Source organism: Lactuca virosa, chromosome 5 (assembly GCF_052849685.1).
Source record: "Lactuca virosa cultivar CGN04683 chromosome 5, Lactuca_virosa_CGN04683_v6, whole genome shotgun sequence".
NCBI lineage: Eukaryota > Viridiplantae > Streptophyta > Magnoliopsida > Asterales > Asteraceae > Lactuca > Lactuca virosa.
This window is the reverse complement of record NC_136430.1, coordinates 222,511,328-222,579,372: the sequence shown is the minus strand read 5'-3', so window position 1 is coordinate 222,579,372 and position 68,045 is coordinate 222,511,328. Positions and strand designations below refer to the sequence as shown.

The following is a 68,045-nucleotide window of genomic DNA, read 5'->3' as shown; positions in this document are numbered from 1 at the left end:
CACCTACCTTCAAATATTTTATAGCTTGGATTACGGCATCCCTCTTCCAAGTTATAAAATAAGCCTTAATATATCATATTGGGTGTTATATTAAGGACTTAAATCAACTTTACGTGAATTTCTCTCATTGTTGATGTCTGGTTTAGACAACAATGATCTTCCCAAACCAAGCTTTCCTAATGAATATGACTTCCCGAGTTTGGCTCATGGAAGTCATACTTCTCTTCCTCCACCTCCTCCAATTATTCTCCCTAACCCACAAGTTCAAGGTCACTCAAGCCCTAATGGCAAGCAAGGTCTATGTGTGATCACATCTTAGAGATGAAGTCACATATTGACAAGCTGGGAGAGTTGGGTGTCAAAGTCTTGAGAAAGTTGGATGTTCAATCACTTTCTAAGTCACATAGTGAGTTCCTTTGGGACTACTATGATACAGACTATGACATGAACCTTAATGATCATATCTATTTGCTTGGTGCTGCTGAATCAGTAATGATTTGGAACGATAGTGAAGCAAATTTGATTAGAAGATCAACTTCCCAAAAACTTTATGGACAGTGACAATGGTGACACTGGAAATCCAGAAAAAGCATTCTCTTCCCAATGGAAAGGGATTGGCCATAGTAAACCCGGTTGACCAAATGGTAAAGAGAAAGGCTAAGTCTGAGATAGTCTCATTACCAAAGGGTCCATATGTTTATTTTGCCAAAGGAAGGGGCGTTGATTGCAAAGCTGCCAAATTTACCTAAGGATGTTAAAGTCAATAAGTTTGACTCTACATCAGGTATAGCCCATTATCTAACTCTATTAAGTTCTATTCTGATATCCTCATTACATGATGTGACTGGGTCACATGTTGATGTTTTAAGAATCAAAGAATAGAGAGAAATCTTAAAGGAAGTATATGCTGATTCTGATCACGAAGGTGGATTTCGATCGCATCAGAATTTTGAGCAGTTGCTTAAGAAGTTATGATATATTGCTAAGGAATAGATAACAACAATTTTCCATGTGGATTGTAAGGATAAGTTTTTCCGCAAAGTTTTAAAATAAAAGAAAATTGTTTAATTTTGTTTATTTGAAGTATCCTTACAATGACATTTGTGGAAAATTGTTGCTTATATGATTCCACTGACAGCAATATTGGAAAATGGATTTGATTCTTTCATTTGTGGTAGTGTCTAAATTTACCAAATCAGGAAAGTTCCTCATCACCCAAGTTTCAATTGGACCGAAACTTGGAATCATGCAAGTTGAATAGTATGATGAATGAGAACTTTCAAGCATTGGAAAATCAAGACTAATTACTTGTTCACATGGATGTGTGAGTCAAGTGAAGGACTAAAGGGATCGAGTACACATTCTTGTGCACTGGTCATGTCCACCACAAAGCTCGTTAAGACTATTTGATTTACTAAAGTTTAGTAAATATGGTTATACTTACAAGTTTAAGTATAATTCTGAAACATTGGAAAAGTCTCAATGTAAGGCAGAACGAATGGGAAGAATCAAATTAGGCAGAAAGATAAAAGTTTCTCAAATCTGAAAAGATGGGAGAGTACTTTAGTATCATGTTTGTGATCATCTTAATGATTTAGAAATCATATCACAATTAGTCCTCTAAAGGTCATCTTAGTGCATTCTTATGACTAAGAAGAGGAGTCATGAATTGTTGAAATGGTTAGATCAGGAAGATGAGTCATACTTCGTTCCAAAACAATTCTTAGAGTCATACTCCAAGATTGTAACTTGAGTGACATATCTTAAAGAAAGGTTTAAAACACTTGTCAAATGTAAGAGTAAAAGTGTCCTACTCTTGTACATTTGAAATTGGTAAGTTGTGATGTTTTGGATAAAACAAAGACCAGCTAAGGCCAATTGTGTGAAGTGTTTGTCTTGATAAAGAATCCGCACTATCTCTTGAATATTTGGCAAGATAGTCTTATATGTCAAGAGGATAGTGGGAGTCTTAAAGATCCTAAAAAGAATTTCAAGAACTAATCAAGAATAAAACCTGAGGTTCTTCACTAGCACACGACTTGAGGTTTATAACCTATCGTGTTGACATATTCTGTGCCCATTCCAGTTAAAGTTGGCTTTGCATAGGAGTTCTGAAAGTTCTCAATTGGTTGCATAACAACTTGGAAGCAATGGCAGGCCCTGTACTGCCAGGTGGCAAGAAGTTAAGATTGCATAAGTTCAGTCCATATGAGTTTGGATTTGTCATTATCCTTGTCTTGTGACTATGGTTTTGACGATTCACATGGATAAGAACACATACACAATAAAATCTAAGGGTCATAAGGTTTCTCTCCGATTCATGAAAATGATGGTGAGGAAACACTTCCACCAAGTAGATTTGAAGCAGATGGCAAAAGGTCTAAACAATTGGACTATGATTACGGCATCCCTTTTCATAGTTCTGAAATTGTTTAGACACACATGCATGCTACCTAAGGAAAGGTGTATGATTTTGATAAAGTTTTGTCAAAACATCTCGTATCAGAATGTAAGAAAGTCAATAAAGTATTGATTTCTAGAAGTCCAGCTGATTTCTGAGTACATGTCAAAGCTAGTGGGAGCATAAGTGTTATGCTAATAATCATCATGTTAGTGGGAGCATGATAATTATTGTTAGTGTTGCAAGTTAGCAATGTTAATTATAGAAAACAAAAGTTTCAATTTGTGAGGCTGCAGGGATTGAAAAAGTTGTTTTGCTATAATTAAGGGAGAGGATATACTTCATTTCAGTTCTAAAGGCTTAGATTGAGACCTTAATCATCTTTAGTCAAGAATATATATATGAATTTCATGTTGGATTGGTTCAACTTAAGGAAATTCTATATATTGCGTTCTCAAAATTCGATTATGATTACGACATCCCTCTTCATAGTCAAATTTTGAAAACATGGCAAATAAAAATATTGTAGCAAAAGACTGGTCTAGAATCATGTATTTATGTGAGACATCATGAATCGTGTACCATTTGCTTTGGGTACAGGATCGATTGCATGTGCTATAATATTTGTCATTTCTAAATTTTTCCAAATGCCCAGAGGCATTAAGAAGGGAAAAGGTCTAGAATTGGATATGACTAAAATGATTAAGCAATTGTCGAGGACAATCTGAGGTTTACCAAAGATTGGTTGCTTAGGGACAGTTGGAAGTATAGTGCTAATTTTGGAAGGACCATATTGACATATTCTGAAAAGAGGAATCTCTTATTTAGAAGTGATAGTCAAAATGAGAATATGGAGTTGTCTCCATAGGTGGAAGTTATCTGTGTAAGATTAGAAAACTTAATGCAAGAAGCATGTCCAAAGCAATGTACTTTGAATATGAGACTTAGTTTCCATGGAGTTGATCTCCATTGGAATACCTTATAATGACTGTTGACAAGTCTTTGTGACTTTGTACATATTCATTATAGGAGGGTCAGTGCATATAAGTTTAAAATCTAAACAGATTTCGATAAATGATAGGAATTTGAAATTCTCACATTTTTCGATAAGGATTTGGGAGTGTGAAATTAGAATCATTGAAATTATGTTCAATTGGTTTATTTCACAAAGTAAGGATCATAGACAAACATAGAGTGCATACTTGGTGTATGGCAAAGCTATTGTTTAAGAAAAACATAGTGTACATGCTTGGAGCATGGGACAACTAGTGTTTTTAATTCAAGTATAAAGTTGATAAAACCGAAACAATGAATAATGAGTAATCAGTATGGTGATAAATAAAAGTGTTTATTTATATTCATAGGGTTTGATACCATATTTGATTCATTTATTCTTGTGTTTCACTTTGCATGTTTTGACTTCCAAAATAACTAAGTCGCTCTTCCTGAATGATTAAGTTATTCAAACCATCCACAGCCGGTCATATGTTGGAAGTACATATGAATCAAGACTGTCATGGGTTGGTTTGTAGAGGTCGAAGTTGGTGGACAAAGTGGTGCTACAACACTCATGAGTGCTCATAAGTTCTGAGTATTGGATTCAACCCGCGCTCATTTGAATCACTTCATGGATTTTATCACGAGTGATCATGAGACGATAATATCTTATATTCTTCAAACCTAGAGATATGAGTTGTTACTATGAGTTGGTTATACATTGATTGCACGAAAACGCATTTGGTAACTCGATGTTATAAAACGTGCCTTTGTGTATGATTCAACAAGTAGTAGAACAAGCCATATGAGTCGAAGTTTATCCATTCCTTTTACCTTCGGGATAAAAGCGGTATCTGTGGGCCCCTCGATGATTTAGCGATGACACATGTGAGTGCTTGGCCAAGCCAGGACTGATTTGATTTGTTCAATCAGTCGGTCATCATAAATCGAAAATCGGGAAACAACAAATGGACAGAGAGAATGATTATAATCCATGTCTCAGTCCATATGATATCTAGAATGGAGGAATATATGATCCCTTATCTAATGGACAAGTCATTGACAAGGTCAAAGTTCGACAGCGACTTTAAGAGCTACGATTGCCAGTTAGGTTTTGAAGTCATACTCAATAATAGTTTTAGACTTATCCAAGTGGGAGACTGTTGGATTAATGTCTAAGTACATAACTATATTTGGTATGTACTTGACCCGACCCGACATGGTCCATTTGGGTTGCACTTCACCGGAACAATTTATATGGATAGTCTTTTGAGAATAGTATATTTATGATTTATATTAATATATTATAAGTTCTAATATATTAATATGGAATCATATTATTTAATTAGTATTGATCAAGAATTAATTTAGAATTAATTAAGTGATCAAAAAGAACTAATTAAATATGGACTCTTATATATATGGAATGGGCCAAGTTCATTTAGGTTGGGCTAAGCTTTCATGGATGGTCCATGGAGCTTTTAACCCATGGATCCTATGTAAATGAAAGGTCATGGGTATTAGGGTTTACATGGATGTAACCCTAATCCTCCATAATATATAAAGGGGTCCTTGGCTCACAAAATTAGCACAAGTGTGTGAAAATAAGAGTGGGCCGATTTTAGTGTGCATACATATTCTCTCAAGTTCTTCCAAGGTGTTTTGGTGATTTGTGATTCCATTTGAGGCTTCCACACTATTAGGGCTAAGCTCTTAAAGCTTGAAGACATCAAGCTACATCAAAAGGTATGTCATCTAACTAGAACTTTGTAGTATAGGTGCTTCATAATATGCTAGTTAGGATGAAACCTTGGAATAGTTAATATTTGCATGTATAATAGAGAAAACATAGATCCAAGGTTTATAGGGTTGCATGTACACCATAGGAGTGTTAGAATACTCAAAACCCAACAGTTTTACCCTAACATTTTTGTAGATATAAAATACATATACAGTTTAAATCATTTAAAACATGTATAAAAATCTTTCATCAGCATAGACAACAAGTATTCAGACAATATGCACACATAGCACGTAATTTATATTAAATACTTCATATCTATGTGTAAAATGAAAGCGACTATGCACTCACCTGAAAGGTGGTGACTCTGCACTCGAACAACGCTTCGTTATCTCAAAATAAGTTTCCCTCGACAAAACCTAGTATCAATACCACTAGGGTTTAGTCTAACGTTAACCGCGACTAATTAATAGTCTAGCTATTATTATTATTATATAAGCGTTAAACAACACTCTATATAACTCATAATAATAGCCCAAATAATTATTTTAAGGTCCTAATAATGTTACTATAATTAATTAGAAGCTATATTAAAAATTGCGTAGGCGTAGCTTACTTACAACGGGTTTTCTTAAAAACTGGGCTTCGCTTGGAGCAGCGTTTCCGAACCGAAAGACCCTTTTTCTCGGGACTCCGGGAGCCTCGGGGCTTCCTTCGGGTGCTAGGGGGTTGGAATGGGTTAGAGAGAGAAAGAAGTTAGAGAGAGAAGTGAGGAAGGTGCAAGAAATGAGGCTGCCTCGGCCTCCTTTTATAGCTGCGAGAGGCCTCGCTACGCGGGGCGTAGAACCGAAGTACGCAGCGCGTACATCCGAAGTCGTACCTACGTGTCGATAATCTGCTGGGACGACGTGGGCGAAGCTGGACCGAGGAGGGGTTCGCGTACGCGGCGCGTTCCGAGCTCGGACGCTGGGCGTATGCGAGGGCTACGTGTCGCGATCCGAAGCGAGTTCTTTAATCAACATCGGACGGCTGGGACTCGGCCACGTCATCATCATTGCATCAGGCTTCGCAAATTGCACACTCGACTTTAAAAATTCGTAACTTTCACATACGAGCTCTGTTTTCGACGTTCTTTATATCCACGCGTAGGCGAGAACGTACTATACAACTTTCGTTTAGACTCCGTCGGCTAATTTTGAATTTATTTTAAAAGTTATATTATTAACAGGCCGGGACATGATTGGTCCGTTAAAATCTCATAACTTCTTCATCCGACGTCCGTTTTCGTCTGTCTTTTTATCGTTACGCTACTATTAATGAGATCTTCGATTCTCGTTTAGGTTGTGTCGGCTAAAAACCGCTCGATCTAATATTCGAACTTCGGGTTGTACACTGCTAAGCCGAAACTTCGAAAAATCATAACTTCTTCATACGAAGTCAGATTTGGGCGTTCTTTTTATGGACGCACTCGGTTTAATGTATTCTACGGCTTTTGTTTAGATCGCTAAGGCTAAAAGTCGCTCTATCGTAAATTCACTATTTACGCTTCCCGGTGTCGCGCCGGTTCCGTCGTGAAACTTCGACGGGTCATAACTTCTTCGTTATAACTCGGATTTCGGCGTTCTTTATATCCCTAGAATCCCTGTTTCGACCACTACCACTTTATGTAGAGATATTGGGTTTATCTCACACTTTAATTTTGACGCTTATTTTTATTCCTTATTTATTTCACATTTATAAATGAATAATAAGCATATAAATTCACATAATTCTCATAATACTCAAATATTTCATCTTTATTACTTCAAAAAGAATTACAATAGTTGACCTAGACTATTACATCGTCTAAAAATGCTTAGCCCCGAAACGCGGGAGTTACAAGGTTCCCGAGGCACTTGGGTGTAATACCTTGGAGTGTTTCCATGGCATCCTTGGGCTAAGACCTTGGGGGGTTCCCGAGGCACGCGGAGTAAGACCCTGGAGGGTTTCCAGGGCATCCCTATATGTTATATGCACGGCTTATGTGGTTTATGAAGCTTATATAGCTAATATGGATTATGTGATTATGTGGATTGTATGGGGTATGCTCTGGGGAACTCACTAAGCATTAGCTTACAGTTTGTTGATTGTTTCAGGTACCTCTGAGCCTAAGGGCAAGGGCAAGGCTTGATGGTGCGGCGTGGCGTGCACTCTTCGACATTTTATTTGGGGACACTATGATATTTTGAATAAAATGTTTGCTGTTATGGATTTTGAAAACAATTGTCGTTAAGACTTCATATTTTATGGGAATGTTTTGGTAAATTAAAAATGAAAAATTTATTTGAAAATTTGGGCTGTTACAAGTTGGTATCAGAGCCTTGGTTTGAGGGATTCAGACACACTCTCTGGTGTGTCAGGACTCAAACTAAGGAAATGGTAAAATTGTTTTCAAAAAAAAAAATCAAAAGTTAAAAACTTCTTAAAATGGAAAAAAGGGAGAGTGCAATGCGTGTAATCGGCCGAGCTCAAGTAAGTGATTCCCCAATATGTTAGCCATGTTATACTGATATTGGATTATGATAGTCGGATGGATTTTGCTATGTGTATGCTTTAAAAATTGTATACGGTTAGGATCTTATAGCCTTAGAATGATTGATTTGGCCTTTTTTCCTGTTACTTGTATGGTTTTGGTCCTAGGGTAGAGTTTGTTATTCGAAAGTCTATTTGATCCTGTTCTGTGTATAATTTGCACACATAAGGCAACCTGTTATGATTGATTTGAGTTATGGTTTGATGGGATTGAGCAAATCTTAGGATAGCCTTGGATTTGAGTTATATTGTAGCCTGTGAGATATGTTTTGTTCTGGGACGAATTTGAGTTATCAGGTAGAGCTTTGGGGAAGGTACAGGTAGGTGTGGAAGGTAGTATTGGGCCCGTACTACTGGAAGCACATGACTTGTACCCGAACCAATGTTAAATCTGGAAGCTCTGAGGAGAACCGGTGTGGGAGGATCCCCTGTTTTATTATCTTGATCATTCTGTCTTATCAGGATGGTGGTGACACGACTTGGAGCAGGGGGGTCAGGATCAGGATCAGGATCAGGATCAGGATCTGGGTCGGGCAATGGTACAACGTCCGTTGATGAGAGGCTGCATGAGATTATTGCAGCTGAGGTTACGAGGGGGATCCTTGATGCTACCCTAGTGATTTTCGGGACAGTCAAGGAAGGGATGATGAAGATCATGGAGGAGCGGCTCAGGTCTTTCCGAGCCGAGATTGTTGCGGGCTAGGTTGGTTCCCGAACTCCCTCGTTCTGGGAGTTCAAGGCGTGTGGAGCGCCTAAGTTCTTTAGGGTCAGCGACCCCATAGTTAGCCGACGTTGGGTGGCAGACATGGAGAACGCCCAGCGCACGAGTTCTTTCCCTGATGCGGCAAAGGTGGGGTTTGCTTCGTGCATGTTGAGGGACCGAGCCATGGACTGGTGGGAGGAGGTGACTAGCCAAGTGGGAGTAGCCGGTGTGGCTGAGATGACATGGGCGGAGTTTTTCAGATGCTTTGATCTGGAGTTTGCACTGTCTATTGAGGTGTAACGGTTAGTGAGGGAGTTTCAGGAGCTCCAGCAAACAACCGAGACTGTGGCGGAGATCACCGCCAAGTTTCGGGAACGAGCACTGTTGATCCTACAGTATGCTGCAGATGATGAGATGAGGAGGACGAGATATCATTCCATGCTGAGGGATAATATCTGTGAGTTCGTGAGCTTTACAGTGTGCAAAACCCTGAATGAGATGGTGGAGAAGGCTCGTGAGCGGGAAATGGAGTTAGAGTTCCGCACCAAGCGGAAACCAGAGCAGGCTTAGACAACTGTAGGTCAGGCTAAAAAGCCTAAGACCTCGGATTCTTCTGGTAGGGGACAGCAGGGTCGTGGCCGGTGTGCAAATGTAGGAGATCGCACGGTGGAGTTACCGAGTGACGGGCTCTGTATGTTATACCTGTGGTCAGTCAGGCCACGTGAGCAGGGACTGCCCCAAGAAGGGCTTGATTTGTTTCCACTACAACCAGACTGTCCATAAAAGGGGCCGATTGTCCGAGGTTCCAGGGCGAAGGAGGAGCAGTGGCGGCGCCTGCGCCCGCCACGATGAGGATCACTGATGGCCGCCCTATCAAGGCGGATGCTCCTGCGCATGCGGTGAAGAGCCGCACATTTCAGTTGACTACCGAGGAGGCTCGGGCAGCGCCAGGCGTCGTGGCCAGTACGTATTTTATTCTCCTGCTTGATATTGATTTGTATTGCTTATGTGTATATATGTGCTCATGTATAGGGACCTTTTTGGTCAATGGTATGTCACATTCTTTTCGATTCGGGTGCTACTCGATCGTTCGCATTTCTTGCGCTTAGCAAGAAGTTCGGGGACGCTCCGGGGATTTTGGATTCCCCGTTTGAGGTTAAGATTGCGGATGACCGCACTGTGAGTGCTGCGAGGGTGTATCGGGACTGTGTCTTGAATGTGCTTGGGGAGAGGTTTCATGTTGATCTAGTTCTGATACCATTGCGAGGGCTGAAGGTGATCGTCGGGATGGACTGGTTGGGGGCCAATGGGGCCATGATAGATTGCGAGCGCCAGTTGGTGCGGGTTCGAACCCCAAGTGGGGGAGAACTGGCTATTAATGGGGAGAGGGCCTCGCATGGGCCAACCCTTTGTTCAGCTGCGAAGGCTAGGAGACTTTTCCATCAGGGTTGTTCAGGATTTTTGGCATATATCTCGGATACGAGTGTTGAGTCCCCGACGGATTTGGGCTGTGTACCGGTTGTATAGGAGTTCCGAGATGTCTTTCTCGAGGAGTTACATGCGGTGCCTCCGGAGAGAAAAATGGAGTTTCGCATTGATTTGGTGTCGGGTGTCGCTCCGATAGCCAAGGCACCGTACCGACTAGCTCCGCCCGAGATGCAAGAACTGTCTACGCAGCTTCAGGAGCTGCTAGACCAAGGGTTTATTCGTCCGAACAGTTCCCCATGGGGAGAGCCGATCCTGTTTGTGAAGAAGAAGGACGGATCACACAGGATGTGCATTGATTATCGGGAGCTGAACAAGCTAACGATGAAGAACCGTTATCTGCTTCCGAGGATCGATGATTTGTTCGACCAGCTGCAGGGTGCATCTTGGTTTTCCAAGATTGACCTTCGGTCGGGGTACCATCAGATGAGGATTAGGGATGAGGATGTACCGAAGACGGCTTTCAGGTATCGGTATGGGCACTACGAGTTTGTGGTGATGCCTTTCGGGCTCACCAAGCCCCAACAACATTCATGGATCTTATGAACAGGGTGTGTAGGTTGATGTTGGATCGGTCAGTGATCGTGTTTATCGATGATATCTTGGTCTATTCTAAGACCAAGGAGCGGCATGATCAACATCCGAGGGATGTATTAGGGACACTGAGGACGGAAGGGCTTTATGCTAAGTTCTCAAAGTGTGATTTCTGGTTGAGAGAGGTGCAGTTTTTGGGGCACATCATCAACCAAGAGGGTATTTTGGTTGATCCAGCCAAGATTGAGGCACTGATGCAGTGGGAAGTACCGAATAATGCATCTGAGATTCATACCTTCTTGGGTCTAGCGGGGTACTATCGGAGATTCATCTAGGATTTCTCCAATATCGTCGTACCTTTGACTCGATTGACCAAGAAGAATGTGACTTTTCGGTGGGCCCGAATCAACAGTTGGATTTTGAGACCTTGAGACAAAGGTTATGTGAGGCCCCGATTTTAGCGCTACCCGATGGGTTGGAGGATTTGGTGGTGTTTTGTGATGCGTCTATCATTGGGTTAGGCGTTGTACTGATGCAGAGGGGGCATGTGATTGCGTACGCCTCGAGGCATCTGAAGCCTCACGAGGCGAACTACCCCACTCACAACCTGGAATTGGGGGCAGTGGTGTTTTCCATAAAAATCTGGAGGCATTACTTGTATGGAGTTCAGTGCACCATCTTTACTGACCACAAAAGTTTGAAGTATTTTATGGATCAACAAAACCTGAACATGCGGCAGAGGAGATGGTTGGATGTACTGAAAGATTACAATTGCGAGATCTTGTACCATCTAGGGAAGGCCAACGTGGTGGCCGATGCTTTAAGCCACAAGGCGGCAGGTGCTCCGATTCGGGATGTTTGTTTGAGGATGACAATGATCTCTCCATTGTTGGATATGATCAAGGAGGCTCAGGTGGAGGGTTTGAGGAAGGAGAACTGGAAGATAGAGTGAATTTGGGGTCAATTTCCCTTGTTTGTTCGGGATAGTTGAGGTCTTCTGACACAGTGTGGCCAGGTGTGGGTACCGGTAACTGGGGGTGTGAGGCAGAAGATCCTGGAGGAGGCACACAAAGCCAAGTTCTTTATTCACCCGGGGGCCACAAATATGTATAGGGATCTGAGGTTGAGTTACTGGTGGCCCTGCATGAAGCAGGAGATTGCATGGTTCGTGGAGCGGTGCTTCTGTAGGAAGGTCAAGGCCGAACATTAGAGGCCCCACGACAAGGTTCAGCCATTACCCATTCCTATGTGGAAATGGGAAGAGATCACCATGGACTTCATCACGAAGTTACCGAGGACGACAAGGGGCGTGGACTCCATTTGGGTAATCGTGGATAGGTTGATGAAGAGTGCCCATTTTATTCCGATCCTCGAAAGTATTTCTGCTGAGAAATTGACAGATATCTATGTGCGGGAGGTGGTGGTCAGGCACGGAGTGCTAGTATCGGTGGTCTCGGACCGCGATGTTTAATTCACCTCCAGATTCTGGAGGAAGTTCCATGAGGAACTCGGCACACAGTTACACTTCAGCACTGCATACCACCCCCAGACAGACGGCCAGAGCGAGCGGACAATTCAGACGCTCGAGGATATGCTACGGGCATGCATATTGGACTTCGGAGGGAGTTAGGATACATACCTCCCACTAGCAGAGTTTTCATATAACAACAATTATCATGCTGGTATCGACCGGCCACCGTTTGAGATGTTGTATGGTCGGAGGTGTAGGACTCCTGTTTGTTGGGGTGAGGTAGGGCATCGAGTCATGGGAAGCACTGAGGTGGTGCTCAAGACTACCGAATTGATTCAGCAGGTGCGCGACAGGCTGCGGGTCGCGCAGAGCCGTCAGAAAAACTATGCTGACCGGCACCGATCGGATCTCGAGTTTCAGGTGGGGGACTTTGTTTTGATGAAAGTGTCGCCCTGGAAGGGAGTCATCAGGTTTCGAAAGAGGGGCAAGTTAGGGCCCCGGTATATTGGCCCGTTCAGGATCTCTGCCTGGGTGGGCAAGGTGGCTTACCGTTTGGATCTGCCGTACGGGCTTAGCCAGATACACAACACCTTCCATGTGTCTCAGCTTTGGAAGTGTGTCACAGACGAGGTCGCGGTTATTTCTATGGACGACATTCAAGTGGATGAGATCCTAAACTACATTGAGAGGCCCGTTGCGATACTGGATAGGAAGACTAAGGTCCTTCGTAACAAGGAAGTGAAGCTAGTGAAAGTGCAATGGCAGCACCGAAGAGGCTCTGAATGGACATGGGAGCCGAAAGATGATATGCGAGACCACAACCCGGATTTATTTGCATCAGCAGACTTCAAGGCGAAGTCTAGTTTAAGTGGGGGAGATTTGTAACGCTCGATTAAGGTATCATTTATTTCTCAAAATTTTAGGGTTTTAGACTGGAACTCGACGAGTTGGGGAGCTCCAACTTGTCGATTAGGAATCATTTTGGACGCGAGATTAAAGGTCTACTCGACGAGTTGGAAGGCCCCAACTCGACGAGTAGACACTGGAAAGGAAAACCCTAATTTTCAGGGTTTGTACCCTATATAAAGAACTTATGGCTCATTTGTGGCCTCCCTCATCGTCCTTACAGCCCAGAGAAACCCTAGTTCAAGCCTTATACCTTCTTGAGTGTGTGTGAGAGCTTTGGAGAGTGATTTTGGTGTGGTTGTGAAGGAACTTGGAGCTTGAAGAGGTTCGATTAAAGGGAGAAGCAGTAGATCCGACATCTACTCTGTTTTGGCAACCATCTTGAGGTATAAAGTTGCTACATTAACCTTTATTTGCTTAGATCTGTTCCTATGAAAGTATTTGGCCACTTTTGGTGCATAATGGTGTCATTCTCGGATTTGAACTTGTCATGAGGATATGGTTTCAGATATGGACACCTCTAGGCTTCCATGGACATAAATTTGTCCACTTTATCTAGTCTTGGCGCTCATCCATGCCCTAAACCTTTTATTAAACTTAGTTTAGTGTTTTAGTCTATTGAGGCCTTGCATGCACGTAAAGTTAGCAACTTTACGTGATATTTCAGTCCTAAGGGACTGGATCTGTAGTTTGGGGCTTTAGACTCGATTGGAAGGGCTGAATATGTTAAGATAGGGGAAAACCCGACGAGTTGCCCTGGCAACTCAACGAGTTGGATCGGGTCTTCCCGTTTTCTGTTTACAGAGTGAACTCGGCGAGTTGATAAGATAACTCGGCGAGTTGGTTAGGGTTTTTCCCTGTTTTTTTGAACACTGAAGGAACTCGATGAGTTGCTAGATGCACTCGACGAGTTGGGTCAACATGACTATTGACCTTGACTGTTGACTTTGACTTGGATCATGGTTGACCAAGTTTGACTTTGAGGGTATTTTTGGTATTTCAGGATTTTGACAAAGTCAGTCACATGATGGTTGTAGGCAGTTGAGTTGGAGGTGTGCGTTGGGACTTATCTTATCAGTTCAACATTTCTTGAGAGGTGAGTCTCCTCACCATACCTATGGGTCGAAGGCACCAAGGCCTATCCATTATTTGTTACATGATATGCTAGTTGGTTATGTGATTTGTGGTATGCTAGTTAGTTGTGATACTTGCATGAAAGACCTCGGGGGGTTCTCGAGGCACTTGTTGGATTAAGTGTCTAAGTTCATAAGTATTCCTGGAATGTACTTGACCCGGTTGGCATGGTACATTTGGGTTGCATGGCATTGCAACACTTGGATAGACTAAATGAGAGAAAGGACACTTAAGGATTATTAATATATTATAAGTTCTAATATATTAATAATATTATTTAATTAGTATTGATCAAAGAATTAATTTGGAATTAATTAAGTGATCAAAAGGAGACTAATTAAATATATGGGGTTGATTGTGTAAATCATCTATTCTTGTATAGTGGGCTAATGATCCATGGTTTGTATGGATTGGGTTAAAACCCATAAGGTGCTCCATGGATAATCCATGGAGGTTACAAACCCATGGATCATGGAATATGGAAAGCCATGACAATTAGGGTTTACATGGTGTAACCCTACTTGTGCCACAACTATATAAAGAACCCTATGCAAGCAAAATCGGCACTATGACTACTACTTGTACAAGAAAGAGGGCAAGCCGATTTTGAGGTGTAAGTGAACTTCTCTCAACGTTATTCCAAGTGTTGTGGTGTTGTGTGAGACATTTGAGGCATCACACTTGAGGTGCTAGGCTCACAAGGTTCTCAAGGAATCCAAACCACAAAAGGTATGTTCTTCTTCTAGCAATTGTGTTTAAAAGTTCCCCATGCTATGCTAGATAGTTGAAGAAACTTGGAAATCAATTTTGCATGTATCTTACTAAAACATAGATCCAAGGTTTCTAGGGTTGCATGTACACCATAGGAGTGTTAGAATGCTCAAAATCCAACACTGGTATCAGAGCCTAGGCTTGTTTATTTGATACTTGATGCGAACTTGTTGAAAAAACTCATTTTTATGCATTCTGCAGCATGAACTCGACGAGTCCATGGGGGACTCGACGAGTCCATGAGTAAATTCATCCTACTCGTCGAGTAGGTTCTTGCACTCGACGAGTAGGATCCCCTGAATGCAGATTTTCGAGTTTTACTGCTGGAAATGGACTAGAAACATTACCCTAAACTGTTTTGATGTTATAAAACTTGTTTTAGATGGTGTAATTGTTATGCTAATCCATTTTCAATAGCTATTATCAAAAATTTCAAGTTTTATATGGTTTATTTATGATTCTTGAAATTGTTGATATGACCATTCATGAACTTATGAGTTTAGAAGATCATAGGAATTATTTGTAACTTGCTTGTTAGTTTAATTCTTGATCTTGATGTGTTTTAATGGAATCCATAATTTGTCCTCAAGTTATGGATTACCAAAAGTCACTATTTTAAAGTCCATTATTAAACACATAGGTTACATAAAATGAAAAGTCTCTCATTTTATTAATCCATTAACTCATAAGTTATGAAAGATGAAAAGTTTTGAAAGTTACAAAACTTGCCCTCAAGTTTTGGAACATGTAACGTCACTTTAAAAACTTTAGTTCCAACCCCTAGAAATTTAAAAGTTAAAATTCAACCCTTATACTTTATATTATTATAAGTTAATAATATATATATATATATATATATATATATATATATATATATATATATATAAGAGTAAGTCAGTCTTACCGTTAGTAGGCCTCATTCACGAAGCCGGTCTATAAGGGGGGGTATAAGGTTGTTGCCTATAAAATGGCAGCTTAATGGGTGTCCACTCTCACCCACCGCTTCCTTGTCTGGTGGAGGGTCGTTAGCCGAACGGGTAGGACAAAGACTATAATTCTCATTAAAAGTATGATGAAAAATAAAGTAACTAAATGTTTTATAAATTCCCAATCTTAGTTACTTTAGGAAAATGTGAATAAGGTGCTAACCCATGAAATTACACTTTGCACTTTGATTAAGTCGTTAGTGGAGCGTGCGTGGTTAACCGACATACTAACCTGGACTTAACAAGGTAGGCAAAGGGTAACTTAATGTTTATCATAGTATCGATGGAGCGCGTGTGGTTAACCAACACATCAATTGAGGGGTAAATATTAAGGGTACCAAGTATATTTGCATGGTTATTCACACCTTGTTTTGTGATCCTCGGCATCCCAGTCACAAAACCTGAAGGGCACACTCGAGATTGAAACATGCCATTGAAAAGTTCAATGAATCTCAAAGGATCTAGGAGTTTCAAAACCAATTAAAACCTAGTAATTTATTTCGTTTTTCATGGTGGAAATTGGTGAATCATCATTCGCCTACCTTCAAATATTTTATAGCTTGGATTACGACATCCCTCTTCTAAGTTACAAAATATTGTGTTGAGTCCTAGCCTTAATATTTCATATTGGGTGTTATATTAAGTACTTTAAATCAATTATCTTGAATATCTCCCAAAAGATGTATGAGTCAGACAATTATGATCTTCCCAAAAACTCTTGAAGATGATGTCCCGAAAATCATTCTTCCCTCCCTCCACCTCCTCCAATTATTTTCCCTAACCCACAAGTTCTTGAATAGTTCAAAGTCACTCAAGCCCTATTGGCAAGAAAAGTCTATATATGCTCACATCTTGGAGATAAAGTCACATATTGACAAGCCGGGAGAGTTAGGTGTCAAAGTCTTGAGAAAGTTGGTTGTTCAATCACTTTCTAAGTCACACAGTGAGTTCCTTTGGGACTACTATGTAACAGACTATGACATGACCCTAATGATCTTATCTATTTGCTTGGTGCTGCTGAATCAATAATGATTTGGAGCTCTGGTAAAGCAAATTTGATTAGTATATCAACTTCCCAAACTACCATGGACGTTGAAAATTGGTAACATTGGATATCTAGAAAAGCCTTTTCTTCCCAATGGAAAGGGATCGTCCATAGTCAACTCGGTTGACCAAATGGTAAAGAGAAAGGCTAAGTCTAAGATAGTCCTGTGTGCCATTCCCAAAGGGTCCATATGTTTATGTTGCCAAAGGAAGGGGCATTGGTTGCGAAGCTGCCTTAACTACCTGAAAGATCTGAGAGAAGGTCAAGTCAAAAGTTTGACTCTGCTTCAGGTAAGTCCACTATCTAACTCTATTAAGTTCCTATTTGGAGATTCTTATTACATGATGTGACTGAGTCACATGTTGAAGTTTTAAGAATCAAAGAAAAAAGAGGAATATTAAAGAAGAGTAAGCTGATTATGATCGCGAAGATAGATTTCGATCACATGGTTCGGTGATCAGAATTTTTGAGCTGCTGCTTAAGAGTTGTGATAGATTGATTAGGAATAGATATCAACATAGTTTTCATATGCATTTTCATTGTAAGGATAAGTTTTTCCGCAAGTTTTAAAAATAAAAGAAAATGTTTGATTTTAATTTAAGTATCCTTACAATGGCATTTGTGAAAAATTGTTGTTTATATGATTCCATTGATAGCAACATTGGAAAATGGATTTGATTCTGTCGTTTGTGGCAGTGTCATAATTTACCACATAAGGAAAGATTCTCATCGACCAAGCTTCAGTTGGAAAGAAACTTGGAATCATGCAAGTTGTATTGTATGATGAATGAGAATTTTCATCTTTGGAAAATTAAGACTAGTTCCTTGTTCACATGTATATGTAAGTCAAGTGAAGGACTAAGGGATCGAGTACACATTCTTGTGCACTGGTTAAATCCACCACAAAAATATCGATAAGACTATTCGGCATGATTTACTAAAGTTTAGTAAATATGGTTATATTTACTAGTTTAAGTATAATTCTGAAACACTGGAAAAGTTTCAATGTATGGCAGGACGAATGAGAAGAATCAAATTAGATAGAAAGATAAAAGTTTCTCAAATCTGAAAAGATGGGAGAGTACTTTAGTATCATGTTTTGAGATCATCTTAATGGTTTAGAAATCATATCACAATTAGTCCTCTAAGGACATCTTAGTGCATTTATATGGCTAAGAAGAGGAATCGTGAATTGTTGAAATGGTTAAATCAAGAAGATGAGTCATACTTCGTTCCAGAACAATTCTTAGAGTCATACTACAAGATTGTAACTTGAGTGACATAACTTAAAGAAAGGTTTATAACACTTGTCAAATGTAAGAGTAAAATGAGTCCTACTCTTGTACATTTGAAGTTGGTAAGTTGTGATGTTTTGGATAAAACAAAGACCAACTAAGGCCAATTATGTGAAGTGTTTGTCTTGATAAAGAATCTGCACTATCTCTTGAATATTTGGCAAGTGAGTGTTATATGTCAAGAGGACAGTGAGAGTCTTAAAGATCTTTGAAAAAACTTCAAAGATCTATTCAAGAATAAAAACCTGTAGTTTATCACTAGCGCACGACATGAGGTTTATAACCTATCGTGTTGACATATTCCTGGTTCTATGCCCATTCCAGTTAAAGTTGGCTTTGCATATGAGTTCTAAGAGTTCTCAATTGGTTTCATAACAACTTGGAAGCAATGGCAGGCCCTTGAGCTGCCAGGTGGCAAGAAGTTGAGACTGCACAAGTTCAATCCTTATGAGTTTGGATTTGTCACTAACCGTGTCTGGTAATTATGGTTTTTACAAATTCACATGGATAGGAACACATACACCATAAAATCTAAGTGTCATAAGGTTTCTTTCCGATTCATGGAAATGATGGTGAGGAAACACTTTCACTAAGTAGATTTTAAGTAGATAGAAATTATGATATTTGCATTCTCAAAGTCGTTAGTGGAGCGTGTGTGGTTAACCGGCACACTAACATGGACTTGTGAGAAATGGCAAAGGTCTAAACAATTGAGACTATGATTACGGCATCCCTTTTCATAGTTCTGAAATTGTTTAGACACACATGTGTGCTATCTAAGGAAAGGTGTATGATTTTGATAAAGTTTTATCAAAGCATCTCGTATCAGAAATGTGAACTTTGGTAAGAAGGTCAATAAAGTATTGATTTCTAGAAGTCTAGCTGATTTCTGAGTACATGTCAAAGCTAGTGGGAGCATAAGTGTTATGCTAATAATCATCATGCAAGTGGGAGCATGATAATTATAATAATTGTTGCAAGTTAGCAATGTTAATTATAGAAAACAAAAGGTTTTAATTGGGAAAAAGTTGTTTTGCTATAATTAAGGGAGAGGAAATTATACTTCACTTCAATTCTAAAAGCTTAGATTGAGGTTTCAATCACCTTTAGTCAATGATATATATATATATATGAATTTTATGTTGGAATGGCTCAACACAAGGAAATTCTATATATGGGTCCGTTATTTGCGTTCTAAAATTCGATTATGATTACGACATCCCTTTTCATAATCTGAATTATGAGAACTTGGCAAATAAAAATAAAAATATTATAGCAAAAGACTGGTCGAGTATCATGTCTCTATGTGAGACATCATGAATCATGTCCCATATGCTTCAGATATAGGATCGATTGCATGTGCTATAATATTCATCTTTTCTAAATTTTTCCAAATGCCCAGAGCATTAGGAGGGAAAAAGTACTAGAACTAGATATGACTAATTTGATTAAGCAATTGTCGAGGACAATCTAAGGTTTACCAAAGATTGGTTGCTCAGGGACAGTTGGAAGTATAGTGTTAATTTTGGAAGGACCATATTGACATATTCTGAAAAAGAGGCAACTCTTGGTCAGTAGTGATAGTCAAAATGGGAATATGGAAATGTTCCCGTAGGTGGAAGTTATTCATTAAATTTGTGTAAGATTAGGAAACTGGATGCATGAAGGATGTTCAAAGGAATGTGCTTTGAATTTGAGACTTCGTTTCCATGGAGTGATCTCCGTTGGAATACTCTGTAATGTCTGTTGACAAGTCTTTGTGACTAGTGTGCATAATCATTACAAGAGGATCAATGCATATAAGTTTAGAATCTAATAGATTTCAGTAAATGGTAGGAATTTGGAATTCTTACATTTACGATAAGGATTTGGGATTGTGAAATGAGAATCATTGGAATTATGTTCAATCGATCTATTTCACAAAGTAAAGATCATAGAAAAACTTAGTGTGAATACTTGGTGTATGGCATAACTAATGTTTGGAAAAACATAGTATGCATACTTGGTGTATGGCATGACTAGTGTTTAGAAAAAACCATAGTGTACATGATTGGAGCATGAGACAACTATTGTTTTAATTCAAGTATAAAGTTGATAGTTTGAAACAGTATGCAATGGATAATGTGTAATCAATATGGTGATAAATAAAAGATGTTTTATTTATATTCATAATTTCTGAGACCATATTTGATTCGATTATTCTTTTGTTTCACTTTGCATGTTTTGACTTCCAGAATAACTAGGTCATTCTTCCCGAATGACTAAGTTATTCAAACCATCCACAATCGGTCATATGTTGGAAGTAGATATGAATCAAGACTGTCATGAAGCTGGATTGTAGATGTCCAAGGTATGGGACATAGAAAGAGTTGCTGCTGTTAGGTTATGAGCATTCTAACACTCCTAAGTGTACATGCAACCCTAAATACCTTGGATCCATGTTTTCTCTATTATACATACAATTACGAACATCCAAAGTATTATCCTAATCTAGCATACAAAATAATAAATATAACAAGATAGAATACATACCTCTTTGATGTAGAATGTCTTCATGAAGCTTGAGTGCCTAGTGCCCCAAGTGTGACACCTCAAATGGTTCACACAACACCAAATACACTTGGAAAAACTTGAGAGAAACTTGAACACTCCTTGAAATCGTCTAGCCCTCACACTCACACATTAGTGCACGATTTCTTGAGCCATGGGATTCTTTTATATGGTGGTTATTAGGGTTACACCATGTAACTCATAACTTTACCCATTCCTTATGCTCCATGGATTTTAACCTCCATGGAGTATCCATGGGTCACCCCATGGACTTAGTCCAACATAAGGAATCTTGGATCACAAGCCCACATATATAAGAATGAATGATTTACACAATCAACCCATATATTTAATTAGTCTCCTTTTGATCACTTAATTAATTCCAAATTAATTCTTGATCAATACTAATTAAATAACCTTATTAATATATTAGAACTTATAATATATTAACCAACCTTAAGTGTTATTTCTCTCATTATAGTCTATCCAAATGCATGATGCCATGCAACCCAAATGGACCATGCCGGGTCGGGTCAAGTCTTACCAATTATAGTTATGGACTTAGACATTAATCCAACACCTGCAACATTCATGAGTGCTCATAAGTTCTGAGTATTGGATTCAACCCACGCTCGTTGGTATCACTTCATGAAATTTATCTCGAGTGATCGCGAGACGGTAATATCATATAAGTCTTCAAACCTGGAGATATGACTTGATGCCTATGAGTTGGTTATACATTGATTGTACGAAAACGCATTGGTAACTCAATGTTATAAAACATGCCTTTGTGTATGATTCAACAAGTAGTAGAACAAGCATATGAGTCAAAGTTTATCTGTTCCTTCTTGGATTAGAAGCGATATCTGGGCCCCTCGATGATTTTTTGTTGACCCATGTACCGGGCCCGGTCAGAACTAAGTTGATGTGTTCAAATAAGTTCTATGTCAAACAAATCGGAAATCGGGAAACAAACTGCTGGACAATAAGTAAGACATTGTTCCATGTATTTGTCCGGCTGATATCTAGAACAGAGGATTATATGATCACTTATCTTAAATGGTGTATCATCATCATCTTAGTTCCGCGAGAACTTGAAAGAGCTACGATTGCTGATCGGTTCCTGAAGTCATTCTTGCAGTTATAGTTATTAGACTTATCCAAGTGGGAGACTGTTGGATTAGGTGTCTAAGTTCATAACTGTTCCTGGAATGTACTTGACTCGGTTGGCATGGTCCATTTGGGTTGCATGACATTGCAACACTTGGATAGACTAAATGAGAGAAAGGACACTTAAGGATTATTAATATATTATAAGTTCTAATATATTAATAATATTATTTAATTAGTATTGATCAAAGAATTAATTTGGAATTAATTAAGTGATCAAAAGGAGACTAATTAAATATATGGGGTTGATTGTGTAAATCATCTATTCTTGTATAGTGGGCTAATGATCCATGGTTTGTATAGATTGGGTTAAAACCCATAAGGTGCTCCATGGATAATCCATGGAGGTTACAAACCCATGGATCATGGAATATGGAAAGCCATGAAAATTAGGGTTTACATGGTGTAACCCTACTTGTGCAACAACTATATAAAGAACCCTATGGAAGCAAAATCGGCACTATGACTACTACTTGTACAAGAAAGAGGGCAAGCCGATTTTGAGGTGTAAGTGAACTTCTCTCAAGGTCATTCCAAGTGTTGTGGTGTTGTGTGACACATTTGAGGCATCACACTTGAGGTGCTAGGCTCACAAGGTTCTCAAGGAATCCAAACCACAAAAGGTATGTTCTTCTTCTAGCATTTATGTTTAAAAGTTCCCCATGCTATGCTAGATAGTTGAAGAACCTTGGAAAATCAATTTTGCATGTATCTTAGTAAAACATAGATCCAAGGTTTCTAGGGTTGCATGTACACCGTAGGAGTGTTAGAATGCTCAAAACCCAACAACACTTAGGTGTAAGACCTTGGAGGGTTTCCCATGCATCCTTAGTAAAGACCTCGGGGGGTTCCCAAGGCACTTAGGTATAAGACCGTGGAGGGTTTCCCAGGCATCCTTAGTAAAGACCTCGGGGGGTTCCCGAGGTACTTAGGTGTAAGACATTGGAGGGTTTCCAAGGCATCCTTAGTAAAGACCTTGGGGGTTTCCGAGGCACTTGGGTGTAAGACCTTGGAGGGTTTCCAGGGAATCCTTGGGCTAAGACCTTGGGGGGTTCCCAAGGCACCCAAAGTAAGACCCTGGAGGGTTTCCAGGGCATCCCTATATGTTGTATGCATGGATTATGTGGTTTATGAAGCTTATATAGCTAATATGGATTATGTGATTATGTGGATTATGTGGGGTATGATATGGGGAACTCACTAAGCATTAGCTTACAGTTTGTTGATTGTTTCACGTACCTCTGAGCCTAAGGACAAGCGAAAGGCTTGATGACGCGGCGTGCACTCTCCGACATTTTATTTGGGGACACTCTGATATTTTGAATAAAATGTTTGTTGTTATGGATTTTGAAAACAATTGTGATTAAGACTTTATATTTTATGGGAATGTTTTGGTAAATTAAAAATGAAAAAATTATTTGAAAATTTGGGCTATTACACTAAGCCGAAAGCTCTTCTTCTCGGGTCCTTTTGGCGCTTCAGGACTCGCTACTAACACCTAGGAGGTGCTAGGGGAAGGATTAGATGGTTTGGGGTGTTTGGGAGAGAAATGGGTGAAGAGGTGTGGAGAACTGAGGGAAAAACGCCACTTATTTATGGGCTGCCAACAACCCTGTACGTGGGGATACACAAGGGTACGCTGGGCGTACTTCAAGCTACACTGGGCGTACTCATGCCACGTGTCGCCATCTCGTGCAAAGCCGTGGGAAAGAAGTAGTGGCCTAGATCTTGCCACGTGTCACTTCGAGGTTTAATCCAAAAATTAGTTATCTTTTAAAATCCGTAACTTTCGCATATGAGCGCCGTTTTAATGTTACTTATATCCACGCGTAGGTAGCGACGTGATCTACAACTTTCGTTTAGACTCCGTCGGCTAATTTTGACTTTATTTTTAAAGTTATATATTAACAGACTTAGACAGTTAAAGTCCGTTAAAAATTCATAAATTTGTCATCCGACATCCGTTTTTTACTGTCTTTATATCATTGAGCTCATATTAACGAGATCTTCAATTCTCATTTAGGTTATATCGGCTAATAATCGATTGATTTAAAATTCGGTTTCCGAGCTGTATACTACTATTTTAAATCTTAGAAAAATCATAACTTTCTCAAATGAAGTCGGATTTGGACGTTCTCTATATGCACGCTCTTGGTTTAGCATCCACTATGACTTTCATTTAGATTTCTAAGGCTAAAAAGTATTTCATCAAAAATTCACTTTTTACGTTATGCGGAGCCGTGCCGGTTTAATCGCAAAACTTCGACGGGTCATAACTTCTTCGTTATAAGCCAGATTTCAGCGTTCTTCGACAGGTCACCCTAGTAGCGTGAATCGCGAAAGTATGGTAGCTTTGGGACTCGGGAGCTTGGGTACTACTCGGGATGGGACCAATTCGATTGAAGAGATATAGATGCTTTGAGAGGGGTGCAGGAAAGGGTCTGCCGATCATTGATATTTATAGCAGGTTTTTGGACTGTGCGTTGCATGTTTTGGTGTGCACGCCGTGCAAAGTGCAATGTGGCTCCAACCGGGTGTTGCCACATGTCACTTTCTCTCACTGTGCCATGTCATTCACAATCTTCACAGATCCGACGGCAGTGTGCGCGCCACGCATGACACGGGCACAAAAATGAATTTGAAAAATTCATATCTTTTGCGTACAAGCTCCATTCTTTACCCTCTTTATACCCATGTGATGCTCTCGACTAGTACTACAACTTTCCTTTATGTTCTTTTGACAAATTTTAACTTTCATCTTTTGGCCTCACGGGGTATCACTAAATGATTTTATAAAAATCATAACTCCCCTATACTGGCTCCATTTTTGGCATTCTTTGTCTCAAAATTCTTATCATGAGGAGTACTACGACTTTCCTTTTTGTGATATTAGCCAAAACTTACCAATCTCTACGTATTCTTTTTATGTCTTAAAGTTATTTACGCGGTTGATTTTTATATTTGGTAAAAAACCATAAGTTCTCCATACGAAGTTTATATTTTTTGGAATCACGTCGCCGTTTTACTTTCCGAATATGTTAACCGTTATAGCTGACGGTACGACTTTTTGCATACTTATTTTTAACCTATTACCCAAAATAGTTGATCGTGTTCTTACAATTGTGTAAGGTTGTAACTGCATATATTTATTAAAATATTATTGTATTACACTCTTATTTTATTAAATATGTTTGTTTGTACTAATTCCTAATGGCGGTTAGTGATGCATTTTCTTCGGTTGTCACAAAAGTGTAGTTATATTTTAGGACAATTATATTATATAGTATTTGCTTTTTAAGTCGTGTCGCTTGGAAACTTGACAATAACTTTTGAAACAAAGGGGGTAATAAAAGGGTATAAATTGAAGTAATGTGAAAATGAATGTTATTCAAAATGAGGTGGAAATAAAGTTTGATACTGGTGGGCAATGTTTTAATGTGATGTATTGAAATAAAGTTTTTCTTGGGGACAATCAAAAGACAAGTGCGATATATTTTGATATTGCTATATTTATACATATATTTACGCATTATTTCAATACATTTTAGCTATAGTTTGGTTAAATACAAAGATAATTGGTACGTATAAAGTATAAATTCTATTTTTGTAGCTAAGAAGGATATTCTCAAGAAAAAGGACAAACACTGAACAAAGCTGGAAACTTGGAGGATGGAGCATGCATCAAGGAGAAGAAAAGAAGAATCGTACATAAAAGAAGATTCCACGACGTGGAGATGAAGAACCTTCTCGATGAGCCTGTGCCGAGACTTGCAAAATACGCATTATAAATGTTTTCCACGACATGACAGGCACATAGCCACGACGCGGAAGCTGATTTTTGGCAAGTATAAATACGGATAATTAGGTCAAATCCGAGATAGAGCTGCTGATTTCTTAGACCAAAAGCAACTAAAAACCTCTGAGAAAACCCTTGGAGGCATGATTTCGATTGAAGATCAAGATTTAGTGAGATTGAAATAAAGATTCATCATTAATTATTCGGTTTGTCTAGATTTTACAATGTTTAACCTAGATTACTTTTTGATTATGTGTGTTTCTGCTGTAATCATGGGCTAATAACCCCTTACTTTCGTTTAGATTAGACGAACTCTAATACTATGTGTTAATTTATATTTTTATGGATTATTGAAGTTGGTTTTAGCTTGTGTTTGATAGATCATTATCCTAGCATGTTAAAGTTTCAATCTTTATTGCCTTGCCCTTAAGTTTTGTGTAGTTAGATGACCATTTTGATTGCATGGACTTGTTTTCTAGTTGTTTATGATCATTAAATGACTAAAACTAGTGATTGAAAAAAATCCTAGTATAGGTGGTAAAGTTAGTTGCTTAACTGTGTTAGAGAACACTATTACATCATAATATGTGCTTGATTGTTTATCTTGATCATAGATAGATAAGTCTTAGATCTATTCAATCACAATCCAAATATATCTTAAAATCAATTTGGTGTTCTTAATTTGCATGATCACTGTGGTTAAAGTTCATAAATTGACATATGCTAGCTAATCAGACCAAGATAACGAGCAACCTCTAATTTGGTAACATACAAAATTAATCAGTTGTCTTGAAATTAACCATAGGAAAAAGAGGGGATTCAAAGCTAAACGGAAGTATCTTTTAATTCTTGATCAAATCTCGTTTTCTAGTTGTTTGCTTTACTTTAAAGTTTTTTAGTCGATTGCTTAAATTAAGGTCCTTTTTTTTTAAATTAAAAAATCAGATAAAAAACCCCATCAAAGTTTTTATCTTTTAGATTAGTCTTAGCATTTTTTTTAATTAGAATACCGTTCCATGTGATCGATTCCTTACTTACTCTACTTCACTACCACACGACTAGGTACATTGCGTATTGTGTTTTAGCTGAGTCAAATAATTAAGATATAAATTTAAGCTTTTTAAGTGATATATATATATATATATATATATATATATATATATATATATATATATATATATATATATATATATAACACCAAGTTGTTGACGCCGTTGCCGGGGAACGACTTATTTTAATTGAAATTTAATCGCTATTAGCTAATCGATCATTTTTGTGGGGTTAAATCCGTAAAAAGTTATTTTCCTGCTTGTTTTTTATTTTTCTGTGATTTCAGTTTATACAACATAGCTATATCATTGTCATAGCGTGGAAAGTGATGTTATCACTAAAAAATACATACATATGAATACATATAAGTTAAAGGATAATGTATTTAATTTGAAATTTTTGATTAATATTACCTTTAGAAAGGTGATACGAGTGACAATAATATCTAATATAATTAATTAACATTATTAATGAAAAAGAAAATTACCAATCTACTTTTATATAAGTTTTTGAATTGAAAAAGAAAATTACCAATCTAGTTCTATATAAGTTTTTGAATTGATCAGTTCATAATTATATATATATATATATATATATATATATATATATATATATATATATATATAGGCTTAAGTTATTTTGTTTTTACTAAGTATTGTGTGCCAGAATGTACAGATCTGGACCAACGGATGAAATTAATCAATGGACATGATTTGAGAGTGTATGATATTACAATGGGGTAACATGTACCATATATTCACACAATTTTTAACAAAAGGGTATTTTGGACAATTAACTACATTTATAAAAGGAAATTTTCAGATTTTTAGGGATGATTAATTCTCCTAATTTAAAAAAATCTGAATTTTTTAATTAATTCAATTTCAATTTTTATCGATTTTATTCTGTCAGAATATTTTTTGTTAGAATGATACTCTTTCAGAATTTTATTCTAATAGAATATTATTGAAGAAAAACAAAATTCTTGAATCAGATGTTGAAAATTAACAAACATTCTGATATATTCTTATACATCCGAACTTAAATACAAATTCATACATATTCTTACAGACTAAAAGTCTTATACATTTTAATATAGTTATAAATATTCTAAAAGAATATCAACAAAAATGAATAACATTCTTAAAAAAATAACAACATTCTGCTAGAATACTCTCGTTCTCCATGTCTTCTTCATTTTCCACATCAATGGCAGCCCCTTCAAAACCTAAATCCAAAAAAAAAACATAATCAACTTTAAAATAGTAGAACTTTCAGTATATTCTAACAGAATAAAACTATAATTCTAACAGAATGTGTTAGACATTAAAGACTTTTAATTTATTCTAACAGAATGTACTCGAGTCACTTGATCAAGTATTATCCGAGTCACCTGATCCAAATTATCGACTTAATCTAATTACAATGACTACATTGTAGCTAACACAGAGGACAATACTTTGGAAAAATGTTAGCTTATTACAAGCTAGAATGTGGTAAATATGACAGTTCAAAGATCACAAATGTTTCTGAACAAAGAGTGCTAAAAATACAGCTGTAACATCGCATGTTCGAAGGACTATAACTCAACCAATATTAATCAAATTTAAATGACTTCTGAACCTAACTTGTAGCTAACACAAAGGAGAATATGCAGAAACAAATTTCATATCATTCCAAGCTAGTATGAGAGAGATATGATAGTTCAAATATTACAAAAAAAATTGGCTGAAATATTTGATTCAAGCATTTTAACAAACATTTGGTTGGCAAAATCAGATGCACAAATCTTTATACTCCATTTGATGAAACATACAACATATGTAATTAATAAATACATGAATGTGACTAAATTTACAATAAAAGAGTGTAAACCTTCAAATACTAACAAATAATTTGTATTATCAAGAGTATGAAATTACTTCAAAGAAATCAAATTAAATTATCATGTTTATGGAATAACTAATCATAAGCAAAGTCAAAATCACTTCTTGAAAGCATATGTCAACATTGTTATCCATGGTGGGTCTGTTTCTTGGATTGTGTTTCAAAAAATGGAAATGGAAGGGGAACGAGAGATGAGATATGGCTGAGGAGACAAAACAGACAATAGAGTGCATACCTGGAAGCCGATTCCAGAATCTCTCATAGATCGAAGAACACATCCATGGCTATCGCCAAAGTCATACGTGAAGAACAGGCCGGTCGATTTCACGAATTTTGGGGATTTCGATGAAGACGATTTTAGATTCTCGTTGGATTTAAGTGAAGAAGGAGTTTCAGCAAAAGAGATCGATTCGTGAGGCTGGACTATTTTTCCTCTTTTCAATCACGATCTTCTCATCAAGGATGAAGTTAAATCAAAGGATAATGAGATTCATGCTTCTGATTCTATCACCAGTTCATTACGAAAGCTGTTCATTGATGAACCAGAAGAATCTTCTTCGTGTTCATCATCAGAAGCCGACGAATTGGAAGCTCTACCTTCTGGAACTTTCTGCGTGTGGAGGCCTAAGACGGAAAGTGGATCATCACCTGTTATGCGTGTGGAGTAGTTCTACCGGGTCTCTATTGAAGAAGAAGAGTAGTTCTATCGGGTCTCTATGTGTGTGTGGGTACTGTATGAGATGAAGAGGGAGCGTAAAACCCTAATATGGTGGGGGTGAGGTTTTAAAACTAATATCCTAATTTAAAAGGAGATATTATTTGATTTTATCAATTTACCATAATTAATTATAGTATAGATTACTATTATACCCTTATATTTATTATTAATGATTTATTTTTTTCTAAATTCCTATTGGTGCATTCATGCACACAATAGTTGCTGAAAACATTTGAATCCAGCTCTCTCTCTCTCTCTCTCTATATATATATATATATATATATATATATATATATATATATATATATATATATATATATATATATATCAACTGTATTATAACTAATTAATTTTTTAATTAGGGCTAATCGTATGAAAAACACAATTTACTTTTATCATTTTATCAAATCTATCACACATATTTTTAATCATTTCTAGTAACAATTTTTTTTACCATTATATATAAAATGAAAAAAAGATATTAGATTAATAATTAATAAGTTAAAAATATAATAAACGTATTTTACATGTTTTCCTAATCGTAATCAATTTTAAGACAAGACTCCAAACAGCCGGGTAAAACAACTCCACTGTATGTGTTCGAGACTTTGAGAGGTTCACTTTGGACTTACTACACATCTTCTACGCCTTTTTGCTGCTTTTCAAAAAGCAAACCAAATACTCTCTTTTGGATTTAGAATTTCCAAATTCCCAATCTCACTTCTTGCAACATCATCATCGAAGCATTGCCTGTCGATTTCAACAGCGAATCCACCGAATAAGTCTCTCATCGGTTGTTAATTAGTCGCTGTTTACATGCTCTGTAAGTACAATCATCTTTTTCGCTTCAAGGTGGTTCAATTTACTGATTTTCGCTTTTGAATTAGGGTTCAGTTTGGTATCACTGTTTTTGTGTTTGCTGTTGTTCATACTTAATACCGATTGAATCTGTTTTTCCTTCGTTTTGTACATTCCCGTTGTTTCATCGGTTGCTTTGCTTTGTCTGCATTATAATTTGATAAACATCCTCTTTATGTGGTTCTTCTTCTCCTTCTTCCTTTTTGCATTCTGTTGACTTTTGGTTTAATTAAATATGTCTGATGTAATCCAGGTTGACGACTTCTAACTAATGATGTAATTACAAGCCATAAAATAGTTTACTCCGCCGATTAGGCTATTATTCCGTTTCCACGACGAAATGGGGTTTCATTTTGACTTATTCATCAGGCGAAACCTTCATTGGCTTCTTTTGCATTTTGCAAACCCGAAATCGTTTGTTAATTGTTTGATCTTCCCTTTCCCTTTCCATTGACCAGTTTGACCAGATCAGCCTACGTCATACTACTTGTTTATCTGAAATTGACTTATGGCTTTAGGGTTTTTATTGTTACTAAAAGCTTGATTCTCGACAGTTGTATCTAAACCATAAGCATGACAAGAATGGGACGAGATTTCAGCTACACAACTCAAAGAGATGCAGTTTCCCCAGTGTCAGCAGATGTTCTATTTGCATCCAGCCGATTTCCAAATTACAAAAACAGAACTAATAACAACACAATGGAGGCAAAAGAAGATTCAAAGTTAGTTTCTATGAGGGAGTTAACTCGACATGAAACTGCCAAGTTGCTAGATCAACAAAACCGTTTATCTGTTCGTGATCTTGCCAGTAAATTTGAAAAGGGTTTAGCTGCTGCTGCTAAGTTATCTGATGAGGTTGGCCTCTGTAATTTCACACATATATTAAAATCATTTTGTTATACTGAATGCAATTCACATATGAGGGACAGAATAAGCTCAGAGATGTGGTTTCTCTAGAGAAACATGTGCTTTTAGAAAAGCTTAAAGATGCACTTGAATCATTGAGAGGGCGTGCTGTTGGTAAAAACAAAGATGATGTGGAGGAGGCTATTGCCATGGTAGGTTTGTTTTAGATGACATAAACACAATCCATATTTTTGCCTTTGAATTAAGTTGCTAAAAATGTTCATTTTTAATGTTTATGGTTAGGTTGAAGCTTTATCAGGTCAATTGACACAAAGGGAAGGAGAGTTGGTTCAAGAAAAGGCTGAGGTTAAGAAGCTTGCAAGTTTTCTAAAGCAGGTTAGTGTTCCATTATTTTAGTTCAACACCTTAAAGGAATTAATTTTTCTCTTATATTTCTGCTGTTTAGTTTTGGTAAAGATTTATAAATACATGTAGGCTTCAGAAGATGCAAAAAAGCTTGTTGATGAAGAGAGAGCTTTTGCAAGAACTGAAATTGAGAAAGCTAGAGCTGCAGTTCAGAGAGTGGAAGAAGCTCTTCAGGAGCAAGAAAAAATGTCCCGAGCTACAGGGACACAGGTTTGTTTGTTTAGAGTTTTATAAACAATGTTATATGTTTGTATATTTTACTTATAGTTATTCTTTAAAGCAATATTATAAAGTGCACTTCATAAAAGGAAACTTTTGAAGTTCCTGAAATGAATAAAATAAACAGAAACACAAACAAAAAGCAAAAACACTTGTTAGGTTAGTAATAGCGTGGAACACATGAAATATGAACTTCCACTTTTTACCATCTTTTCTTTTTGTTCTTTATGAGTGTCAAGATACTTATAGAGTTATAGTGCTAATTTATGATGATGAATTGCAATCCATTATACTATATATATATATATATATATATATATATATATATATATATATATATATATATATATAGTTTTATTGTGATTATATCTATATGTGTTATATATATTTAGGATGTGGAAGAATTAATGAAGGAAGTACAAGAGGCTAGAAGGATCAAGATGCTTCATCAGCCTAGTAAGGTACCATGTTATTTGCATTTGGTTTTGGTGTACTTTTTGTTATTATTAATTTTAACCTTTTCATTTATTTAGTTTCTTATATTTTAGGAGTTTAAGAACTCAAGCATCAAACACCATATCTATATAGTATATTGAAATATCAGAAGACAGATATTGTATTTTTGCATCAGATAAAATTCTCTAAAAATCATCTTAATGCTCATATATATTATTTAATCAGCAATATTAATTTTAAATATTATCTTGTCACAGGTTATGGATATGGAACATGAGCTCCAGGCATTACGAACTCAACTAGCAGAGAAGTCTAAGTGTTCATTGAAGCTCCAGAAAGAGGCAAAATAATTTAATAATCAGTCTTAATTGTTTATCTTAGATGGTTTGTTATTATTATTATTATTAATTTATTATTTTTTGTTGTTTGTTTGTATTTCAGTTGGCAATGAGCAAACAGGGAGAGAAAAATAGACCCAATTTATTTGAATTAGATGGCACAGAATCTTTAGGCTCATATTTGCAGATTCATCCATGTTGTAATGAAGCCCCAGATCTTCTAGAATGTTCTATCCAGTGGTATCGTTTGGCTTCTGAAGGTGGAAAAAAGGATCTTATTTCAGGTATTAGGAATATTTAGGATGTGATGGATTTTTTTTTTTTTTTTTTTTGGATATACTTTTTATAGAACTAATCCAAATTTATACTTTTTAGGTGCCACAAAACCTATTTATGCTCCTGAACCTTCTGATGTTGGGCGATTACTTGAAGCTGATGTCATGTCAGATGGGTTGAGTATCACTTTGACAACTTCTGGTCCCATTGATCCAGGTTTGTCTGTGAAAAGACGTAAATGCCCTCCTCGTGATGCTTTATACCAAACTCAACTTATACAAATTATGTAAAACAGCTGCAGGATTAGGAAACTATGTGGAAGCATTGGTTCGGCGCCATGACACCGAGTTTAATGTATGCCAGCTCAGCTACTATGTTATGTTTTACAGATTTCTTTATATATATCAAGGTTGCAGAAATCGCTTGACGGTAGCTCGGCGGTGGACTGGGGTCAAAGGGATTAATCGGGGACCATTAATTATTAAAAAATTAATAAATAATACATTAATCCTAAGAATATAACATTATATCTATTAAAAAGTTACTAAAAATTAATAAATATAACATTATAACATGATACTATGATTACAAAAACCCTTTTGATCCCTAATACATCAGATCTAAATAACCAACAATTGCATTTGGATCCAAGTCTGCATAAAATGGGGAGAAAAAAGTGTTATGAACAATGGGTTCCAATAGCATCGGGAAGAGATGTGGACCTGCAACCTGTTGTCTACTGCATTTGGAACTTTGTGAATGTTAAGGGAATTCAATAGCAGGAGGCTGTGGATATGTGGGAATTCCATCATCGATGATTCCATCCTGATTATTGCTATATAACACACAAGAGGCGGCGACTGTTGTAGAAGCTTCAGAAGGCGAAGACTGGTTTAGCTTTGAGGATGACGACTGACAGATTGCGATGACGTGAATGGAAGAAAAAGACGGTGTCGGAGGAGGGACAGATGGCATCGAAGAAGAATATGGCATCGTTTTAGAAGCTTCAGTTCATGCTTTCTTTCGTTCCTTCAGACGACTACAGAGAGAATTTCAAAAAAGAAAAGGAATGAATGCGATGGAGTGAGAAGAACCCTAGCAGCAATTCTAACAATTTGAAACTTTTGCCCTTAAAGTTTTTTTTTTTTTTTTTTTTTTTTTTTTTTTTTATTACCGATTAGGGCGCCTAGGTCCGCCTAGACCCGATAATCTCCGTCTTTGACCGATTTTGACCACGTCCGATAATAGGGTCCGATTAGCTATAAACGTCGACGGTGGAGGACCGCCAAGCGCCTAGGCGCCGATTAATCGGCCGCCTAGGCCGATATTTGCAACACTGATATATATATATATATATATATATATATATATATATATATATATATATATATATATATATATATATATATACTTTTTAATAAAATATTGGTATTTGTTGATTATATTGTTTGTGGATGTGGAATGTGGAATCAGGTAGTGATTGTTCAAATGAATGGGGCAGAGCATCCTTCAGAGTCAGTTCATGTACTTCATGTAGGAAAGATGAGGATGAAACTTCGCAAGGATAACACAACAATGGCAAAAGAATTCTACTCCCCTTTTATGCAGGTAATTTCAATTCCTTTTTCAAAACAACAACAAATCTTATGTGTCTTTTAATTAATATATACTTTATATTGATAATATGATTTCTTCTTCCAATCCAAAATAAGCTTTGTGGAGTTAGAGGAGGTGGAAATGCTGCAGCACAGGCATCATTCTGGCAACCAAAAATAGGCCTCTCCTTTGTGCTTGCATTCGAGTCCGAAAGAGAGAGAAATGCTGCTATTATGCTTGCACGCAGATTCGCCTTCGATTGTAATGTATAATCTTCGTCTCTCATTCTCATTACAAAAAGACATTTATACCCCCCCTTACACTTGTTTTGAAAAAAATTCTGATGTTGTAAATGGTTATGTTTCCAGATCATGCTTGGTGGGCCCGAGGATAGAGCAGCAGCCGAGAAAACAACTTAAATTTGCTAAGTTAGTTTGTATTGTATCCTAGTGTCAGAAAAAATTGTAATTATATCGAGTTTCTAATCTGTTGTGTAAGTTTCTAATTTTGAGCATTCTGGTTGATGCTTGCTTGATTGTGTTTTTTTTCTTCTTTTCTAGGCATTTTTTTTATTTGCCTTTTTTTGGGACATCTTTGTTTGTACAAGGTTTTGTCCCTTACCTCGTTACTCATGGGGTACTGTTGTTGTTTGTACAAGGTTTTGTAATTGTATGAAGGCACATAGCCTCATTTTATTGGAGTAATGTTATGGCATGACATGATTATTTACGAAAATTTGGCATGTATTTGTCTTGGAGATTGAGACTCCAATCGATATCAATGAGATGAAAGTTGCAATTAGTTTTCATTTTTCCACATGAAAAGGTGGAAATGGAATGTGAGGTAGTTACTCACTTTCATAGGTTTGATAATAAATACTGAACCTGAACCCTTTAGTGCTGAATGATTTTTATTTTTTAATAAGGTTCTTTAATCATTTAAAGTTGTTTAGAGTTTGTATCGAATATGCTGAATGCTGACCAATTTAGTGATGGTTTATGAATGGTTCTATTTTATGAAATAGCCCTAGTGTTATGTATATACAAATGAGGTGAATGACCTATTTCGTGAACATTAAAACTACGGGGAGAACTTATTTATCTTTTACATTTTTGAAAGTCTTCAAAAATCTCATAAACCAGTTTTGTGTGCAAGTAAAAAACCAACGAGTCATTAAAAAGAACTCGATCTTCCACTTATTTTAACAACTAAGTTTTGACTAATTACAAGTTAACATAACAAAATAAAATAACAAATTAACAATTAATAAATATGTTTTTTTTATAATAAGTTTATAACCACACTAATGATTTTCTTTTTGTTTCCTTGGTTATAATTGGGTATCATTAAGTAAACCTAGTTTACTATATCCTATGGTTGTTGAATAACGATAAATTATATTGTTCCGAACTTGTTTATAAAGTGTAACATTTTACAGATTCCCATTAGCATATCTATAACTCGAAACCTGTTTCAGATTAGCTAATAATTTTTTTCAGATTAAATCTGATGTTTTTTCACGTTTCAGATTAATAATTTATAACCATTTTCGGATTAAATAACCTAAGTTGTAAATAAAGTTACAGATTTGGATGATCCGATTTTTTCAAAACCGGTTTGGGATAAACAAACAAGTTGTTTAATTAACCAAAGCTAAAAAAAGCAAAAAGAAAAAAAAATGGGATAATCTTAATAAAAACATCTTTATAGCAGGGATGTTAAAAACTTCTGTGGGACTCTGATTCTGTACAAGATTAAATTTTTAAAAAATTCAAGGGCGGGTGTGGAATTAAACACCGTTTTATTTTCGGGACCGGTGGCTGAAGTGGGTATTTTTGGACAATATATTATCTACTTTTAGGATTTCTTCACTTTCTTTCACTTCACAATCGGTCATATATTTTTGGACATGTACTCTTTTTGTAATGTTGGACTTGTCGTATTTATAAGTTTGTTGGATTCGTCGTTTTGTAATGTTGGATTTTTAATTTTTTAGTTGTTAAAAAACTAGATTTTAAGCTTTTAAAGTTATGAAAAATAGTTTTTTTAGCCCAAAATATAACAATTCTTTTTAGAAAAAAAAATCAATTTTAAGCCTATAAAACAAGGGAACGGGGGCGGGATCGGTGACTATGTAAACGAGGGATTCGGACACGGGGGCGGGGGCAATAATTGATTTCGGAGACAGGGGCAAAGACAGCTATTTCCACTCCCCTTTGATCCTCTGAACTTGACATCCCTACCTTATAGTTTGACACATTACTGATCATGTAGTTCATACTAATAAATTATGTATCTAGATATTTTAGTGCAAATTACATATCTAGATATTAATTATTTCAGTGTCACCATATTCGAGTCTCTTTCATATCTTTTATGAAGACGTATTCATACTTCATAGAGTGAAAAGAGAGTGAGCAAATACGTGCAACTTCTTACTTTCCTAGTTACTCCGGCGGAGAGGAGACTTGAGAGGAAAAGCGGCAGCCGATAGAGCCCACGGCGGAGGTTAGAGGGTAGCAGTCATTCTACCTGGGTAACTTTTCCCTTAAAACTATGGATTTGTGCATGCTCTTACTTGCAGGTATTGAAACAAATCACATGTAAAGACGATGAAGCTGTAGCATTAACTTGTGCTTACAAAGCCACGGGGTAAGAATAAGATACCTAACGAAATGAGTCTCTTTGCTTCCTCAACACTTACCATCTGTGCACCACCACATGACCACAACGACAACCACTACACTCATCCTCCTCGCATCCTTCCAATCCCCACAAAACAGCACGCTATATTCCGCCATACAACTGCTGATGACTCCAGTTCCGGTGAACTTAACGTCTCTTCATGGACCTCATCCATTGCTCGCTACTGCCGAACCGGTCGTTTAGATCGTGCTGCTGCCGAGTTCACTCGTATGAGAGTTGCCGGAGTCGAACCCAATCACATTACCTTTGTGACTCTTCTCTCAAGCTGTGCTGATTTCCCTTTACATGCTCTTTCTTTTGGAACTTCAGTTCATGCTCTCGTCTGTAAATTCGGGTATGATAAAGATAACGTCAAGGTGGGTACGGCTATCATTGATATGTACTGTAAATGCAATCGCGTGGACATTGCTTGCTTGTGCTTTGAGAAGATCGATTTCAAGAATAAAGTCACCTGGAATACTCTGGTAGGTGGATTGATGAGAAATGGAGAAATTACTAGAGCAGTCCAGGTGTTCGATGAAATGCCTGAGAGAGATGTAATTTCATATACGGCGTTAATCGATGGGTTTGTAAAGAATGGTCATTACGAACATGCATTGGAGTGGTTTCAAGAAATGCTGGCTTCTGGGGTTCAACCTGATCATGTCACCATTGTTTCTGCACTCTCTGCTTCTGCAAATTTAGGAGCACTTGGATTAGGCTTATGGCTTCATCGACTTGTACTAAAAGGTAAACTAAACAACAACATCCGTATAAACAATTCATTAATAGACATGTACTCAAGATGTGGTTGCACAGAATTCGCTCTTCAAGTATTTCACACCATGTCTAAACACAATCTAGTCTCATGGAACTCCCTCATTGTGGGATTCGCTCTTAATGGGAATCCAGAAAACACTCTCAAGTATTTTTACCAAATGCAGAAAGATGGTTTCAAGCCAGATGAAGTGACCTTCACTGGAGCTCTTACTGCATGTAGCCATGGTGGCTTAATCAATGAAAGTTTGAAACTTTTTGACATGATGACACAAGACTATAAAATAACACCAAGAATCGAGCATTACGGATGTTTAGTAGATCTTTATAGTCGCGCACGTATGTTAAAACAAGCCCTAAATGTTATACAGAATATGCCCATGAAACCAAATGAAGTTATATTAGGATCAGTTCTTGCAGCATGTAGAGTGGCTGAAGATGTGAAACTAGCTGAAAAGTTGATGAGGTTTATAAGTGAAGTAAACCCTGGTGGTGATTCGAATTATGTTCTTCTTTCGAATATATATGCTGCTGGAAAAGATTGGCATAAGGCAAGCAGTGTGAGGAAGAGAATGAAGAATAAGGGTATTGAGAAGAATCCAGGTGTGAGTTCAATTGAAATTGATGGTAAAGTTGTTAAATTTGTGGCTGGGGATAAATCTCATGATAAATCTGAGTGTGTTTATAAAATGTTACAAAATCTTTCTTGTGAGTTGATGATCTCTGGGTATGTTCCAGAAGTTAATACGAGGGAACATTAATAATACTAGTCATTCATAGAACGTTTTCTATGTTATAATAAGTTGGAAAAATATTGCATGCAAATCTTATGATAGTCCTGATAACAAGTAATGATATACAACAATAAAAAAGTATATAAGAATAATAGCTAAGAATAAATACACTAGTAAAAAATCAAAATGAATGTTATTATCTATGTAGTTAATTTTTGGGCTAAGGTCTTGAATAATAACCTCTTTATAGCTCTCAAACTCTTTGATGAAGATCTATAATAGACTTCTTAATGCAAATGTTAATAGATAAGAATGAATACACGGGTAGAAGATATAAGAAAAATGTTAATAGATAAGAATGTGTACTTGCTCAGGTGATTTCCAACTATAACATACAAAAAAACACGAAGCTTGTGACATTGTAGCAATACGCCAATACCTGTAACCAATGCCAAACCAATACCTCAGGTTTCAATACTCTAATCATAACATAAACGATTCTTTTTATCAATTACAGGTTTCAATACTCTAATCATAACATAAACGATTCTTTTTATCAATTACACAACTTATTAAAACATAACAATCATGATGTCTGGTTACTACTTAATATTCAATAGCATTTTATCTGATCAAAATTTGTAAAGAGAAATTAAATATCCTTCTACATATGTTGTATATATAATTAACTCTAAGTGGGTTTGTATTCTTCTTTGTGAGAGCTCCGAAACGATATATCGTATGTTCAAAATGGATTATATGTGAATGAGATATCGATACTCAAAGTTGGGTAGTTGAGAATAAAAGTTAGCAAGAGAGGTGGGTGTGAGAATGAGTCCTACATTGGTAGAAAGATCATACTCAAGTGAGTTTATAAGCTTAAATGTATGATAGACTTACAAGCTTGTATATATGGTTTTACTCCAACTCCTTGTTAGGAATTGAGACAGGGTACACGCAGCGGAAACACTATCACACACTCACAAACGAAACGAGAAAATAAAGCAATAAAGAACACAAGGATTTTACGTGGTTCGGATTCGGTGTAAATCCTACGTCCACGGGCTGCAACTAGAGAATTTTATTAAAACTCACAAGATTACAATTGGCTTGACACTCTACACTTGATGTTCTCTCAAGTTTTTGCACACAAAATATGCAAAACATACATGCATATATATATAGGTATATTTGTGAGCCGCAATATGCACAAGATTGCCGCATAGTTTGAAAAAATAATTCTCATGCATGTGTTTGACAATTTTTTCCACCGTCCAATTATTTGCCGTCCAAAACTTTGACAGTCCAACAAATGAATTCAAAAAGGTGTGCTCCATAATTGCATCGTCCATTTCATATTCAATTGTTTAATATTTCCAAGTTTCATTTATGGCCCTTGAACTTTTAGGAACTTGTCAATTTGTTCAAGACTCCATAAATCTTAACAATCTCCCACTTGGAGACTTGAACAAATTAGTCTTTCTCCGCCATTCAACTCTCAATTACTCCAGTAATCTTAAAAAACAACCAAGTCCTTCAAGCTTCCAGTTTCAAAGAACAAGCTAAAACTTAGTCTGATTTCTCTAATTGCAGCCGCCCCTCATCTTCAAGTACTAGAAGGGCCAGTTGAAGCTCCCACTAGCTCCAACTCAGTCGTGGCTAATCCCACCACCGACTTATCCTCTGTCTCAACCGGTTTGGACACTCCACCAGATCCAGAGATACACCGAGGACCACTAACACTCTCCAAACTTTGCAAACTTCCAACAAGAGAGAATTTTCCAGTCTTAGTCTTCAAAACCCAACGGCTCTTTGTAACTGTACCCGGGACACACCCCGTGCTCCCACTGTCACAGAATCCCCTGAATGGTTTAGAATTTCCGACTCGTTCAGCTAACATCCCCTTGGCTCCAGAATTCATGTTTGCAAAATGAACTCTCTTAGCAGTAGATTTAGCGAACCAGATTTTGTTTTGCTTAATCGGGATGGTCATACTTCCCTCAGCAGGTACCTCAACCATATACAATGACCCACACTTCAAACCTTGAGCAATCACCGAATTACCATTGACCACCATCCATTTACCACCACCAAACCTTACTTCCAGTCCTTGTTTATCCAGCTGACCAACAGAAATCAATTTTTTCTTCAGCTCCGGAATAACCCTGACATTCTTCAGGCTCCATGTAGTTCCTAATGAAGTAACTAGATCAATATCTCCCATGCCCGTTACTTGAAGCATCTCGTCATTTGCCAATCGTACCTTCCCAAAATCTCCTTCTTTTAGATTCACCATCGTTTCCCCGTTGTCCATGGCGTGAAACGAAGCCCCTGAATCCATGACCCAAGAGTCCACAGAACTTTCCATACTGAGTAACAATGCATCATCCCCAGAAAAATTCTCAGCATCAGCAATGTTCAATTCTTTCTTTGGACATTGACTCTTAACATGTCCCACTTCTTGACAGTTCCAACATTTCACATTCTTCAAAGTTCTAGAAGAACTTTTTCCCCGACTCCCACTGCTCCCACTATTCCTGCTATTCCCTCTACCTCTTCCGACATTTAATAAATCAGAAGAGGAAGATCCACCTTGATTCTTGCGTCTGATATCCTTGCCTAGAACCAAATCTCTAACCCCTTCAAAAGTCATACCACTGGTCCCCACGGAACTTGTAACAGCAGTAACTGTTCCGGACCAGCTATCAGGTAGAGAAGCTAGTAGCAGCGAAGCTTGAGTCTCATTATCAAATTTAATTCCCACAGATGATAATCTGGACAGAATTGAATTTAGATTGTTAATGTGAACCGTAACTGAGCCTTCCTCATTCATCCTTGTAGTGAACAGCTCCTTCATCAAGAACACCTTGTTAGCCGCCGATGGTTTCTCATACATATTTGACAGAGCCTCCATCATACCACGCGCCGTGGTTTCATTCATGATGTTGAAAGCAACGCTCTTCGTCAACGACAATGTAATAACCGCCTTGGCTTTCTTGTCCTTTGAGTTCCACGCATCTTCAGCAGCTTTTTCCATTTTCTCCGGTTTGTCTCAGAGTACCACGTCCAAGTCTTTCTGACATAGCAATGCTTCTAATTGCATTTTCCACCAGCTAAAATCAGAACCATTGAACCTTTCGATTATAACCATGTCTTCAGCCATTACGGCAAACAAAAAAAAATTAGGTACACTCGTGTGTGACAGAAAAAACGATCGTACCCTCCAAATCCTCGCTAACCAGGCTCTGATACCAATTGTTAGGAATTGAGACAGGGTACACGCAGCGGAAACACTATCACACACTCACAAACGAAACGAGAAAATAAAGCAATAAAGAACACAAGGATTTTACGTGGTTCGGATTCGGTGTAAATCCTACGTCCACGGGCTGCAACTAGAGAATTTTATTAAAACTCACAAGATTACAATTGGCTTGACACTCTACACTTGATGTTCTCTCAAGTTTTTGCACACAAAATATGCAAAACATACATGCATATATATATAGGTATATTTGTGAGCCGCAATATGCACAAGATTGCCGCATAGTTTGAAAAAATAATTCTCATGCATGTGTTTGACAATTTTTTCCACCGTCCAATTATTTGCCGTCCAAAACTTTGACAGTCCAACAAATGAATTCAAAAAGGTGTGCTCCATAATTGCATCGTCCATTTCATATTCAATTGTTTAATATTTCCAAGTTTCATTTATGGCCCTTGAACTTTTAGGAACTTGTCAATTTGTTCAAGACTCCATAAATCTTAACACTCCTACCCACATGTAGGGGGTGCAAATCTTGGATTTCGTAGGCCAAATTCACCGAACTTGTGCGTGGGCGCGACATGCCGACACGAATGTAGCTTCGAAAACTCGGGCTCGCGCAACCCTCGTTTTGGCTAAACTTGACAGTTTTGGTCATTGGCTTGAATTTTGTAACTGTTGCATTTATTGCACATTCAATGTGTAATTAATGGTATTAATTGGCACAATCAATTCCTTAATGACGAATTGATTTCTTGCTGTTACATAAATCAGTATAAAAAGACCTTTGCTGCCTAATTCGATATGCATGAAAATACTCATATTCTTCCTCTTTTTCTCTCCAACTATTTTCGACGACTCTTTCAGGCATGTAGTCATATCCGACAATACACACTGTTACAGTTGTTGAACTCTGGGAACATACGACGAATTTGTTTAAGGGAATCAAGTCCAACTCGAGCCTCAACCACCACGTTTGTTACTAACGTTTTTCTTGCAGATTATTCGATTCAGAAACAGGTTTTTCGATTCAAGAAACAAATCCCATAACTAACAAGTTCCACCATGCAAAAGCTCAATCTCACCATCCTTAGCTAACTCCTAGAAAGTGGAACCTTACTTTGATGTGTTTTGTTGTTCCATGAAACAATGGATGAAAACTTAATTGTATAAATGTTGACGCAAGGGATTGTTGTACTTTCATTGTGCGACCGATTAAGGCTCTCTAAAATCTTTCTCATTCATATGCTTTGATATGCACATGATGAGGCAGCCAGATACTCTGCTTGAGTGTTTGGCAAGGTGACTATTGGTTGCTTCTTATAACTTCAAGCTACAATTGCCTTACTCATAATAAACACTTAACCATATGTTCTTTTCGGCATATCTCCAACAAAATCACTGTGGGTGTAGGATTTCAGTGCTTCAACTTTATCTTATTTGTGTAACAACCCCCATTTTGATGTACCTTTGATGTAGCGTAGTACCCTTTTCACTGATGTTAGATGAGCCTCTCAAGGACTTAAAAAACTTACTGCAAACATCAGGTCCGATCTTGTGCATGTTAAGAACATTAAACAACCAACTAGTTGCTTGTATTGGGTTGTTCACTGAGTTGCAGGTCTTCATCCTGAATCTTTCTAGAACTTCAACAATGTACTTACTTTGACAAAGAAAAATACTTTCATTTGATTGATGCACTTCAACTGCTAATGAATTTCAACTACAAGGAAATACCTCATTCTTCCCAAATTTGTCATATCAAACTCTTGCTTCATAGATGTTTTAAATATTTCAAATAAAGTTGCATCATTTTCTGTAAAGATCAATCATCAACATATTCGCCCACTAACAAAAGACTTCCGTTAGTATCATTCTTGATAAACAGTGTACGACTGTACGCTCATGACTGCACTTGATGAAGCCTTCCTTGACAAAGTATTATTTGACAAAAAATAAATCCAAGTTTGCTAAAGTCATCAATGAATGTTAGAATGTGCTTATTCTCACTTGTTGTACTTGGCCCATACAAGTCCGTGTGTACGAGTTGGGGTCTCTCGGTTTCTCTCCAATTAGCTTACTTTGGAATTGGTTCACGGTGTTGTTTTCCTTAATGGCAGACTTCACACATGTCAATGGCATCACTTATCTAAGGAAGACCCTTAATCATCTATTTGTTGTGCAACGTATGAAGACTTTTCATGTTCAAATGATCATATCTTCGATTCCGTAGGTTTGTGACATCCTCGCTAGTAGTTTATAGGCATGTTGTAAGAGTTTTTATATTAGCTATAAGCACAAAAATCCCGTTTGGTGACATATTTGATTGCAACATCATCCCCCATTTCTGTGAAAAAGTTTGCAGCTATCGTTTTCAAAAATTGAAAGGTTTTTCTTTTGTAGCTGCCCTATACCTTTCCCTTTCACTTGCATTCTTGCATTGTTTCCAAGCCTTGCAAAGTGCGTGAATTGCTCATCCACATTTATGAACCAACTCTTGTTACTTGTCATACGATTGGAAGAACCTGAGTCTAAAAACAATATTCCTCCTCTTTGACAACCTTCCCATTCGACTATGCCATGAAAAACAACTCCTCTTTCTCGGTACATATTGAATTGGTGTGTGTAAATGGTGATTGTCGTTTGGGATTAATAATGCAGGTTACCTTCAGTTCATAGGACAAAGGACAAGGGACAAGGGACAAGGGACATAGTCCATAGAGCAGTTGTCTGAAGGCACTCTTATTTGCTATACATCGATGTGGTCCTCCTCCCTTTTCCTTTTTCATGGAATTCAAAATGATAAAACTTATATTTAAAGTCTCTAGACAACGAATCTGTGGATTGTGTCCCTCCTTGTCCAAGGAAGGAAATCTACAATATTAATCCCAAGCGGAAATCAAGGCTCTTTTCGAGTACCAACAGTCATAAGAATCCTTATTGTACTTTAAATTTTGTTTATATTGTTGCATGGAAGGACTGGATGGAACCGAAAATCTTTTTATGGCTCTTTTAGAAGATGAAAATGGGCAGGGGCATTTATGTCTTTCATACAGACAAGAAACCAAGAGCAATATTTGTCCCATTGTCATAGTTCCAGTTCCGGTCCAAACACAACTAAACCTGTCCTGTCTGCATACTAAACGAGACTTAATGATAGCATGTCAAACAAATTACGGACCTCAATTGTGCATGCCTTGCCTCATTTCTTTTCTTTTTATTGTTGTTCATCTTATACCTAGAGATCATTTGTAGTTTGACAGAAAAGACTCAATTCATAACATCACAAGGAGAGCGAGCGCAAGGCAGTTTGTGTTCATGTTTCCAACAAGACACATTATTAACCTTTTATTTTGCCGTATCATCATATTGATTTTGCACGGACATATATGCATCTATTTGTGTGTGCATATGTGTATACAGATAGAAAATGATCTAGTCCACAATCCATAGACTTAAGATTTAGATCAAAATCCATACATCCAATATAACTTTATTAATTAACAAGTAATTCGTGGTATCAACCCCATTAAAGATGTTATCTTAAATTAGTTTTAAATATAAGTTTTATGGTAAATTTTATGCTCATCTGTGTACATAACTACAGTTAATTTGATATTTTACTTTTGGAAATGATACACACATTTCTATGAAAATCCCCATAAACCTTCATCACTAAAACCACTACCCTAGAATAATAACCTTTTCCAAAACCTAAATCCCCGTTAATCAAAATCCCTTTCTTTCTAAATTCACTGTGGTTTGATTCTTTTTATTCGGTTTAACCACAGAAAGTTTGTTATATTTTCTGTTTAGCCGTTTGTTTTTCTCCATAATATTTTTTCCGGTATTGAGTAGCAGACACCAATCGGAACGGTAACTTTTTGGTTAAAGATAGTATTTTTAGAAAAAGATTGAAGTTTCAATGGTTAAATCATAAAAAAATTATTTGATTGGTTAAACCGAACAAATTCCAAATTGTAACGGTTTTTATAGAATCCAATATATTATTTAGTGGTTTTATGAAAAACAAAACAAACTATCAGTGCTTAATTTAAACTAAAAAAAATTTGATGGTTAAAGTGACAATAACCAAAGTATAATAATTTTTATATTTTTATGGAATTATATATAACATTAAAAGGGAGATGGTTTATGACGCTTCTCCTTTGATTTTTAGTCGTGTTTCTTCGTCCAGGTTCCTTTATTGATCGCTGGTAGTGCTTTCGCTCTCTTTCTCTTTCGCTCATTGATTTTTTCTAGGTTTCTGCTTCGTTTTTTTAATCCTTTTATTTTGGGGATAATGACTTAAAAGATTAACATATTTTTTGATTTGTACACATTTAGTCACTGAGTTTTTTAATCTATATTTTCCATTTGAACGCATACACAAACACAAAACACTTAGATTTATTTGTTTTTCCTCCGAAAAGTCTTCAACCCCTTCAACCTAGATTAAACATCTTCAAGAACAACTAGATTAGAAAACGAGTTCATCATAAATGATTTCAATTTTGCATGTGAGTGTGTGTGTGTGTGTGTGTGTGTGTGTGTTAGATCTAAACAAATTTCAAACACAAACCTATAAATTGTTTGAGTTCTTCATCTTGAAGTCTATTTTCATATTTGACGAAGAACATAAACACACATACACACACACATGAACACACACTAATTTCAAGAATCGATTTCATAGCCCAGGTTTCTAAGAACAAAAGATTTTCAACAACCGATAAAGAAGTTGGATTTGCATATCTGATGAAGGATTCAAATTTGTAGATCTGAAGAAGATTCATGTGAGTGTGTGGGTGTTCGATTTTCAAACTCGTGAACTCAAAACCATAAATTAACTCTTCATCTTCATCTTCTTTTGTTCAAACTCAAGAACACACATATCACTATTTTCCTCTCTAAAAACGATTTTTGAGTGTAGGGTGCTTGATCTTCACACAAAAGCACAATATGAAATTTTTGTGTTGGTGATTTTAGTGTCACCATGTCATTTTAAGTAACTGGAACTAACATATGAGCTAAGGGGCTTCATAGTTTGTACTCTAATATATGTACGGGGTTGTGCGGAGTGCACACATGTATAAGATCGAATTAGAAGCCGGTTCGACGACTAGTTGGGGATCCGGGGGCAGCGCCCCCGGGTCCGGGGTTTCCAAAGGGGCAGCACCCCTAACGGGGTCCAAGGGGCAGAGCCCCTGACTGGGGTAACCATAGTGGAATATTCAATTTCTTGAGGGTGTTTATGGGTAAACTAACGAAACTCGTTAGTTTTGGTAACCCTAAATCCTCATTAAATCTGGATTAACATTACTTGCTTCCAAAGAAACTAAGGACGGCCCAACCTAATAAAACCCTAATATCGTTTATTATATAAACGACTCTTCTTTTCAGAAGAGGGTTACGATCTTAAGCTCTCGTTTGATCATACTTTCACAGAATCCTCTAGCATATTGGCTTACGATTTCTGTGCCTAGAATCGTAAGTGTCCACTTGGATTATCCTAGGCTGCATTTCTTGTAACCCAGTCATAGGGTAGAAATATCAGTTCGGAAAGTGATATCACGATCCAAGTCGGTATCCAGATCTCCACTACAAACCCTAATATTCCCAACAATCGAACTGATATCTTCTGTTCCTGGATATGGGTGACTCAATCCGCGAGATGACTACCAAATTTGCCAAACTGGAGAAGTTCGAAGGTGTCGACTTCAGGCGTTGGAAGAAGAAGATGCACTTCATGCTGACTACTCTGAAAGCAGCATACGTGCTGACTACTCCAAGACCAGCAGAGCCTGCAGAAGGTGTTGTTGAGACGGCTGAAGAGACAAGAAAGAGACAGAAGTGGGACAATGATGACTACATCTGCAAAGGTCACATTCTGAACGGTATGTCTGATGTATTATTTGATATCCATAGTGAAGCCTTGTGTGCCAAGGAGTTGTGGGGATAATGACTTAAAAGAGTAACATATTTTTTGATTTGTACACATTTAGTCACTGAGGTTTTTAATCTATATTTTCCATTTGAACGCATACACAAAAACAAAACACTTAGATTTATTTGTTTTTCCTCCGAAAAGTCTTCAACCCCTTCAACCTAGATTAAAAATCTTCAAGAACAACTAGATTAGAAAACGATTTCATCATAAATGATTTCAATTTTGCATGTGAATGTGTGTGTGTGTGTTAGATCTAAACAAATTTCAAACATAAACCTCTAAATTGTTTGAGTTCTTCATCTTGAAGTCTATTTTCATATTTGACGAAGAACATAAACACACATACACACACACATGAACACACACTAATTTCAAGAATCGATTTCATAGCCCAGGTTTCTAAGAACAAAAGATTTTCAACAACCGATAAAGAAGTTGGATTTGCATATCTGATGAAGGATTCAAATTTGTAGATATGAAGAAGATTTGCATGTGAGTGTGTGGGTGTTCGATTTTCAAACTCAAGAACTCAAAACTGTTAGGGTCGAATTTTGTTGTAATATGTCAAAGTCTGTTTTACCCTTCGTATGTTTTGTTAAGTTTATTTACTGAGGTGTATTTCGTATGAAGCTTAATTGTCAATTCCTTAGTATTTTTTGTATGCTTTCACTGTTCCTATAAATATGGAACTTTACTAGAGTTAGATAAGAGTCCTTTACAGAACCTGTCTATTTTTTCTGTAAAAGTTGAAAGCGTAAATGAGCAGAAACCAGATCTTATTTACATCGTTTGTTCAATCTGCATTCATTTAACTCTGATTTTGATTAATACTTGATTCTATGATTTATCAATTGGTATCAGAGCAGGAATCATGATTTGAGATCTAATTTTCATTCTGTTTCAAAAGGTTTTTGAATCAAAATTCTGGTTCAAAAAGTTCCGCATCTTTTGACGTGAAATTTTTTTCTAGATCTTGAGTTGTGATTTGATTCTGCAACAGATTTGTTGAATCGAGCATTCTACTTTGTTTTTCTGTTCAATTCAGCAATTTGCTTTCAAATTCTCTTTGATTTCTCATAAATTCTCAAAAATTTTCTTCCGTACATCAATGCCGAACTTCAATCTTAACTCGATGACTTCATACTCTCATCTGCTAGGATCTTCAACTAAGATACCTATGCTCATTCCTGAATACTATGATCAATGGTCTGATCGTTTGCAGGATTACTTGAATGAAATCGATGAGGAGCTTTGGACTTGCATCTCAGGGAATGTTACTCTTCCAACGAACCTTCAACCAATTGGATCTTCATCCAACACTACGAGTGTGGAAAATCAAAATGATCGTATGAAGAAACTTGAAAAACGATGCATAAGGGAGTTGCGTGGTGCATTACCTCCGGTGGTGTATAACTATGTCAGAAGTTGTACAACTGCAAAGGAAATCTGGAATAATCTCAAAGAAAAGGTTCAAGGCAGCGAGAAGACGAAAATCAATCCAGTTAAGCAATGTTTGATTGAATTGAAGGATTTCAAGCAAAAAGATGGTGAAACGATTGAAAGTTACTATGATAGGCTGAATGAGCTGATATACAAATGCAATCGTTATGGAATCACAAGGTCTGCCATGAAATTCAATCTCACCTTTGTTATGGGACTCCGTAAAGAATGGAGAAGCGTTAGCATGATGGTGAAAAATCAACAAAGTTTCGACACATATTCTTTAATTGATTTGTATAATCAGCTGAAAACTCACGAAAGTGAAGTGAATGAAGTGGCAGAAGAGTTGAAGATCAGTATGAGAGGTCCATTATCACTTGTCTCAAAAGTGACTGAAAAGGAAACTGTCGAAAAAGATGATTCTGATGATGAAGAGGGGTTTATAATGAACTCGGATGATGAGGCAATTGCTTTTTACTCTAACAACCGAGTCAAAAAGTTTTTCAAGAAACCGTTTAATTCGAAGGTGAAGCAAAGTGAAGGAAAAGGAAGTTTCGTGAACAAAGCTGCAGGAGAAGAGAAGAAGAAGTATGAGAAGAATGATGCGAAGGGTGCTGAGGAAAAGAAAGAGAAGAAATTGAAAGGAGATTCTGGTATGGATTGTCACTATTGCAATGGAGCCAATCATTTAGCAAATGATTGTATGCTTCGAAAGAAAGATGAGAAGAAGAATAGAGTGAAGGATGAGGCATATTATGTGGAGAGGTTGGAAGAAGTACGTACGAAGGCGAAAAATCTGTCTTTGGTGGCTCAAGGTGTACAGGAGAATGATGGCACATATCAAATCTGGTCTTCGGGCTCCGATGATGAGGAAATGCGTAATCCTACGCATGGGGCAATGTATGCGAAGCTGGAGGAAGATTCAGACGAAGAGGTCAAGGGCCGTTGCTTTGTGTCAAAATATCCTGATAAGTCTCCAATGACAACAAAGGTACGTAACATTCTTCAATCTTTCAATATTCCTTTGAGTGCATATGATTCTGAAATTGTTGCTTTTGATGATACTGTTGCTTATTTCGATAATTTGGTTGTTTCTGCTAGTAATGAAGCTAAGAAATTAAGCAATCAGTTGTTAGAGACACATAAGAAGTTAGATTCGAAAGTGGTCAAGATAGAATGTTTAGAATTGCAAATAACAAACATTATGTGTGATCGTGATTCGTTATCTAGTGATGTAAAACTTTTGTTAGCTCAACGAAATATCTACTGCAATTCTGCTAAACGTCTATATGCGAAATTAACTGCATTGCATCATTCGTGTGATATTAGCAAGGAACAACATAGGAAATTATTACCTTTTCTAGCATACGAAAGAGCGAAGGTGGATAATATTTCATATGTTTGTGAGAAAAACATTGTTGAGTTTGACAAAATTCCTGATGATAGATATGCTTATGGAATTGTCAAAATTGATGAATGTCTTGATACAAATGAATTGGTTAACACTGTGAATGATACTTTGACAAAATCAGAACAAATCAAAATTTTGAAAAAGACTGAGAATTCGACATCTGATTCTAAATCTAATTTTGCCGATATTGAAGATAACTCTGACAATATTAGCGAAATTAGTGATATTGAGGATGTTGATTGTTCTCAGTTGTCTATCATTAATGTTGCATCAAAATCTAAAGGAAAAGAAAAACTTAAGGATTTGGAAGTTAAGATTGACACTGACAAACCTTCAACTTCAAAAGATTGTGATTCTGAGTTTGTGGATATCCGAGATAGTCAAACGGATAGCAGTGATGATGAAAATGATGATGATGAATCGGAAAAAAAGGTCTCTTCAAACAAAGATTCGATAGAAAAAGAAATTCCTCGTGTTGTTGTTAATCAAGTATTTGGAGACACTGAAAATTTCGAAAAAGTGTTGTCTGAAAAAGGAGCCCATTATTTGGAAACAAATCAAGTGGTGTATCCTAATTTCAAGTGTACTGATGATGTTGTCTTTCCAAATCAAGTGTTTGTTACAACTGGAAATGTTGAAAACATTAAACCAGAATTCACCAAAATGGTCGAAGATGACAACAAGAAGACAACGAATGAAGGATTCTTTTCAAATCAAAGCACAGTCGAAAATACCTTAACAAAGAATTCGTATGTTTTTCAAAGACAAAAACCACAACGCAAATGGGTTGAAAAATCAAAAATTGTGAAAGAAGTTCCAACAGAAGTTGTTGTGGAAAAAGATAATATTGTCAAATTAAATTCCAAAGAATTTAAAGAACAAATTGACAAGTTGTCAAAAGAAAATGCAATTTCAAAAAGACAAGCTCGAAAAACGATTTTTTGGCAAACAATGGAACTTCGAAAACAACAAAATGGATTAAATTTGAAAACAACTGAAAACAAAAAGACTAAATCTGTTGAAAACAAGTCTTCTCATTCAGAAATTTATTCAGATGTTAAACAAAATCCCGCTCAAACAAATAAATCTAAATCTGAATTTCAACCAAAAACAAATTTTTTGAAAGTTTCAAACTCATCATTTTCAAGAGATAACAAAAATACATCAAAGAATGTTCAAAATCAATCATCACATCAACGATTTTCTTCTAATCAACAAACAAGGTTTTCTCAAAAACAAAAATCTCCAAATCGATTTTTCTCAAAATCGAAGTGTTGGCAACAATGATGGAAGTCGATATGCTATGGTATTTCGACCTAAATCAAATGTTGATTATTTTCCACAAAAACTGAATTTTCCAAATCCTACAGGAAAACAAAATTTAAAAGTTTCGTACACAAAAGGGTTGTCTCGTGACAAAAACATCGATCATTGGCGTGAAGGAAAAGGTCGAAAATATCAATCAAGAAAATATTCTCAACAACAAATTCACGAAGCTTATGAGAATTATGTGAATTCTTCGTCAACTGAAAGCTCGTCATCAAAAGATTCGAATGTTTCTGTTAAAACTTGGCAACCGGTTTCGAAAGACAAGCTTGATCATACTCAATCTAAAAAGACGAAGACATGTGTCAGTGACAATCCCAAACTAACTAAAACTTATGTTTCTGTTTCTTTAAATAATGATGTGGACTTAATTGACAGTCTCAAAACTAAAGTTTGTGATTGGGTTAAAAGTTCTTCATTTCATTCTGTGTTTAAAACTAATTTTCAAGGACCCAACAGCCTTGGGTACTTAAATTCTTTCATTGATCGCAGGTATTATGTGACGAGCAATATGATGAAAAATGGTATATTGATAGTGGTTGCTCACGTCACATGACTGGACGAAAGGAAAACCTGAGAGATTTTCATAGCTTGGAGAATGCAGGAGTTGTGAAGTTTGGCAATAATCACAAATGTCAAGTGAAAGGCTATGGTAAAGTCACGAATGGAAAATTCACTGTTAATCGCGTTGCTTATGTCGAAGGTCTTCAACATAACTTGATAAGTGTTTCCCAACTTGTTGTGGGCACTGACAATCAAGTGGTGTTTAACGAAGAAGGTAGCATCATTTCAAATGTTGAAACTAACGAGGTCTTGCTCAAATCCAAACGACATGGTGACATGTTTACTCTTGATATCAAACCAATCATCTGCAAACCCTCAGTGTACTTACTTTCAAAAGCTTCCTCTGACATCAGCTGGTTATGGCATCGACGTTTATCGCATTTAAACTTTCGAAACTTAAATAAATTGGTTGTTGATGATCTTGTTCGTGGTTTACCTGTACTAAAATTTGACAATGATACATTGTGTGCAGCTTGTGAACAAGGGAAACAACACATGAAAGGCCATCCAATTGTGATAGATTCGAAAATTGTCGAACCGTTGGAACTTCTACACATTGACCTTTGTGGACCATCGACTGTTGAAACTCTCAACAAGAAACGGTACATTTTGGTTATTGTTGATGATTTTTCACGATTCACTTGGGTAAAATTTCTCAGGTTAAAATCTGAAGTTGCTCAAACAATGATCGAGTTTATTAAGAAGATTGAGATGAGTCTGAAGAAACATGTTCGAAAGATCAAAAGTGACAATGGATCTGAGTTTAAGAACAATGTGCTGGATTCGTACTTAACAGAAAAAGGAATTTCGCATAATTTCTCTTCGCCTTATACACCACAGCAAAATGGTGTGGTTGAATGAAGAAATAGGTCACTTTGTGAAGCAGCAAGAACTATGTTGACATATGCGAATCTTCCTCAATATCTATGGGCTGAAGCAGTTTCGACAGCTTGTTTCACTCAAAATCGATCTTTCATTCATCGTCGATTCAATATCACTCCGTATGAAATTATCAATAATCGAAAACCTAATGTCAAATTCCTTCATGTTTTTGGCTGCAGGTGTTTTATCATGAATCTCAAAGCTAACCTTTCAAAATTTCAAGCTAAAGCTGACGAAGACATATTTTTGGGATATTCACACAATTCGGTTGCATACAGAGTGTTAAATAAGCGAACACGAAAAGTCGAAGAAACTTTCAATCTTACTTTCGACGATTATTATGTCAAACAAGTTGAAAAGCAATTTGAACCAAAACCAATTATTAATGAATCATCTGATGAAACTGAAGAATCAAATTCATCTGATTTTGATTATGATTTAATTTTTGGTATTCCTGACAGGGCTGTGGATGCTGAAGTTCATGCCAATGATAATCATCACTCTGAATCTTCGAAGCATAATGATGACTTGGAAATTCCTCAAAACATCGTAGATGTTAATTCAACAACGAATTCTCTTGGACTTGGCGAAAGTATGCTTGATAATCCAGTCGAAGGAGAGCACTTGGATTCGAATACTCTGGTTGAGGGGGAGCATTCTTTCAGGGGGAGAATGGGAGAATGGATGATGTTGTTGAGGGGGAGCATCTAGTTGAGGGGGAGCATCAAAATGATAATAGTGTTGAGGAGGAAAATGATACAATAAATTTTAATCCAAATGATGATTTTCATGATCTAAATGATAATGTTTCTGTTGTAGGATCTGAAAATGAAGAGATGTACGAAGATGCACCTTTGGAATTTGATCCGGCTTATCCACCGTTAGAGAAATGGACAAAGACTCATCCAATAGATCAAGTCATTGGAAATCCTCAAGATAGAGTATTAACAAGAGCTCAGATTCGTGCGAAGAATGAGGTATTAAATACTCATCAAGAATTTTGCATGTTTAATGTTTTCATATCTAAAATTGAACCAAAGACAGTTAAGATGGCAATGGAACACTCGGATTGGGTTGTTGCAATGCAATCAGAACTGGCTGAATTTGAAAGAAACAAAGTTTAGAGATTAATTCCTAAACCTGAAAATGTTTCGATTGTCGGGTTAAAATGGATTTTCAAAAACAAAACTGACAAAGGTGGAAATATTGTACGAAATAAAGCACGTTTAGTGTAAAAGGATATTCACAACAAGAAGGAATTGATTATGAAGAAACCTTTGCCCCTGTTGCGAGACTCGATGCTGTTCGAATATTCTTAGCATATGCAGCTCATAAGGATTTTGATGTCTATCAAATGGATGTCAAATGTGCCTTTCTCAATGGAGAACTCGAAGAAACTGTTTACGTAGAACAACCTCCAAGTTTCGTAAATGAAATGCATCCTGATCATGTATATATTTTAGATAAAGCTGTATATGGGTTAAAACAAGCACCAAGAGCATGGTATGCAACTCTTACCAGTTTCTTAAAACAGTCGAAATTTAAGCAAGGATCAGTTGACCCCACATTATTTCGAAAGAAAGTTGGATGTCATCTGATGCTTGTTCAAATTTATGTTGACGATATTATTTTTGGCTCTACTGACCCTACTTTGTCTAGAGAATTCGAAAACTTGATGAAAAGCCAATTCGAAATGAGCATGATGGGTAAAATCAATAATTTTCTTGGCTTAAACATATGTCAAAACAAAGAAGACATATTCATCAATCAAGAGAAATATACAAGGAATTTGCTCGAAAAGTTTGGAATGACAAATAGCACGAAGTTAAGAGTACCAATGGCTGTTGGCACAAGGCTAACACCTTCGTTAGAATCGCCTGCGGTTGATCTTACTTTATACAGAAGCATGATAGGTTCATTACTTTATCTTACTACAGGTAGACCTGATATCATGTTTTCTGTATGTAATTGTGCTAGGTATCAAGCAAATCCTCGAGAACCACATTTAACAGCTGTGAAGAATATCTTTCGTTATCTCAAGGGAACAATTTCGTTAGGATTGTGGTATCCTTCGAAAATAGGATTTTTCATTCAGGCATTTTCAGATGCAGATCTAGGAGGGTGTACATTGGATCGAACAAGTACAAGTGGTGGTTGTCGATTTTTGGATGGAAAGTTGGTTAGTTGGCAGTCGAAGAAACAAACATGTGTTTCGATTTCTACTGCTGAAGCCGAATATGTAGCAGCTGCTGCTTGTACATCACAAATTATTTGGATTCAAAGTCAGTTGAGGGATTATGCAGTGAATATGAAAAAGATTCCATTGTACTGTGATTCTCAAAGTGCTATACACATTTGTCGTAATCCAGTACAACATTCGAAAACTAAACATATAGCTCTTCGTTATCACTTTGTCAAAGATCATGTGGAAGATGGAAACATTGAAGTTCATTTTGTAAAAACAACTGATCAGCTTGCTGATATTTTTACAAAAGCTTTGGATGAAAAATCGTTTGTTCGAATTTTGACAGGTTTGGGAATGATTGAAGCGAGGTTAATTCCAGTACGGATTTCGAATGTATAGCAAAGGCGTGTTATATAAATGTGTCGATTCAGAGGCAATAAGACACCATTCAGCAGTTACCGTTCATAGTCAACACTTCGACACGCTTCGAATTCGACAATTTGCATGATGGTTGTGTGGTACAAATTTTCGTTAGTTTGTCAAATTTTCGTAAGAGTGGCGAATTGTAGTTTGTTTACAAATTTTCGTTTGTTTGTAAAAATGTTTTTCGTACGTTTGTATCTTAGTTTTCTTTTCGAAAAAAAAACAAAAACTACAAAAAGATTTTATTTTCGTTTTGTTGTTATCTTTTCGAAAAATCAAAAACTACAAAAAGATTTTCTTTTCGTTTTGTTGTTATCTTTTCGAAAAATCAAAAACTACAAAAAGATTTTCTTTTCGTTTTGTTGTTATCTTTTTGAAAAATCAAAACTCCAAAAAGATTTTCTTTTTTTAATTGTTTCATTTTTCGAAAACATTCACAAAAACTCAAAAATATTTTTTTTGGAAAAATCAAAAATATCAAAAAGATTTTTGTTATTCTCTTTTTTTCTTTTTCATTGTGCAGATAACACGAACATTTTTTCAAGGGTCATGCTTATGTTTCTATGGGAAGGTAAACTTTCGTCAACTATGTATTAGTTAGGTTATCCCTAGAAGCATGCTGCAACATGTTGACCCAAGCCTCTGTAGACTTAATGTGTGTTTACGAAAGCCTTAATGAAATTTTTCATATGGAAAAATTTCTTCCCAAGTCAGGCTTATATTCACATTAGTCGATTGAGCTACCTTACTCTTCTCACATGAGTTAAGAGTTATCTGTTTTGTCCGAAAATAATAGAGGTACAATTCGTTCTTCATAACCACTCTTTTTCATCACAAAATTTCTTACACTTGCACACACGACGACATATATCCAAGAGGTCTTTGATTCAACCCATCAAGATTTAGATATATCAAAATTCTGTGTTAGTGATCTGACATCATGAGGCCGTGATGAAAGTGAAACCCAACTTCATATCTTAATAAGGAATTGACGGGGAACTATGTTCCAGATTTGACGAAACATTTGTTTCAGTACCATTTTTCGAAACTCAAAATCATATTCTATTCTTATGCGTGATCTTGATCAAACTATCGAAACCCACGATGTTTGTTACCCAACAGGATCCAGAACAAATGTTTTTTTTGAATATGATTTCTGTATGAGTTTCATTTGCTTTCAAAGTTACTATCAACATATTTCAAAGCATACTTGTCACCGACTACACTGGTCAAACAAGTAATTTCTGTTACAATTACTCACCTTATGTTTAGGATGATATGTAACGAAATTTTAAACCACCCAATAAGCCTAACAAAAGAAGCCCTTCGATACTTCTCTACAAGTATTCGATTGTAATTCACGGGAACATATACAAGCAGTTGATTGTCTCTCTTGATAATTAATGAAGTAACCTTTGCCCGGGGTTTCTCTGCTTTTGTGTTGAAATTTTTGACATCACAGATCCAAATTTTTGTTAATTTGTTTCTTATCTTTTCTTTGGCACACAGCACACACGAAATCCTTGAGGTTCTGAGTAATACCAACTCAGGCTGATGATTTCGACAGTCTAGCAAATGACTTCGTCTCTAAACCCAAAGACGAAAGAGCTTAACCTCCATCCGAAGGTTGCTGACGGTTACTATTCCTTGACGAGACACGAACAGACTGTGTGAGGAGACGTTTCCTGGTTTCAAGGCGATGTGACAGTTACTTTTTGACGCATGGCAACTTTATTGACAGACTGGTGCGACTTTTAAGGTGCCACGTCATATCTCAATCAATGCCTATCCCGCGTTCAATTCAAATTAAGGGTTACATATAAAAAGGGCATTTACGGGTTCTTTATCTTTTACACACACAAAAGAACTCAAATACCCAAATTCTCTCTGTTCTTCAAAGCTTCTAAACCCTAATCATGGCTGGCGTTGATTCTACTTCTCGAACAACTAAAGACATCACTTCTCAACCGATCATGAAGATTCAAAGCACCAATTATCAAGTGGAAGCAGATGTGTCTTTGTATCCAGAAGAATTGAAGATGCTAATTTTCACATTGAAGAGTTATGTTCTTTTCAAGGCGATGTTCAATTCTTTCTCAGTTCCTCTCTCATGGCTTTCTCAGGCAGGATCCACTGCTACTTATAGCAAAGTAATGGATATCATCACCTTTCAACTGGCGAATGACAAGAAAATCCGTTTGTCCAAGAATATCTTTTGTCAGATTCTGGATATTCCCAATTCTCAACTTGTTACTGATCTTTCATATGCACAAGTTATTCATATGTTTAATGAGATGGGTCATCAACCCCCACTCACAAAGATCAATGATTTCAAGAAATCAGCCCTGCCAACTGTTTGGAATTTCTTGTTTGGAATTTTTGTTCGATGCTTGACAGGTCGAAGTGTTGGCTTAGACAAAGGTCGCATGGAGGTTTATGCGATGGTGGCAGGATTGTATTATGATATCTCTGTTGGGTTATGAGCATTCTAACACTCCTAAGTGTACATGAACCCTAAATACCTTGGATCTATGTTTTCTCTATTATACATACAATTATGAACATCCAAGGTATTATCCTAATCTAGCATACAAAATAATAAATATAACAAGATAGAATACATACCTCTTTGATGTAGAATGTCTTCATGAAGCTTGAGTGCCTAGTGCCCCAAGTGTGACACCTCAAATGGTTCACACAACACCAAATACACTTGGAATAACTTGAGAGAAACTTGAACACTCCTTGAAATCGTCTAGCCCTCACACTCACACATTAGTGCACGATTTCTTGAGCCATGGGATTCTTTTATATGGTGGCTATTAGGGTTACACCATGTAACTCATAACTTTACCCATTCCTTATGCTCCATGGATTTTAACCTCCATGGAGTATCCATGGGTCACCCCATGGACTTAGTCCAACATAAGGAATCTTGGATCACAAGCCCACATATATAAGAATGAATGATTTACACAATCAACCCATATATTTAATTAGTCTCCTTTTGATCACTTAATTAATTCCAAATTAATTCTTGATCAATACTAATTAAATAACCTTATTAATATATTAGAACTTATAATATATTAACCAACCTTAAGTGTTATTTCTCTCATTATAGTCTATCCAAATGCATGATGCCATGCAACCCAAATGGACCATGCCGGGTCGGGTCAAGTCTTACCAATTATAGTTATGGACTTAGACATTAATCCAACAGTCTCCCACTTGGATAAGTCTAAAACTATTATTGCGTATGACTTCAGGAACCGATCAACAATCGTAGCTCTCAAAAGCTTCTGTCGAACTCTGACCTTGTCGATGAACTCTGACCTTTGTCAATGACTTGTCCATTAGATAAGGGATCATATATTCCTCCATTCTAGATATCATATGGACTGAGACATGGATTATCAATCATTCTCTCTGTCCATTTGTTATTTCCCGATTTCCGATTCATGATGACCGACTGATTGAACAAATCAAATCAGTCCTGGCTTCACCAAGCACTCACATGTATCATCTTTAAATCATCGAGGGGCCCACATATATCGCTTTTATCCCGAAGGTAAAAGGAATGGATAAACTTCGACTCATATGGCTTGTTCTACTACTTGTTGAATCATACACAAAGGCACGTTTTATAACATCGAGTTACCAATGCGTTTTTCGTGCAATCAATGTATAACCAACTCATAGTAACAACTCATATCTCTAGGTTTGAAGAATATAAGATATTATCGTCTCATGATCACTCGTGATAAAATCCATGAAGAGATTCAAATGAGCGCGGGTTGAATCCAATACTCAGAACTTATGAGCACTCATGAGTGTTGTAGCACTACTTTGTCCACCAACTTGGACCTCTACAAACCAACCCATGACAGTCTTGATTCATATCTACTTCCAACATATGACCGACTGTGGATGGTTTGAATAACTTAATCATTCAGGAAGAGCGACTTAGTTATTCTGGAAGTCAAAACATGCAAAGTGAAACACAAGAATAAATGAATCAAATATGGTATCAAACCCTATGAATATAAATAAACACTTTTATTTATCACCATACTGATTACTCATTATTCATTGTTTCAGTTTTATCAACTTTATACTTGAATTTAAAACAATAGTTGTCCCATGCTCCAAGCATGTACACTATGTTTTCTAAACACTAGTCATGCCATACACCAAGTATGCATACTATGTTTGTCTATGATCTTTACTTTGTAAAATAGATCAATTGAACATCACTCCAATGATCCTCTTTTCACAGTCCCAAATCCTTACTGCAAATGCAAGAATTCCAAATTCATGCCATTTACTGAAATCTGTTAGATTCTAAACTTATATGCATTGATCCTCTTAATGATTATGCACGAAGTCAGAAAGACTTGACAACAATCATTACAGAGCATTCCAAAGGAGATCAGCTCCTTGGAAACATCCTTCTTTCATTAAGTTTCCTAATCTTACACATATTGAATAATTTCTAACTTTGAAACATTTCCATATTCCATTTTGACTATCACTTCTGAACAAGAGTTGCCTCCTTACAGATTATGTCAATATGGTCCTTCCAGAATTAACATTATACTTCCAACTGTCCTTGAGCAACCAATCTTTGGTAAACCTTAGATTGTCCTCGACAATTGCTTAATCATTTTAGTCATATCCAATTCTAGACCTTTTCCCTTCATAATGCCCCAGGCATTTGGAAAATTTTAGAAAGGATGAATATAACACATGTAATCGATCCTATATCCGAAGCATATGGGACACGATTCATGATGTCTCACATAAAGACTAAACCAGTCTTTTGCTATAATATTTCCATTTCAATTTGCCAAGTTCTCAAAATTCAGATTATGAAAAAGGATGCCGTAATCATAATCGAATTTTAGAACGCAAATAATGGACCCATATATAGAATTTCCTTATGTTGAGCCATTCCAACATGAAATTCATATATATATCCTTGATTAAATACGATTAAAATCTCAATCTAAGCTTTTAGAATTGAAATGAAGTATAATTTCCTCTCCCTTAATTATAGCAAACAACTTTTTCAACCCCTGCAACCTCACGAATTGAAACTTTTGTTTTCTATAATTAACATTGCTAACTTGCAACCTTTGTCATAATTATCATGCTCCCACTAACATGATGATTATTAGTATAACACTTATGCTCCCACTAGCTTTGACATGTACTCAGAAATCAGCTGACTTTCTTACCAAAGTTCAGATTTCTGATACTAGATTGTTTTGATAAAACTTTATCAAAATCATACACCTCTCTTAGATAGCTCACATGTGTGTCTAAACAATTTTAGAACTATGAAAAGGGATGCCGTAATCATAGTCTCAATTGTTTAGACCTTTGCCACTTCTCACAAGTCCATGTTAGTGTGCCGGTAAACCACACACGCTCCACTAACGACTTTGAGAATGCAAATATCACAATTGCTATCTAGCTAAAATCTACTTAGTGAAAGTGTTTCCTCACCATCATTTTAATGAATCGGAGAGAAACCTTATGACACTTAGATTTAATAGTGTATGTGTTCTTATCCATGTGAATTTGTCAAAACCATAATCACAAGACAAGGTTAGTGACAAATCCAAACTCATATTGATTAAACTTGTGCAATCTTAAATTCTTGCCATTTGGCAGCTCAGGTGCCTGCCATTGCTTCCAAGTAGTTGTGCAACCAATTGAGAACTCTCAGAACTCCTATGCAAAGCCAACTTGAATAGGCACAAAAATTTCAACACGATAGGTTATAAACCTCAAGTCGTGTGCTAGTGAAGGACTTTAGGTTTTATTCTTGATTAAGTCTTGAAACTTTCAAGAGCTTTAAGACTCCCACTGTCCTCTTGACATATAAGACTCCCTTGTCAAATATTCAAGAGATAGTGCGGATTCTTTATCAAGACTAACACTTTACACAATTGGCCTAAGTTGGTCTCTGTTTTATCCAAAACATCACAACTTACCAATTTCAAATGTACAAGAGTAGATAACCTTTTACTCTTACATTTGACTAGTGTTAACAAACCCTCTTTAAGATATGTCACTCAAGTTACAATCTTGGAGTATGACTCTAAGAATTGTTTTGGAACGAAGTATGACTCATCTTTTTGATTTAACCATTTCAACAATTCATGACTCCTCTTCTTAGTCATAAGAATGCACTAAGATGACTTTAGAGGACCAATTGTGATATGGTATCTTAATCATTAAGATGATCATAAACATGATACTAAAGTACTCTCCCATCTTTTCAGATTTGAGAAACTTTTATCTTTCTGCCATACTTTGATTCTTCTTATTCGTTCTGTCTCACATTGAAACTTCTCCAATGCTACAGACTTATACTTAAACTTATAAGTATAACCATATTTACTGAACTTAAGTAAATCATGACGAATAGTCTTCTTGATCTTTTGTGGTGGACTTGACCAGTGCACAAGAATGTGTACTCGATCCCTTAGTCCTTTCCTTATTCACATAAGGAATTAGTCTTAATTTTCCAAGCTGAAAGTTCTCATTCATCATACTATACAACTTGCATGATTCCAAGTTTCGGTCCAATTGAACCTTGGGTGATGAGAATCTTTCCTTATTTGGTAATATTAGACACTACCACAACCGAAAGAATCAAATCCATTTTTCCAATATTGCTATCAATGGAATCTTATAAGCAACAACTTTTCACAAATGTCATTGTAAGGATACTTAAAATAAATAAAATCAAAACCTTTTTCTTTTATTTTAAAACTTTGCGGAAAAACTTATCCTTACAATCCATATGAAAACCTTGTTGTTATCTATTCCTAAGCAATATAAATATCATAACTCTTAAGTAATAGCCCAAAATTCTGATCACCGAACCATGCGATTGAAATCCATCTTCGCGATCAGAATCAGCATGTACTTAATAGAGTTAGACAATGGACTTTACCTGAAGTAGAGCCAAACTTATTGACTTTAACATCCTTAGGTAAATTTGGCAGCTTCGTAACCAATGCCCCTTCCTTTGGCGATAGTTACCTATGGACCCTTGATAATGGGACTATCTCAGACTTCGCCTCTCTCTTTACCATTGGGTTAACCGAGTTGACTATGGCCGATCCCTTTCCATTTGGAAGAGAGAGCTTTACTGGATATCCAATGTCATCATTGTCAATGTCCATAGCTTTTTAGGAAGTTGATCTTAGCAAATAGATAAGATCATTAAGGGTCTTGTCTTAGTGTGTTTAATAGGATTCCCAAAAGAACTCACTATGTGACTTAGAAAGTAGTTGAGCCACCAACTTTCTCAAGACTTTGACACCCAACTCTCCCGACTTGTCAATATGTGACTACATCTCCAAGATGTGATCACACCTAGACCTTGCCTTGTCAATAGGGCTTGAGTAACCTTAAACTTTTTAGGAACTTGTGGGTTAGGGAGAATAATTGGAGGAGGTGAAAGAAGTATGATATCCATGGGACATCATCTTCATTTAGGAAAGCTTGTTTCAAGAGATTTGGGAAGATCATAAATGTCAAGAACCAGACATCTTTTTGGGAGATATTCAAGATAGTTGATTTAAAGTCCTTAATATGACACCCAATATGAAATATTAAGGCTAGGAACCAACAAACTATTTTATAACTTAGAAGAGGGATGCCGTAATCCAAGCTATAAAATATTTGAAGGTAGGTGAATGACGATTCACCAATTTCCACCATGAAAAACAAAATAATTTATTAGGTTTTAATTGGATTTGAAAGTCCTAGATCTTTGAGATTCATTGAACTGTTCAAAGGCATGTTTCAATCTCGAGTGTGCCCTTCAGGTTTTGTGACTGGGATGCCGAGGATCACAAAACAAGGTGTGAATAACCATGCAAATATACTTGGTACCCTTAATATTTACCCCTTAATCAGTGTGCCGGTTAACCACACACGCTCCACCGATACTATGATAAATATTAAGTTACCCTTTGCCTACCTTGTTAAGTCCAGGTTAGTGTGCCGGTTAACCACACACGCTCCACTAACGACTTAAGCAAAGTGCAAAGTGTAATTTCATGGGTTAGCACCAAATTCACATTTTCCTAAGTAACTAAGATTGGGTATTAATAAGAGTTTAGTTACTTAGTATTTATCATTAATACTTTTAATGAAAGGAGAATTATAGTCCTTGTCCTACCCGTTCGGCTAACGACCCTCCACCAGTCAAGGAAGCGGTGGGTGAGAGTGGACACCCATTGAACTACCATTTTCTAGGCAGTAACCTTATACCCCCCTTATAGACCGGCTTCGTGAATGAGGCCTACTAACGGTAAGACTGACTTTACTCTTATACATATATATAAATATTATTAACTTATAATATTATAAAGTATAAGGGTTGAATTTTAACTTTTAAAATTCTAAGGGCTAACTTGGAATTAAAGTATTCATAAGTGAAAACTTTTCAAATTCCAAAACTTGAGGGCAAGTTTTGAAACTATTCAAAACTAATTAATTCCATAACTTATGAGTTTAAAGTAGTTTTAATTAAAAAAAAAAAAAAACTCTTCAAAATCCATAACTTGAGGACAAGTTATGGAAGACTTTAAACTAATTAATAAAAAAAAATAACTTTTTTTTATTGTAACTTATGGAACTAAGTAAGGTTACACTTTTTTTTTAATTTAATGAAGAGACTCTTGAACCTCCATAACTTGAGGACAAGTTATGGAGTCATAAAACCATTTAATTAGAACTAGACTCTTCATTTTGTAACCTTTGCCAACTTTTATGAGTTTTATGATTCTTAAATGTGACTTTTCATATAACTTGAGGACAAGTTACAAAAACACACTTTGGAATCAACTCTTAGATTAAAATGGATTGAAAACAACTATTTCACACAACTTTTCTATTAATCTAAGAACCTCATAAGAACAAGATAATTCAAATCATCAATCTTCAAGAAATTAGCATGAACATACAAACTAATACAAATCTTGAAATTATGACAATTATCTTAGAAATTGGATTAGCATGAACATTACCACATCAAAAACAAGTTTATAAGTCCAAAAACATCTTGGGGTAATGTTCCTACTCCAATTCCAGCCAAAACAATCGAATATATGCATCCAACTCGATTTTTCAGCTACTTTTGCAAGTATAACAAGAAAACAAGCCTAGGCTCTGACACCACTGTTGGGTTATGAGCATTCTAACACTCCTAAGTGTACATGCAACCCTAAATACCTTGGATCTATGTTTTCTCTATTATACATACAATTATGAACATCCAAGGTATTATCCTAATCTAGCATACAAAATAATAAATATAACAAGATATAATACATACCTCTTTGATGTAGAATGTCTTCATGAAGCTTGAGTGCCTAGTGCCCCAAGTGTGACACCTCAAATGGTTCACACAACACCAAATACACTTGGAATAACTTGAGAGAAACTTGAACACTCCTTGAAATCGTCTAGCCCTCACACTCACACATTAGTGCACGATTTCTTGAGCCATGGGATTCTTTTATATGGTGGCTATTAGGGTTACACCATGTAACTCATAACTTTACCCATTCCTTATGCTCCATGGATTTTAACCTCCATGGAGTATCCATGGGTCACCCCATGGACTTAGTCCAACATAAGGAATCTTGGATCACAAGCCCATATATATAAGAATGAATGATTTACACAATCAACTCATATATTTAATTAGTCTCCTTTTGATCACTTAATTAATTCCAAATTAATTCTTGATCAATACTAATTAAATAACCTTATTAATATATTAGAACTTATAATATATTAACCAACCTTAAGTGTTATTTCTCTCATTATAGTCTATCCAAATGCATGATTCCATGCAACCCAAATGGACCATACCGGGTCGGGTCAAGTCTTACCAATTATAGTTATGGACTTAGACATTAATCCAACAATCTCTGTCGACTACTCTACTCAACTATGGAAGGAATTCCAAAAGAGTGTCGAAAACACGAATGTGGTTTAAGGCATTTTGTGTGCTAGGTATTGGAGCTTAATCCTTGGTTATTTCTATGATAAAGAAGGAATTGTTGTCCCTGCTGATGAAGAAAAAACAGAGTTTCTGAAGTATCACTTCCCAAAGGAAGTTTCGGATGATATGGAGATATTCACACACATTGCTCGGATTCCTGATGCAATGTTAAAGAGGGTTGAGCCAACAAATTCAGTGTTGATTGAGTACTTGAAAACCATTAATCCAGATGTTGAGATTGGAAAATTATTGTCGAAAGAAGAAGCTGGTCCTTCCAAGAAGTCTAAACGTTCTAAAAAGGATGCAAAAGCTACACCAGAGAAGCCAGTGCACGGATCAAAGAAGTCTCCTGAGAAGATTGTGCATGAATCTACGAAGTCTCCAAAGAAGCCTGAGACGGCTGAAGTGCATGTCTCGACTGTTGTCATCAAACCAGTGGGACCTGTTGATGATACTGTAGTGGCAGAGAAAATTCCTTCTAAATCTGGTGTTTTTCGTCCTTTGAAGAAAAGGTCTAGGGGTTCCAGAAAATCTTCAGATGGTGGATCAAAATTTTCTCCTTCTAATGTTCCTAAACCACAACTCTCTCATCAAGGAGTTATTTTTCAAGAGGTTCCAGCTCCAGTCCCGCCTCTATCCAAGAAACGAAGAGCTGAAGATGTGGCCAAACATATTTCGAAGAAGAAGAAAAAACAAAGAAAGTTGGTTATTCAAGAGGCATCTTCTGAAAAAGAAATTGTTCCTGAAACACCAGAACCAGTTGTTTCACAATCTGTATCTACTCCTGAGAAGACAATAGTCATACCACCCGAAGTCTCGTTAACTGAATCACATACTGAGGAGGTTCGAACTTCAGGCATTGTTACACACGTATCTGATATGGATGTAAATGTCAACATGGGTGAGGGAGAGTCGAACAAAGAGGTTGCACCTACTACTCAAGGTATTCCTGTATCTTCAAAACCAGACATTTTCATGTCTTTATCACCTTTTATTCTTCCGAATACTACAAATTACCCATCTTTTGAAACCATTCTTCATCAACCTTTTACCACTCTTTTTCCATCTCAATCTACTGATTCTCTCAAAATTAATTCACCTGTTCAACCTTCACCTGTTGTTGAAGCTGATAACGATAATGAAGGTTTTGGAGGTGCCTTTGAAGATTTACAGTTTGATGATGAAGAAGATCACTTCCCTGATCATATGTTGATGACGATGAAACAATTCAAGATTCTTAACCAGAAGTTGAATTCTATTCTTCAATCACAAGCAGATTTGGGGAGTAATTCGTCTGTATCTCATCTGGAAGTTGATAATATGCTGAAAACATTCGAAGGAAAAGTGGTAAGTAAAGTCTCTGGAATGGTCCAAGATTCAGAGATTCGTCTGTTGGAAAAGATTGATCACAATGATCAAAATGATGAATTACGGGTCAATTCTCTCAATTCGATGTTCAAAGGGGAAGTGAAAGAATTCAAGCATTTGATGAAAGAACGACATGTACTATTCGTTCAAGATATCAAGAAGGTGAGGGAAGATGTAAATTTGCAAATCCAAGAACTTCGACAGGATATGCAAAAAGAAATCTCAATCGTACAACGTGATTATGCTTCGATCAATCAGAAAGTTGACATTATTTGTGATGCTGTTACCAAATATGTCAAACTGTACGAAGATTTGCGTCCTCAACTTACTCAATTGTCGACCACGGAAAATCAAAGCTTTGTGGAAGTGCTTAATTCGCTGAAGGAGCTTAAAGAGTTAACTGTAAAATCAGTTTCATCTCCATTAATCACTCCGGACTTTTTGTCTCAAAAGTTCGTTCATTTTGAAGCGATCTTGCAAAAACAACTTGCTCCACTTTCTCATATTTCTAGCCTTCTTCCGAAGAATGCCCCACCTGTTTTCACAGGGGTGCAAGGGGGAGAAAAGGAGGACGGTAGTACGAAGGCTAGTGTAAAGATTTGCATGTAGATGCAAAGGTTGTTGGAAAGGTGTTCTCCACACAGATTCCAATAACAAAACCATTTGTGTCTACTGCTGAGCCAGTTATTTTGACTGTTGTAACAACAATGCCAGTGACAACGAAGCCAATTTCAAAATCAATTTCCAAAGGAATTGTGATTGGAGAAGGAG

General features: G+C 36.6%; 2 protein-coding genes across 2 annotated transcripts; both read left to right on the top strand.

The window, feature by feature from the left end:
• The first annotated feature begins 29,812 nt into the window (after window positions 1-29,812).
• Window positions 29,813-34,960, top strand: LOC145115613 (stomatal closure-related actin-binding protein 1-like). The gene is made up of 13 exons (XM_079051950.1): window positions 29,813-30,033; window positions 30,623-30,923; window positions 30,998-31,126; window positions 31,218-31,310; window positions 31,410-31,550; window positions 31,952-32,020; window positions 32,273-32,356; window positions 32,457-32,637; window positions 32,729-32,845; window positions 32,925-32,983; window positions 34,103-34,237; window positions 34,342-34,491; window positions 34,594-34,960. The coding sequence occupies exons 2-13, from the start codon at window positions 30,642-30,644 to the stop codon at window positions 34,642-34,644; spliced, it is 1,491 nt and encodes a 496-aa protein (XP_078908076.1). The 5' UTR covers window positions 29,813-30,033; window positions 30,623-30,641; the 3' UTR covers window positions 34,645-34,960.
• A 1,506-nt stretch (window positions 34,961-36,466) lies between these two features.
• Window positions 36,467-38,503, top strand: PDE247 (Tetratricopeptide repeat (TPR)-like superfamily protein). Its single transcript, XM_079047162.1, has one exon. It carries the CDS (start codon window positions 36,901-36,903, stop codon window positions 38,446-38,448), a length of 1,548 nt encoding a protein of 515 aa, XP_078903288.1. The 5' UTR covers window positions 36,467-36,900; the 3' UTR covers window positions 38,449-38,503.
• Window positions 38,504-68,045: the final 29,542 nt, after the last annotated feature.

What these genes read in the sequence shown, in the direction of transcription:
- LOC145115613 (XM_079051950.1), top strand. Translation starts at nt 30,642, where the DNA reads ATGACAAGAATGGGACGAGATTTCAGCTACACAACTCAAAGAGATGCA. An exon ending in TGGAGGAGGCTATTGCCATG is followed by an intron (nt 31,127 to 31,217) that starts GTAGGTTTGTTT and finishes GTTTATGGTTAG; the next exon opens with GTTGAAGCTTTATCAGGTCA. An exon ending in AAAAAAGGATCTTATTTCAG is followed by an intron (nt 32,638 to 32,728) that starts GTATTAGGAATA and finishes TATACTTTTTAG; the next exon opens with GTGCCACAAAACCTATTTAT.
- PDE247 (XM_079047162.1), top strand. Translation starts at nt 36,901, where the DNA reads ATGAGTCTCTTTGCTTCCTCAACACTTACCATCTGTGCACCACCACAT.